The sequence below is a fragment of the Zalophus californianus genome, chromosome 17 (assembly GCF_009762305.2).
Source record: "Zalophus californianus isolate mZalCal1 chromosome 17, mZalCal1.pri.v2, whole genome shotgun sequence".
Classification (NCBI taxonomy): Eukaryota; Metazoa; Chordata; class Mammalia; order Carnivora; family Otariidae; genus Zalophus; species Zalophus californianus.
In genome coordinates this window covers 26424946-26496595 of record NC_045611.1, presented here as the reverse complement: position 1 = coordinate 26496595, position 71650 = coordinate 26424946, and the positions used below count along the sequence as shown (strand labels likewise).

At 42.4% G+C, this 71650-nt stretch overlaps 2 protein-coding genes across 6 annotated transcripts; one reads left to right on the top strand and one right to left on the bottom strand.

Annotated features, from left to right (window-relative positions):
* Positions 1-15128: 15128 nt before the first annotated feature.
* On the top strand, positions 15129-57556 carry CCDC113 (coiled-coil domain containing 113). Of its 5 annotated transcripts, XR_003524002.1 has the most exons (11): positions 15129-15306; positions 16365-16491; positions 17491-17652; positions 20531-20686; positions 21663-21743; positions 24148-24303; positions 28737-28844; positions 39031-39186; positions 40162-40290; positions 47311-47481; positions 57139-57556. XR_003524002.1 is itself a non-coding variant. In XM_027617052.1 (9 exons), exons 1-9 carry the CDS (start codon positions 15206-15208, stop codon positions 40246-40248), a joined length of 1134 nt encoding a protein of 377 aa, XP_027472853.1. In that variant the 5' UTR covers positions 15129-15205; the 3' UTR covers positions 40249-40298. The 5 variants fall into 5 exon arrangements, 4 of the variants coding, with proteins under 4 accessions (XP_027472853.1, XP_027472854.1, XP_027472857.1 ...); XM_027617052.1 differs by lacking the exons at positions 47311-47481; positions 57139-57556 and having other exon boundaries at positions 40162-40298; XM_027617053.1 differs by lacking the exons at positions 47311-47481; positions 57139-57556 and having other exon boundaries at positions 39015-39186; positions 40162-40298.
* Positions 40658-52362, bottom strand: PRSS54 (serine protease 54). The gene is given in 6 exon segments (XM_027617057.2): positions 40658-41222; positions 44585-44716; positions 45313-45571; positions 48817-48988; positions 52274-52322; positions 52324-52362. Coding segments are annotated over 6 exon segments (1185 nt in total). The 5' UTR covers positions 52360-52362; the 3' UTR covers positions 40658-40685.
* Positions 57557-71650: the final 14094 nt, after the last annotated feature.

Sequence of the window (71650 nt, the reverse complement as noted above, 5' to 3'; positions counted from 1 at the left end):
TGAGGAGCACCATTATATTTGCATCATACTTTTTGTTTTAAAACCATTGATTTGTTGGGGCACCTGGGTGGCTCAGTCAGTTGGGCATCTGACTCTTGATTTCAGTTCAGGTCATGATCTCAGGGTTGTGAGATCGAGCCCCAAGTCAGGCTCCCTGCTGAATGGGGAGTCTGCTTGAGATTATCTCTTTCCCTCTCCCTTGGCCCCTCCCCCTGCTTGCATGTATGCACATGCTCTCTCTCTCTCTCTAATAAATAAATAAAAATCTTTTAAAAAAAACATTGATTTATTAAAACACATACTATAATATTTGTAAACCTCCCTGACCCCTTTTTGGGTATTTCTCCTCCTCTTCCTCTTCCTTCTTCTTCTCCTTCATTTTTTTTAAAGTTGAGGTATAAATTTTCCACTGAAAGAAACTAGGGCTGTTTGGAGAAATGGCTGATTCCAGATTTGGGTAAGGGAAATACAGAATAACATCTAGTTTGCCAGAAAGTAAGCAAACACACAAAAAATGGTGGAAACGTGTCAAAAGGACAAAGTAACCAGCTTTAAGGAGTTCCCATTGGCCAAATTTGGTATAAACTGAACATCAAATTAAATAATGATAGTAAGGGATTACAACTCATGGAATAAAATAAGAATGCATGAGTCCATATTGATATAAGTAAATAAAGTAGAATCCCTTAAGAAATTTAAGAAACATAAAAGGAATGGTGGAATTAGAAAAATCGCCATTTGGCAGCCGTCATAGTAACAATTTACTCAGGCAAGAGTCAACAATGAATGAAACTGGTGGGTGAAGGTATGATGGGAAACAGGATATTTACATAGCCTTAAAGTATCTCCCTACAAGATACTTACAAACAACAAAGAGAAAAACAGTAACTTGACAGCAGAGAAATCTGGCAGGCACCTTAACCTTAAACAAGTGATCAAAGTTAAAACCACATGGTATCACATTCCTCCTGACACATTGCCCTGAGAATGACACATCACTTCTGCAATATTCCTGCGCAAGATGCAGAACCTGAACGTAATCACGAGGTAACATAGGATGTCATGAGGTAACATAGTGCGGAGTGCTGTTCAAAATAACCAGCCTTTACTCTTCACAAATATCAAGGTCACAAAAGACAAAGACTAAGAAACTGTTCCAGATCGAAGGAAACTAAAGACGCATGACCACTTGAAGCAATTCTGGACCAGAAGAGTTCATGTTGTTATTTTACTATAAAAGGCAGTAGTGGCACAATTGAGAAAACTTGGGCATGATCTCTATGTTAGAAAACAATATTAAATCGATGTTTATATATTGATTTTTATAATCTTGTAAGAAAATGTTCTTGCTTTTAGGAAATACACACTGAGATATTTAGGGATAAAGGGGACACATCAGATCTGCAACTGGTCTCAAATGTTTCAGAAAAAAGGAAACATTTGGGTAAGGGATATAGACCAACATCCACTTTTATATATATATATAGACACATATAAATTTATATATATAAGTTTTATATATACGCATATATGTAACTTACATATATAAATTTATATTTATATTTATACTTATTATGTTTATATATATTGTATGTATAATTTATTTAATAATAAATATAATATATTATTATATATACTATTACATTATAAATATTTTCTGTTACATATATCTTATATATTTATATAAAAATAAAATATAAATGAAATAATATATAAAATATATATAAATATAAGTATATATAAATAAAAGAGAATGATAAAACGAATGTAGTAAAATGTTAACCTATGAGTAAAGTGGAAAATCTGTGTAAAGGGTGTATGGCAATTCTTTATTATATTTTCCAACTGAAATTATTTCAAAATAAACAATTTAAGGTAGCACAGTATTAAAAATACACCTCTTGGATTGGGATTTCTAAAGTGATCCCAAAAAGGGTAATTTATGATCTGAGGTTGGTGTCTGGGGTAACATAGGCAAATTCCAGATGAATGGAATAAATGCCAGATAAAATAAATTAATTATTGGCTTGTTAAATCTGAAGGCCATAACTTATTTACAGGCCATTACTAATCATAAATAAGAATATGATTGCAAAACCCTGAATTGTAACATATACGCAGTAAAGTGTAATTTTGCATTATATGTCAAATGTATATATAAACATACATATTTAAATCTTGCAAGCTCTACTACTGTTGATGCTCACCCATTACTTAATCTGCTCAGGAATCAGGGGAGGTGGGCATCATTAACCTTATTTTACAGAAAAGAAACTTAGGAAAATCACACACAAGCAAGGGGCAGGATCCAGATTCAAACTATCATCTTTTGAATTCATTTTATTTTATTTTTTTTAAAGATTTTATTTATTTATTTGAGAGAGAACGAGAGAGAGAGAGAGAGCGCGCGCACACACATGCATGAGCGGGGAAAGGGGCAGAGGGAGAGGGAGAGGCAGAGAATCTCAAGCAAACAGACTCCCCATTGAGCGCAGAGCCTGACACGGATGGGGGGGAGGGTTTGATCATGACCCTGAGATCATGCCCTGAGCCGTAACCAAGAGTCGGACGCGTAACTGCCTGAAGCACCTGGGCGCCCCCAAATCATCGTCTTTGGAATTCCAAGGCCAGCATTTTTAAGCACTCTGCTACATTAATTAATGATGCTATTGTTATCAACAAACAGTGATTGAATATCAGTTACTTTAGCTCCTATGCTTCAATTCCTATCTGTAAGATGTGATCATAATACCACATGCTGAGTTAAGACCTGTCCAGTGTGCAGACCCAAACCTGCACATAGTCAATGCTCATGTGGGAATTATTAATATTTACTGTGCATAAGGCACTGGGAACACCATGAAATCTAAGATGTCATTCTCCACTCCAGAAACTGCTCCCCACAAAGGGAAAGAGCCACCACGGACAACTCATGCTGAGGAGCAGCCTGCAGATCTCTGGTCCATAGAACCAGACAGAGAGATGCTTTGGAAGGAGCAGCCTCGGCCAGTAGGGCACTGAGGTGGGCATGCCAACACTGGTCCTTGGTCTGGGAGGAGCAACTGCCCCTATTTGATGGAGGTCCTCCTGGTGACCACCCAGGCAACCTAGAGCAGGTGCAACTGGCCACCCCTCCCCCCATCTACGTGTCTCATCTGCTACCATCGGTGCAATGGGCTTGGTGAATGAGACTTGTCCTTTTCTCTAAAGATCTCCCCACTGGCCCTGGAGGTCTCTGCCAGGATCAGTCAGGGTCCAACCTAGAAAAGAGAAATCATTCTAAAGCAACTAAAGAGGGTATGATGACAGGGAATTGATTGGATGCACAGGTGGTGGAAGAGGGGAGAAGCCTAAGAGCCACCAAGTGTAAAAAGCCACTGCTCCCCATCAGCCAGAGGGGTAAGGGTCCCCTGAGGAAGTTGGAACCACAACAGGCCTGTCTCTGGGAGCTGGAGCCATGGAAGAAGTGCAGCCACAACCAGAAATATTGCCCCAGGCCGAGAGAAGGAGGAAACCCCTTACCTGTAGCTTTTTCCTCTCTCCTGTCTGCTGAGCTTCAGCCAGTGCCCACCAGCTGACCCAGGAGCCTAGGAAATGCAGCTTGAAGGGCTCCCCAAGCTACCCCTGCCCTGCCGTCAGATACACATTCAAAGGGAAGAAGAAAAGAGAGGGGGATGGGGAGGAGACAGACCTCAGGGCACACAGGGCCCCACTAGCCCATGGCACTTCCACTGTGGCCTTCTGAGAGCTCATTCATTGCCCAGAACAGATCCAGGCTTCATAAATGTGTGTGAGGAAATAATTGTGGGGAAGGAGGGCATAAGGTCCCATGTCACAGACTGTTTTAAAAACTGAACACCTGGTATAATCGCTCTGGAAAACTACTGGCAGTATCTCCTAAAGTTGAACATACTATGACCTAGCAATTGCACTCCTAAGTGCATGCATAACAGAAATGTGTACATATGTTTGCCAGAAGACATTTACTAGAATGTTTATAGTAACCCTTATTACCATAACCTCATACTGGAAACCCCCCAAAAGCTCATCAACAGTGGAATGGATAAACACAGTGGAATACTGTGCAGCCATCAGAATGAATGATCTATGATTACCCACGTCAATGTAAAGGACTCTCATCAAAATGATGGGGAGTGTAGGAAGCCAGACCCAAAAGAGTATGAGCTGCATGATTCCATTTGTATAAATAGAAAAAGAGGGCGCCTGGATGGCTCAGATGGTTAAGCGTCTGCCTTCAGCTCAGGTCATGATCTCAGGGCCCTGGGATCAAGTCCCGCATCGGGCTCCCTGCTCCTTGGGAGCCTGCTTCTCCCTCTGCTTCTCTCTCTCTCTCTCTCTCTCTCTCCCCCTCTCTCTCTCCCTCTGTCTCTCATGAATAAATAAATAAAATCTTTTAAAAAATAGAAAAAGAGGCAACACCAAGGTCTGCTTCAGAAGTCAGGGTTATGGTTACCCTGGGAGGTGGGGGTGACAGTTAAGGAGTATTTGGAGGGCCTCTGGGGTTACTGGTAATACTCTGTTTCTTCAACCATGTGCTGGTTACACAAGTGTGTTCAGTTTTTGAAATTTTGTCAAGCAGTGCATTTATGATTTGTGTCCAGTTTCCTGTACAATATTATTTTTTTCCAGTTTATATATATTTTTATTATGAACAACATTCTTTAATAAAAAGCTTATTTTAAAAAAGTAATCCAGGAGCGCCTGGGTGGCTCAGTCGTTAAGTGTCTGCCTTTGGCTCAGGTCATGATCCCAGGGTCCTGGGATCGAGCCCGGCATTGGGCTGCCTGCTCAACGGGAAGCCTCCTTCTCCCTCTCCCACTCCCCCTGCTTGTGTTCCCTCTCTCCCTGTGTCTCTCTCTGTCAAATAAATAAAATCTTAAAAATAAAATAAATAAATAAAAAATAAAAATATAACAAAGTGATCCAGTCAAACACTAATTTGAAAAGATATATGCACCCTGATGTTTATTGCAGCATTGCTTACAATAGCCAAACTATAGAAGAAAATCAAATGTCCATTGATAGATGAATGGATAAAGAAGATGTGTGTATATATATTGGAATATTACTCAGCCATAAAACAGAATGAAATCTTCCCATTTGCAACAACATGGCTGGATCTAGAGGATATAATGCTAAATGAAGTAAGTCAATCAGAGAAAGAAAAATACCATATGATTTCACTCATATATGGAATTTAAGAAACAAAACAAATGAACAAAGAAAAAAAGACAAATAAAAGAATAGACTCTTGGGGCACCTGGGTGGCTCAGTCGCTAAGTGTCTCCCTTCGACTCGGGTCATGGTCCCAGGGTCCTGAGATTGAGCCCCATATCACGCTCCCTGCTCGGCAGGAAGCCTGCTTCTCCCTCCCCCACTCCCCCTGCTTGGGTTCCCTCTCTTGCTGTCTCTTTGTCAAATAAATAAATAAAATCTTAAAAAAAAATAAAGAATAGACTCTTAACTATAGAGAACAAATTGATGGTTATCAGAGGGGAAGTGAGTGGAGGGATGGGTGCAATAGATGGAGAATAAGAGTACACTTATGATGAGCACTGAGTAATGTATAGAATTGTTGAATCACGGGCGCCTGGGTGGCTCAGTTGGTTAAGCGACTGCCTTCGGCTCAGGTCATGATCCTGGAGTCCTGGGATCGAGTCCCGCATCGGGCTCCCTGCTCGGTAGGGAGTCTGCTTCTCCCTCTGACCTTCCTCCCTCTCATGCTCTCTCTCTACCATTCTCTCTCTCTCTCTCAATAAATAAATAAAAATCTTTAAAAAAAAAGGAATTGTTGAATCGCCATATTGTACACCTGAAACTAAGATAACACTGTGCGTTAATTATACTGGAATTTTTTAAAAAGTGACTACCCTAGTGGAAGGACTGTTTTCTTTTTCCATTTTCTGCTTCCTCCATCTCAGCCCAGGGAGCTTCCCTGGAAAATGGATGAAGGAGGAGGGTGGGCCTGGGTTCATGGTCAAAGAACGAGAAAGAAACGAAGCTAAAGGCCTGGGTGCCAAGTCCTGTGCCGATCTCTTACTGGAGTGGTTTTGTGATTCCCTCAATTGCATACACACATGCTCCTCTAGGGGCAGCACTATGATAATGAGAAATGAGGTGACTTGTTTCAAGTCACACAACTAGGAATGGTCTAGGGCTGGATTTGAACTCGTTGGTTTTGGAGCCCAGGCTCTTAACATCTTTGCTCCTCCATGATCCAGAGAGAGTGTGAGACCCAGTGATGTTGAATCTGGGTCCTGGTCCTTAGCTTCATGCCTGTGCTTCTGTTTTTCAAAGTGGGGGCTACCTTGTCAGTGAACTAGCCCCAGCTCTGGTGCTTACCCAGGACTTTCTGTCTCTGCCTCACCCTGGCTGGGACAAAGCAATTTCTACACATTTTATAAGACACCAAAGATATCTGGTTATGCCTGATGTTCCCTTCTGCTTCTGGGTGAGGTCAAAGGCCCTTGTCCTGATCTGGGGATCAGATCTAGATGGGGGTCCCTGAAGCTGAGAAGGGAGTTGAGTTCAACATGAACACCAAGAGAAAGCATCCAATAGCAGCTCACATTAAAAAGGGAGGTCAAAGGGAGTCCCTGGAGGACAAAGAGGAAAACCAGAAGGTGGACCTTAGCAATGATCTTCTTTGCTTTGTTCTTCTGTGGGGGTGAAGCCTAGACTGACCTTCCTTCAATTCCCCAAATGTGCTCTCCCCTCTGGGCCTTTGCACAAGCTCTCTCTCCTCTCCCAATCCTACTCTTCTTTTGGTCTTTCCTTGAGGGCTAAAGTTGTGGTTGACTTCGGACTAATGAGCCTGACCCACCTGCATTTAAATCTTACTCAATCTTCAAATCTCAGCTTAGACCTCACTTGCTCTAGAAAACCCTTTATGACCCCTTGAAATCTGAGCACCGTGGATTTCCCTCCTATAGCACTTGACACACTGAATTGTAAGTGTTTATATCAGACTGAGAGGTTCATGTGAGCAAGCACACTACTGCATCCCCAGGGCTAAGCACATAGTAGGTGCTTAACAAATATTTGTTGAAAGAATGGAGGAAAGTGCCTTGGCAGCCATCAGATGATGGTCAACCTCGCAGGGCTGGTCCCTTTCCCATAACTTGCAGAGTCACTTGTCCACAAGCTCCAGCTCCTTTCTCTGGTTTTTGAGTATCTTCCTTTTTGGGAAAGAAGAAGCCAGACATTTCTTATTTATGATTGAAGCTTAATACTTTGGGTGGATCTGACCATATCATTCTTTTTTTTTTTTTTAGATTTTATTTACTTATTTGAGAGAGAGAGAATGAGAGAGAGTGTGTGTGTCAGAGGGAGAAGCGACTCCCTGCTGAGCAGGGAGCCCAATGTGGGACTCAATCCCAGGAGCCCAGGATCATGACCTGAGCTGAAGGCAGATGCTTAACCAACAGAGCCACCCAGTTGCCCCTGACCATATCATTCTTAAGTCAAAATGCAAAGTGCTGTAAAAATGCCAGGCAGGGGGCAGCATCCACATGGAGAGACTGGTGGCTATCAGAAGAAAGAGTGATCCCAGAAAAGTGGAAGGAGAGGGTGACCTCTGGACTTTCAGGCACTCTGAGACCCTTTCTGTTTGTAGCAGTGTGGATTAACGGAGGCACATTCTCCTTGCTTCCCAGAGAAGAAATGCCTCCCTCTAAAGCAGGGTTTCTCAACCTCAGCACTATTGACATTTTGAACCAGATAACTCTTTGTTGTGGGGGGGCTGTCCTGTGTTTTGAAGGGTTAGTGGGTTGAATAGTGTCCCCCCAAATTCATGTCCATGTAGAATTCCAGAATGTGACCTTGTCTGAAGTAAGGATCTTTGCAGATGTAATTAGTTAAGGACGGTGAGATGAAATCATCTTGGATTTAGGGTTGGCCACGAATCTAACAACTGTTGTTCTCATAAGAAAAGCAGAGGATACACAAAGACACAAGGAAGAAGATTGTGTGAAGTCCATTGGAGGCAGAGATTGAGGGAAAAAGCTACAAGCCAAGGAAGGCCAAGGATTGCTGGGAGCCACCAGAACCTGGGAAGGATTCTTCCCTAGAGCCTTCAGAAGGAGTGTGACCTTGCTAACACATTGATTTTGGACTTCTAGCCTCCAGAACCATGAGACAATACATTCTTGTTGTGTTCAGCCACCGTGCGTGGTAATTTGTTACAGCGGCCCCGGGGAACAGATGTAAACACCACCACTGTCTACTGTCCTCTAAATGCCAATAGCAAGTTAAAACAAAGTTATCTCCAGACATTGCCAAATGTCCCCTGGGGGTGCTATTTCCCCTCACCCCCTGCCCCCGCCACTGAGAACCACTATTCTAACAGGCAGATATGATGAGAGAACAGAGTCGGATGAACCTGCGTTTGAATTTCAGCCCCAGGACAGCCACATAATTTGGGGAAAGTTGCTTAACTTCTCTGAATATCAGTTTCCTCACAGGTAAAATGGGAGTTAAGAAGGTATCTGTATCTCACAGAACCATCAAACTGATGCAATGAGAGAATGTGTAGAATGTGCTTAGCCCAACGTCTGACACATAGCTAGCAGCCAATAAATAGTAACTGAAACAATAATTGTTATAAGTGTTTTCATTAAGCAATAATAATATTACCTAATTGGTAATAAATATATTAAGAAATAATGGCAATTATCATCACTATTATTTAAGGCCTGCAAACTGAGTCAGTTTTTCACTTAATAATCTACTACAGATGGTTGTCAAACCGGGGTTGTGGCTCCTTCCAGATGGAGGAGGTGCTGGGTCCCCACCTTAGTGTCATACTTTCCAAACTACTACTTTTTCTTCCTCCATCTCATTTCAGCCTGAAAATACACTTGCAAAATGCATAGGGTAGTCACTTAAAATATGTCATCCTCACTTTACAGAGGTGGAAATTGAGGGACAAAAACAGAGTGACTTATCCAAGTTCAGGCCAGTAGCCAAGCCAGCCTGGAACCCTAGACCACTAAACCACTCCGCTCCTGACTCCCCCACCTCTAAGTTACTCCCTTTCCCACTTCTTTTAGATATCTGATACTACCTGCCTAACAAGACTTGACTTGTAGAAAGGGAGCTGATGGCCTACTATTTTGAATGTCTTCATATTTAACAATTGTCTCTCCCAAGGGTATCCTCACAGCAAACATCTGTGGCTACTGGGCAGATAGTTTTTGGAGCTGAGATGAACTCTTCAGGAAGGTGGAGTCCAGTTGTATTTATTAGTCAGAATTCCACTGACTAATGAAACAGAATTCCACTCAGTTCAACCTTAGTGAAGGGACTATTTACATTCACGTGGGCAGAGCTAAGGAACCAACAAGGATGGTGAGGTATCCAGGGACCAGCAGCACTTTAGATATGAAGGGAGAGGGAGGGATGGTGAAACCAGTGTCTATCAATGGCTGGTACTGTGAGTGAGGGGATACCAGACAGAAGATGTGGTCACAGAGGGGTTATGCCCCACCTCAACTGTGGTGCTGGAGCAGGCAAGCGGCAGGGAAGAAATCCCCCGGATGCTCTCTCTTCCCACCCTCCTGTCTCCTGTGGGTGCCTCTCATTGGCTGAAGCCAGCAGGAAGTCAGCCAGCAAGGGAGCCTGGGAAATGGAGTCCACGGGAACTAGTCGCCCAGGGTATAGAGGATGGAGGGGTAGGGTTGCAGGAGTGGAAGATACACGAGCACAAAGATGGAGGGGTGCTGATGTGAAGGGGGCAGAGGTAGAATCAGCAAGCAGCACAGGTGAGGAGTTGATGTGATGGTGGGCTATATTTGTGTGAACTCTTCGGTCATGCGCAGGAAGCCTGAACATATTGACTCCATCTTTTGTATCCTAAATGTTTATTTCAAAACCAACGAATTTTGCTTGCTAAGTTGCCAGGACTCTATAGGGGGCAAGAAGAAGGAGATATCCTTGAAAGATAATTGAATCTAGTAATTTATGTCCTCTGAAAACAAGCTGTCCAGTTAACTGGTGCTCACAAGGGGTGTGAGGAGAATAGAGATTATGTGCTTTAATTGGCTTTTTGAAGGGCATAGATGGTGGGGGTGGGGATGTGAGTGTGCAGGGAGAGCCAGGGAAGCTGGCAGTCAGATGGCTAAGTTTGGCTGTGCTCTTGTGAAGAAGCCAATACTTTCTGAGACCAGCTACACCCACCCATCCTGGGGAGAGGAACCTACTGTCATTTACCTGGCAAGGCTGGATTCTGGATTACAAATGGAAGGAGGTAAAAGGGGTAGTGTGTGGAAGATTGTCTTTGGGAGCAGTCTCCACCTCTCCTTCCTTACCAGCCCACCTCAGGGGAGGATTCGACATCTGATTTAAGCCCAGAAGAGGGAGGCATGCCCAGCTGACTTAGCTTTCCTCCCTAGTGTCTGGAAATTCTCAACTTGGTGCTAGCTCAATGGCCTCCCTGAGGTTTACTCCTCCCCAAGGTTTACTGTCCCCTCCCAGGTGGGAGTAAAGACAGTGGCAATGCAGTGTCAGAATTAGATCAAGAATGACATCTTCTGTCACCTCTCTTCTAAACCTCCCCTCTGCCTTAGTGAATCTTCCCGGCTGCCCATGAGCTAGGTATTTATCCCATTTATTCACCTTTCTCTGAAGGAAGAGACCTTGGGACGGAGGTGATGAGGGACTTGCCCAGAGTCACTCATACAACAAAAGAATGACTGTGCCCAGATTCCAGCCTGAATCTGTTTGATCCCAGAACCTGAGCTCTTAAACCCCTCATAGTCTTGCCTTCACATTCTTGCATTTATTTAACAAATATCAGGCATCTACTATATGCCAGATGCTGTTTTAGGTACTGGGGATAAAGCTGTGTGCAAAACAAACAAAATTCCCTGCCCTCATGGAGCTTATATTTTAGTTGCTAGGGGTAGGGTGGGACTGGGGAGGAAAGACGGATAAATGAATAAGTGGGGCGCTTGCATGGCTCAGTTGGTGAAGCGGTCTGACTCTTGGTTTTGGCTCAAGTCATGATCTCATCATGAGATGGAGCCTGCACTGGGCTCCACACTCAGCAAGGAGTCTGCTTGGGGTTCTTTCCCTGTTCCTCTCCCTCCTCCCTGCTCATGCTCATGTGTGCTCTCTCTCAAATAAATAAATAAAATCTTTTAAAAAGTTAATCGGTAAGGGGCACCTGGGTGGGTCAGTTGGTTAAGCATCCAACTCTTGATTTCAGCTCAGGTCATGATCTCAGGGTTGTGGGATTGAGCCCTGAGTCGGGCTCCATGCTCAGTAGGGATTCTGCTTCAGATTCTATCTCTCCCTCTACCCCTCCCCCCATTTGCACGTTCTCTCTCTCTCAAACTAAATAAATAAAATCTTTTTTAAAAAATGAATAAATAACATATACGGTAATTTATTTGTGATAAGCATTACAGGAAAAATAAAGGATAGAGAATACCAAGGGTGGGGTGGAGAAGGGGGTAGGAAGGGGGCTTAATTTTACCAAGGGTGATGAAGAAAGACTCATTGCAAAGATACTGATTTAAGCAAAGGCCCAAAGGAGGCAAAGTACAAAAGGGGTGAAAATTTGGCAAATAGGTAGTGTTTTCTCCTCCTCACCTTAGGTTTTATAGGGGGTATAACTGACATGTAACAAACTGCACAATGAGGGGTCAACTACAATAATTCAGGCAAGAGATGATGGTAGGTTGGACTAGGGTGGTCATAGTAATGAGCAGAGTTCTAGATTTATTCTGAATGCACAGCCAGTGGGATCTGCTCACAGTTCCAATATAAGGGTGAGAAAAAGAGGGGAGTCAAGGGTTATCGAGGTTACTCCCCGTTTTCTGGCCTGAGTCCCTGGAAGGATGGAGTTGCCAGTTACTGAGATGGAGAAGAATGGGTGAAAAGCAGATTTGGAGGAAGGAGAAAAATGATGAGTTTAGTGGCCGTATGTCAAGTTTGACATGCCCACTACACATCTGAGTGCAGCTACTGAGTAGGTGCTTTGATTTATAAGGCTGGGGTAGAGAAGAGAGCGTGTTTGTTTGCTTGCTTGCTTTACAGCTTTACTAAGGTATAATTGACATACAATACACTGCACACATTTAAATAATGAACAGCGTACTACTTAATAAGTTTTGAAATTTTGTGTTTATTTGTGTTTAAAACTTAAAGCACTATGAATGCAACCCAAGTGTCCATTCATCTGAATAGAGAAGCAAAATGTGGTATGTACATACAATGGAATATTATTCAGCCTTTAATCGGAAGGAAATTGACACGTGCTATATATGAATGAACCTCGAGAACATCATGCTAAGTGAAAAAGCCAGGCACAAAAAGACAAATACTTTCTGATTGAGCTTATATGAAGAATTTAAAGCAGTCACAAAGGGCTTAGAGACAGAACATAGAATGATGGTTGGCAGAGGCTGGGAGGAGGGGGGTGAATCGAGAGTTATTGTTTAATGCGTACAGAGTTTCAGCTTTGCAACATAAAAAAGCTCTGGCGATTGGTTGCACAACAATGTGAATATACTAAACACTACTGAACTGCACACTTAGAAATGGTTAAGTTGTTAGATTTTATGTTATGTGTTTTTTACCACAATTTAAATAGTGTAATGCAGTGAAACAGAGTGCAAACAGCAAGGTATTTTTGTTTGGTAACTGCAGATTTCAGTTCATACATGTACTTTGTTGTTAGGTCAATTCGAATAATATCTTTATGATGGAAATTTATTATTTGTATTAGTTCAGGTCCTCTAAGCCAAGGTGGAATTCTATATGAAGAAATTTATTTAATGGGGGAAATGCCTGTGATGGACAAAGGAGATGAAGCTGGAGTAGCCAGCGAGAGTGTTCAGACCACAATACAGGTCATGGAAAGAAAAAAGGGAGGATTGGAGAGGAAATTTCTCAGATGAGGGCGCCTGGGTGGCTCAGTTGGTTAAGTGACTGCCTTCGGCTCAGGTCATGATCCCGGAGTCCTGGGATCGAGTCCCACGTCGGGCTCCCTGCTCAGCAGGGAGTCTGCTTCTCCCTCTTACCCTCTCCCCTCTTGTGCTATCTCTCATTCTCTCTCTCTCAAATAAATAAAATCTTAAAAAAAAAAAAAAGAAATTTCTCAGATGATAACATCTAACAGCATTTCAGCCAGGTCGATGGGGAGTCCCTAAGCCAAAGTTGCCCATTAGATGAGTCCCTGTAACCAGTTCTCACCTGAGATCACTTCTCCTTCCATACAAAATAGATGACCAGGTGAACCACTCACAGCTCTGTCCCTTGAAAAGATTTTCCTGCTTTACTGTCTTTCAGGGCCTCCCACATGCAGCCACCCTCCATGTTTGACATGTACCCACATTCTAAACCAGCCCATCTCTAAACCAAGCTCAGGCTTTTCCCTCCTTTCTAGCTGGTCGTGACCCTGTTCCCTCCCTTAATGTGGTCATGAGTGTAAGCTGGTGCGAGTGTGGTGGATGACAAGTTGGTCTGGACTTCCTGCTCATGCAGCTTACTCATGCTTTCTGGTCCTACTGGGACTCGATCCTGGACAGAAGTTTTCCATTTTATGGTGGATTGAAGCTGGGCCTGTCCAACTTTATGCCTTGGTGGATCCAACAGAACCCAGGTCACGATGAGCAGGGCTGGATGCGGGCTTAAGCATTCCATCTCTACCAGGGTCTAGTAACAGGCCAGGAGCTGTTTTTCCAAAGGCATGAAATTTCCTCCTGTGGACATCATGGTCTTTTTCCAAAACCCCAAGTCCTGCATTGTGGTCCCTCCACTGGATCTTGCTTTAAGCTCCACACTGCATCTTTTCCCACCACTGATACCTCCAACACCGTAGGGTCTACTCTACCATATAGCGCAATTGACAGGGCTGTTTGCACCTAGCCTGGACCTGCAGCAGAGTCCTTTCTTGCCCCAGGCCCTCTTGGGGCTGGCATCTATTTGTATCACCTGGTATATGAGCATATAAAGTATTTCTAAATGTGGTCTGCATTGCTCCTGGGGAGGCCTACCAATAGAGAGAAGGTGATGGCAGGGCTCAGCCTCTCTGCTATCATCTCCAATAATTCCACTCTGGCCCCCAATTTGTGCACCCCATGCAAAAAAACAAAAGCCTCTCTTTGGAGTTTAGTGACTATATGTTGTTGCTAAGGCATGTCCCTTGGTGGGAGAAGGTGGCTGACCTCCACTCCAAGCAGTTTATCAAAGCTTGCTTTCTAACCACATCCAGTGCCCACCTCCATCTCAGAGAAGTGGTGCCCTTTGCCCTCTTCCATCCCGGTGGGAGCAGACAGAAAACTACCCTGCTGCCTTGCCTATCGTTGCCATGACGCACATCAGTGTAGAAGTTAACAGCATGGATTTGGGGTTCTGTCAGAGCTGGATTCCATTCCTGTGTGACCACGGACAACTCCCCTAAGCTACTCCATTGCTCAGTTCCTGATCTGTAAAATGAAGACAGTAATACTCATTTCATAAGACCGTTTTGAGGATTAAATGAGATGATGATTATGAAAAAGTGTTAGGTGAGACAGTGTTGCTATCCTCACTCCACTAGCAACAGCGGGTTTAAGGGCTCTTTTCCTCATTTAACTGGAAGCGAGAGCCGGAATTGTCTGTTTCATACATTCCCCCAGGATGTAATCCCTATTTAGGGATGTCTCTTGAATTTATGCCATTTAATAATCAACCAGTTTTTTTCCTTCTAGAAATGAAGGGCATCGGTATCTGAGAGAAACTGCAGTGAGAATGTATGAGGCACCAGAGGGTGAATGGAGTAGAGGCCTCACAGTGAGGTAGGGGAAGGAGACACTCCGACAAATCCAATTAACTTTCTGGGTCTGTTTCCTCTATTTGGAGAATAAGCGGAATAATAATATTACAAGGTTGTTGCAAGGATTTGCATAAACTATGCTTAGCACGGTGCCAAGGGCATAGTAAGTGCTGCGCAAACAGCAGCTGCTAGTATTAGCGTGTTAAGAATGATTGCTGAAGAAGTGTAGGTGTCTGCGCTCTGGTGAGCACGGAAGCAGGTGGAGCAGCGCTGGGCGGAGCCTCTGGAAGCCCCGCCCCTCACGCACGCGTCCGGTCGCTACGGCAACGGTCTGCTAGGTCGCAGCCCGCGTGACGCTCGGCCGCTAGCACACGGCGCTCTTGGCTTCACTGAGCATTGGCCAAGGGCCACTTGGGCAGAGTGATGACTGACGAGGACTCTGAGACCCCTGTCAGCGGATTGCAGGGCGGGGAGGAGAACGAGCTGCCTGTTATCCAGCTGTGTGGGCTGGTGGAAGAGCTCAGGTACGGCCGGCCAGCTTCTGGAGGTTCAGAGGTCAATTGTACTTCTTGGTCTCACGGCGTATCCCGTTCTAGCAGCTGAAGAGATGTACCTTCTATATGTCTATACATAGATTAGATCAGAACTGAGGTAATATTACTAATAGCTGCAATTTTTGAATACTTGTTATGTGCCAATTATTTTGCATGTAGGACTTCTATAATGGCACAGTAGCCCTAGAAAGTGGGTGAGGAACCAAGACACAGAGGTTAACTCACTTTCCTAGTCAGCGGTGGTGCCGGGATTCAGACGCAGGTGCGACTCCACCGCTAACACTCGGAGCATGATATGCTAAAAAAAAGGCGTTTTGATTTCTCGGGCTTTCCATTGAACCTTTTCCATTAATCTTAAAATTCAGCCTACAGGAATTCATTCAGTAATATATGAAAATATCCAAGCTGTTCATATATATATGTATACATGCACGCATACCCTGTATGTTATATATATGGAAAAGCTAAAAAGGTCAAAATTTGGCAGGCACATACAGGATAAACTCTAGTTGTCATCTCTAGTTGTTTAAAAACCCATCTGTTCAAAGCTTTTCCACCATTTATAATACACTTCTTGTGGATACTTCATCTCTCTGGTGCTGGAAAGAACAGCTGAGAAACATAAACCAAAGAAGCATCCGAAGATTGTGCCTATGTAGTAATCTCAAGCATGTAGTAGTTCAGAAGGAATTTCACAAATGGGTTAGAGGATACTGGAAGGTGGAACTTGTAGCTTCATCTCAGCAACAGTTTTCAATATAATCCCAGTTCTCTCAACTTTGTGGCTCATTAAACATTTTTAAAAAATCACATACTTAAATAGCACTTACTGTGTGCCAGGCACTGTTGTAAAGGCTTTGCATTCCTTATTGCAACCCTAAATAATAGGTGCTGTTATTATTCCCATTTTACAGATGTTAAGTGTCTTGCAGAAGGTCATATGTAGGTCATACTAAGTGTTAAATACTAGTTATTTCGGATTTAAACTCTTGTTAGTAGAATTTACTCAGGTACCCTCTGTCTTGCAGCTATGGAAACTCTGCTCTCAAAACTGAGACAGAGATGTTTGAGAAATATTATAATAAACTGGAGCCCAGAGATCAGCGACATCCACGATTATCAGAAATTAAAATATCAGGAGCAGAATTTGCACAGGTACACTGTGGAGACCTAAGAATTCTTTTATTTTGTTTGTCCCTTTAGATGCAAGTGGTATTTTGTATCTGCCTTTGGTCTTTGTGTATTTCTTTGGCCAAGTGCCATGTGATTTTCTTCCTGTTCTACTTTTGATTCTTCCTTCCCTCCCAAGGTTCTCTTTCAAGTGAGTGTGAAGGGAATCAATTTCAATTAATAGTGGATTGACTCACCCAGAATATCTTTGTTTGAAATAATTCCCTTAAATTGGGGGACTCAAGTGTTTACAAGGCCTGGCTAGCCAAATATAGGAGTGAAGTGGGTCTGCTGTGGACACAGGAGAGTTCCTCGCTCATCTAAAAGTCCAACCAGGTGGCCTGTTATTGCCAGAGCAGCTAATTTTACAAGAGAAGCTGGAAGTCTAGATTATTTCGGTGGACTCTCCTGATTTTCAACTGTGGGTAATTAATTTTTGAAAATTTAAAACTGGATGTAGATCTGTCTTTTGAGGGCCAATCTCCTCTTTAGGCCCACATGTTCCCTGCAGCCATCTGCTGGTGACCTTTGGCTTAAATGTGTAGGGAATCAAAATATTTTTGTCTGTTTGGTTGTGTTGTTTTTTTTGTTTTGTTTTGTTTTTTGCTTAATACTATGTCCCCAGATAGCAATTTCTCTTCTGTGTTCAGTTTAAGAAGCATTGAGCTCTGAGCTTCCCCTGACACTGACTTGAATGCTAGTCTATAGCAGGTTCACAGTCCTTCCTCACCCTCAAGACACTTTCCCTTATTTATTTTCAGTTCACTATCCAACATAAGCCTTTGAATTCTTTAGCACAGGACCTTAGGCTGACTTGTGAAATGAACATCACCTTGGGCCTAATATCCCGAATCCTTTCACACTGAGTTTGTTCTCCCTGGCTGTCACTCAGAGTCATTTCTAGCAGGTCTCAGTAGTCATTTTGATGCCCAACTTGAGCATCAATTCCTACCTGACAGTGGCTTGGTTTTCCTTGTGTTGCAGTTACAAGGTAGGCGTAGATCCAAATCCCGCATAGGTCTGGACCATGTGATAGGCCTCAGTTGCGACCAAAAATGTGAGCTTGTACAAAAGGAGCTGGAAGACATGAAGGATGAAATAAGGCACATGAGAGCAAATGCTGAACGAGACCTGCAGCATCATGAGGTATACCATTTTCTCTGTAGCCCACCCTACCTGGGCTCCCCACTTCCACCTCATTGAGAATCTTCATATAATTTTTATTATTTTGAAAGAAACATAAGTAGAAGAAGACAAATTTAAGGCCTACTTTTAAGGAACTTCCCACCTGCTTGAGGAGACAACAAATTTTAAACATTTATTTAGTTTTTTGAAAGAGAGAGAGGGAGGGAGAGCAGGGGGGAAGGGCAGAGGGAGAGGGAGAGAGAGAATCTCAAGGGGACTCCACGCCAAGCGCGGAGCCTGACACGGGGCTCGATCTTGCGACCCTGAGATCATCACCTAAGCTGAAACCAAGAGTCAGGTGCTTAACTGACTATGCCACACAGGCACCCCTAAACTTTTTGAAATGGAAAATTTCAAAAATGCACACATATAGAGAGGCTAGCACAATGGACCCTTGTGTACTCAACACCCACATGCAATAGTCATGAACATATGGCTACCCTTGTTTCCTCCAAATCCCAACTTCTCCCTCGTGATAGGCCACTGGGCTATTATGAAGTGACACCTCAATATATCATTTATCTATAGATATTTCAGTATATGTCTCTAAGATACAGATTCTTTTTTTTTTTTAAAGATTTTATTTATTTATTTGACAGAGAGAGACACAGTGAGAGAGGGAACACAAGCAGGGGGAGTGGGAGAGGGAAAGCGAAGCAGGCTTCCCACGGAGCAGGGAGCCTGATGTGGGGCTCGATCCCAAGACCCTGGGATCACGACCTGAGCCGAAGGCAGACGCTTAACGACTGAGCCACCCAGGCGCCCCCAGATTCTTTTTTTTTAAGATTTTATTTATTTGAGAGAGAGCATGAGCTGGGTGAGGGGCAGAGAGAGAAGCAGGCTCTCTGCTGAGCAAGGAGCCTGATGCAGGGCTCAATTCTGGGACCCTGGGATCATGACCTGAGCCGAAGGCAGATGCCTAACTGACTGAGCCACCCAGATGCCCCTAAGATATGGATTCTTTAAAAAAAAAAACAAAAACATAATAAGCATAAATTCACTTAAAAGTGTATGGTAATTCCTTTATAATATAAGGAGTCTGGGGTTTAAGTCAGTGAGCTGGATGAAAAATCCTTTAAATCGCTTTCTGGGTGCAGCACACATGACCATGGTCCATGTCTTGTTGGAGACCAATAACGGTCAGTTTTCCTCCAGAGAAGAAACATCACTGTTAGTTCAGTTGCCCATGGATGGAGGTGTTGGCTTGCATTGAAGAGCATTATTGTATGAAGAACAGATATTTCTGTTCTATTTCGAAATTTTTCTATTTCTAAACGTGGTCACACAGACTCACATTGATTGCCTCCAGAGGGACAGATCAGTAGATTCATGTCTTTATTGGTGGAATCATCTGTACCACATAAACCTGACTTTCCTTCCCTCTCTCCCTTCTTTGTGCCCTCCCCCCTCCTCCTTTCTCTTGCCAAACATGCATTGTTGAATTATAACATGTTAATGTGGGATAGAGTGGCCAAAGAAGACTTTTTTGAAGAGGTGGGGCTATACACAGGGCTTGGCATGGTCTTGAAGAATGATGAGAAATAAAGTAGAGGACTAGGAAAAGAAGGGTACCCTAGGTCAGGTGAATGACATGAGCAAGGAAGTGGAGGTGGAAATGAACGTGGCAAGTCCAAGATATAGAGGGGGCTGGTGTGATTTGGGGGCTGTATGAGGAAACTGGGGCTATGAGACCTTGAGAGCCAGGCAGGGGAGTTTATCTTTGATGCCTTAGAAAGCAGGACCCCAATGAGGATGGCTGAGCAGGAGAGTGAGTGACCTATTGAAAGTGGCAGTTAGGGTGGATTGATGTTCCGGCACATGAAGACCATGGGGAGGGCAGAGACTGGCCAGTGAAGGAAGATGCTTTCGCTTCTTGGTGCCCAGGGACAAAGCCGGGACTAAGGTGATTTGCTCTGCAGCTACAGATGCCTTTTCATTTTATTCTTTCAAATAACGTGTGTGTGTGTTAATTAAAGGCAATCTATGTTGTAGCAAGATTTGAATGTAGAGGTAAGCTAAAAGAACATTTGTAAGCATCCACAATCCACCTAGAGGTGTTTATCTTCTAGAGTTTAGATTATTTTCTAGGCATATATGAATTTCTTTATAAAAAGTATTATATTATTTTGTAAATTGTATTTTGCACTTACTGTCTTTCCGTGTCAATACATATATTCATTGATAGCATCTTCTTTCAAATTACTGAAGTATATATATATTAAGAGTGTTGGTCTCCCTGGTCATCCGTCTCTCTGGATGTGACTGTGGCTAATGTTTTGGTGTATATCTTTCCAGATTATTTTTTATATCCTATCCTATCCTATCACATTACATTAATGTTATAATTTTTAGTGGATAAGTAATATTTCAGATATGGAAATATATGTAGAGATACCTGAGGCCCTGTTTTTATTTATTCACCCCCTTCTTATGGATGCCCCCTTTTTTTTGAGGCCTGCTTTTTTAAAAAAAATGTTTTATTTATTTGTTTGAGAGAGAAAGAGTGCACCAGCATGGGGGAAGGGCAGAGGAAGAGAGAGAAGCAGACTCCCTGCTAAGCATGGAGCCCAACGACATGGGGCTTGGTCCCAGGACCTGGAGATCATGACCTGAGCCTAAAGTAGATGCTCAACTGACTGAGCCACCCAGGCGCCCCAAGGCCTGCTTTTTAATAATAACACTCATTTAGTCAAATTTGTATCTTAGAGATATGTTTCTAAGGCTAAGAAGAAACATTATGTATTAGGACACAAAGAGGTCTGAGAACTTAGGTTTCCTTAGAGGGAGATGTCCCTGAGGATTTTTGGAAACTGTTCTTTCTTTGTGCTGACTCCTCCAGGCTATCATTGAGGAAGCTGAAATTCGATGGGCTGAAGTTCAGAGAGCAATGCATGAGTTTAAAAAAGATATTCTAAAAACCATATCCAAGAAGAAAGGGAGTATTTTGGCCACTCAGAAAGTGATGAAGTACATTGAGGACATGAACCGCCGGAGGGTGAGTTGGCAGGAGGCTGGAGCTTAGAAAGGGAGAATAGATTCATAGGATGAAGACATAAAAATGATCCATGTGACGCAGCCCCACTCCATTTGGTCTACCATAAATGTTGTCCACACGTTGAGATTTATTGCAGCCCCTGAAGTGTGTGTCTTAAAATGCACGTTTAACAAGGCTAAAATCAATCAGGCCAGGTGAATATTAATAGTATCTCAGACTGATTTTTTTTCTTTTTTATTGTTGCTGTTTGTTTCAAGATCTGATGTTTTCTAGAGAAAAGTGATGTGAGTCTATCTAGTCAGGTGACTGTATGGAGGGGGACAGGTAAATCTCAAGCTCTTTTAAGTTCCATTATTATAACAATGAGATATAAAATGTTCCTTCACTTTCAGAGATTTTGTAGCATGTCAAGCTTTGGATCCTTGATGTAGGTAGGGTTACTAACCTTAACATGTTATAAGTGATGAAAATTATATAAACTACCAAGAGAATAAAAGACCAAAGGATCATAAGGTCATTTTGTTAGGAATGGCCCCTATATCCAAAATATATACCCAAATTATCTCGAATTTAAAAGGAGTAGAAAATTTGCACAGAGCAGACCCAGTTACCTCTGCTTCTTGGTCATGAGTGAAGTGTTGTTGTGGTTGTTTTTAAGATTTTATTTATTTATTTGAGAGAGAGAGAGAGCACACACAAGTGGGGGGAGGGGCAGAAGGAGAGGGAGAAGCAGACTCCCCTGTTCAGCAGGGAGCCCAATGCGGAACTCAATCCCAGGACGCTGAGAGCCACCCAGGAGCCCCTGTCATGAGTGAAGTGTTACAGCAATGCCAGCTTGGGTAAATGTAAAAAGACCTAAAAATAAGTGACTGAATGTTAGGGCTCAAGGTTTAGTTTGTGGCCCCAGACCTACCAACTTTTCAAACCAACAGGGAAGACGAAGAGAAGTGGATTAAAATTTACTTGTCTTTTTTAGGATAATATGAAGGATAAATTACGTTTGAAAAATGTTTCTCTCAAAGTGCAGAGGAAAAAGATGCTTTTACAGTTGAGGCAGGTACGTGGCTGGCCCTTCCTTCCTTCCTTCCTTCCTTCCTTCTTTCCTTTTTCTTTCATTTGTTCATTCGTTCGTTCATTACCATGGAGGGTAGAACAGTGCATTCCCAAAGATGTCCATGTCCTAATCCCTGGAGGCTGTGAATCTGTTATCTCACATGGCAAAAGAATTTTGCAGAGGTGATTAAGTCAAGGATCTTGAGATTATCTTAAAATAATCTCCCCCTGATTCAAAGGAAGATTATCTTGGATTATCTAAGTGGGCCCAGTATAATCCCAAAGGTCCTTGTAAGAGGTAGACAGGAGAGAGATGGGGTACTGGAAGCAGAGATCAGAGTGATGAACTTTTAAGGCAGAGGAAGGGATCATGAACAAAAGAGAGTAGGCAGCCTCTAGAAGCTAAGAAAGGCAAGGCAACAGATTCTCCTCCAGGGCCTCCAGGAGAAATGCAGCTCTGCCAACCCCTTGAGTTTAACCCCAGGAACCATTTTGGACTTCTGACCTCATGAGCTGTAAGATAATCGATTTTTGTGTTAAGCCAAAGAGTTTGTGGTAATTTGTCACAGCCGTGATAGGAAGCTCCTACAGTTCTGGTGCCGGCACATCTGTAGATGAAGTTGGCTTGAACTTAAAAGACCTCGTGACGTACTTGTTGACCTTTTTTGGTGAGTGTGGCCTGGGTGGCACAGTTTGAGTGTGCTTTGGTGGCCTGTGCAGCCGACTAAAGGCTCCTAATTAAAGGCAGTAAGCAGACCGGGCACAGGGCCTCTCAAGTGTGATTACACGGCTCCCTCCCTTGAATTAACTCGAATATGGGCACCGACAGCTTGTGCATTAGAGGTGGCCACTGACAATGACACAGAGTCTGGACCTATTGCCTGATTGACTTGGGATCCTGAAAGACAAGCTGGGATAGCTTCAACAACACGAAGTGACTGAGCACAAATGTAAGCTCCTCCATTTTGATCCCCAGGATCAGGTCTGCACAGGTACCAGGTGGCTTAACCATAGAGTACCTAATAAAGTCAGCTCAGCTGGAGGCAATGCTGTGGCCTGGGCTGCACCCAGAGAATCACAGGGCCCCCCCGCCCAAGAAAGGGGTGGGCTTGCTCCTCTCGTTCTGAGTAGCCCTACCGGGAGCACCAGGTCTCCGTGAGAGCTGTACTCTCGAAAGAATTGGCAACCTAGGGCTCACACAGAGGGAGCCAGAGAGCAAGGGGAACAGAGAGACCATCAGAGAGGACCTGGGGCTGATGGGCCCAGGCAGACTCAGGGGGGCTGGCTGCTGGCTCCAAGAGCACGGGCTATGGGGAGGAGAAAATGCACTGCTCTGGAGGTCCCCAGTGGAGTGTAGGCCCGGGTGGCCGTGTCATCGAAGGAGATTTGAGATTATGAGATTAGCGTAAGAAAGTAGAGAGGCGCTGCCTCCAGATAGAGTTCCTGGTACTCCAGGCTTCATGCAAGCTCAGGCATCCTGAGGAGGGGATTTAAGTGTGAGGGAGGGAGGAGATGGATGACTTTTAGCCTAAGCCATTGCTGCACACAGCTGACAGTGAGGTGGTCCTGCCCTCAGGAGCTCACAGACGAGTGGGGAGTGGGGGTGGTAGGAAAAGGCAGGATGCATCACTGCTAGCCAGGGGCAATGGCAGCAGGGACCACAGAGCCACAGCGGGGGATTCTCCTGGTGTGGAAGATGGTTTAGGAGTGTTTAAGCTGGAGGATGGGTCATTACTGGGGCTTAAGGAAATTGTTGTGTTGGTTTAGGGGAAAGGGAAGAAGCCACCTTGGAGGTAGTATTTCTTGGGTAGAGCGTGGGGCTGTGGAACAGTTCCTGGGTTTGGCTGTTGCCTACCACCAGTGTAAGATGGCCTAGACCTGGTGGGGCAGGTAAGGCAGGCCAGGGAGGGAACCCAGTACCCTGATACAACCACAGTACAGATATGTCATGTAATCACAGGAAGGAAATTTATGGGCTGCTGGTCCTGGGTTTTCCAGGGTAAAAATAACTTTTATACAGTCTCCTTATTATTCTTCTTTCATAGCCCTGTTTAGATACTACCTTTTGTGGAAAGCTTTCCCTGACCCAGCCTTCCATTCTTCTCTGGCCTGGCTGAGGGGCTTCTGTGTGTCCTCTGCCCCTCCCACTGCACCACACCACAGCCTGTCTGTGAACCCTGGTTGAATATGTGCTCCTTGAGGCCAGGGGGTCTTGTATTTATTCAGATTCCCGCCCCCCCCCCCCGCAGTGCCCTGCACCATGCCTGGCACCAAGCAGATCCCCCACCCATGTTTGTTGAATGACTGAATGATGACTGACTTTCAGAATCTCATCCGTAACTGCAAGGTTTGAGTCAGATTCTGAAGTCACAACCTCACATCATTTCTTTCTTCTTTCTGAGCTATAGAAGGAAGAGGTGGGCGAGGCTCTCCACGATGTTGATTTTCAGCAGCTGAAGATCGAGAATGCTCAGTTTTTAGAGACCATTGAAGCAAAGAATCAAGAACTGATCCAGCTAAAGCTGGCGTCTGGAAACACCCTGCAGGTCCTCAACACATACAAAGTAAGGTGGGCCCTGATGCCCAGGTCCCCGAGGCCTCCCACACCCACCTTTCCAGCCACAGTGAGGTTTCCATGCACCGCTGAGGTGCTACACAAGGGCTGGGGGTCCTTCCATCTACTGTTGACCCTGATTTCTCTTGACAAAGCCATTCTCCTCAAATACTCTGAGTGTTCCTGCAACCCTAGCTGTGCATTGCATTTTTAAAAATATACAAACACCCTAGTCCAACCCTGACCAGTTGAATTATGACGTGAGGGCCATGCATCTATTTTTTTTAATGCCCCCAGTGTTTTTTATGCACAGTGAGTTTTGAGGACTAACCACATTTAGGGCCCTGTTTAATTTAGGCCTGTAAGAAGCACTTCCCTGCTTAAAACCCTCCAGAAGAAAACTCTCTTAGCTAAAAATCAGAAAACTAATATATGATTCCTCATCCACACAGAACCCTTTTGGGAGAGAGAGAGGTACTGTTAATAATTAAGCAGGGACGACAGCTATAAATGCCCAGCCACCCTGCTAGCAAACTGTATAATGCAGTAGTCAGCTAACTGTGGGCCAGTGTATCCTGCCCACTGGCCTGTGAGCTAAGAATGGTTTTTACAGAAGGATGTTTGTAACCAATTTGATAGAGAATGCTACCTTTGAAACCTAATTAAGCAAAATTGGTTTCTCCCCCAGAAATTCCATTCTTCTCATTAGTAGACCCGTATTCCAAAATGTACTTAATGATTATATTTTAAATTTCATCAATAAAATGTGTGGAAATTTGTATTTTTCTTTTGTTAATATAACTAATTACATAATATCCTCAATTTTGCCTCTTGACCCACAAAGCATAAATATTTGCTATCTGGCCTTTTATAGAGCAAGGTGGCTGACCCCTGGCCTAGTGCCTGCAGGACAGTGGTGGCTACAGGCTTAGGTAACTCACAGGTGGTCTTCATTCGGCCCACACAGTGTCATTTTAAAATGTAAATTTGGAAGTATTTAGATTAGACTATTACGTCTGTCCAGCATTTTCCTTTTACAAATGAAAAACCTGAAGTCCAAAGAGAGTAACTGCCAGCTTCAAGCAACAAGTTTTTGACAGGGTTGAGCCTCCTAGTCCAGTGCGTGTCCCACCTAACCCAGCTGCCTGTTCCTGGCATAAAGCACGTAGACAACATCGTCCTGGCATTTTGAAATTCACGTGTCCTCCATCTGCAACAGATCTTCCACTTTGACCTCATCTCATCAGTAGTTAGCTTATCTGATCACTGTAATTTCAAGATGAAGCCAGTCCCTGTGACTTGAGCCTTCATTGGCTGGAGAGCTGGGTCGTGCGTGGCTACATCGCATTGGATCTTGATCGTATCCTGTGGAATCAACTTAAGTAGCACAGGGCCTGTCTGGTCTTGTGTGGAAAAGCCAGGGGTTTGGAGTGGAGCTACTGGTTTGTAAAATGAAACTGCCAGGTCCAGGGCCTGAGCTCTTTAGGACAGGTCTAAATGCAGAGGACAGATGGTTTGCAATACCCGTGCAGCAGCAACACAGGCCACAGTGGGTAGAATGGGAGCTTCTTCAGGCAGGATCCCAGGGGTCATCATGCCTGTAGGCCTGTTTCAAATAATAGTAAGCAGATGATGGAGCTTGGGAGGAGATGCCTACAGGAGTCCTCTGGTGGACACAGCGATGGGTTGAGGGAGAAGCAGGCTCATTTCTTCTGTGTGTCAGTTCTTAGGTCTTCTTGGAGAAATGGAGGCAGAGTTTTGGAGTCAGGCCTCACCTGGGTTTGAATGGGGATTCCACTAGGCACCATGGGTCAGAGGCAGGTTTTTGTGACTCGCCACCAGGATAGAGCTCCAGCTGGTCTCTGCTGTGTTCCTAGCACTGAGCACAGTGCCTGGCCAAGCAAGTCCTCAGCCAGTATTGTCAAGTGAGCTGCTAGCAATTGAGGTGTGTGTTTAGGGGATGGGAAGGTGGCAGGAGGGACAACTTTCGTATAAATATCAAATACCTATCTCTAAGACCTCGTGAAAGCATGCAGAATAACTGTTACCAATGTGTTCACTGCAGCAGCGCATATACAGAATAAATGTTACCAAACATGCAAGGACCCGTGGAGTGCCAGGCACCGGGCTAAGTGCTGAGGATATAGTTATGAAGGAGACAGCCATGGTCTCTTCTGTGAGTTTGATGCGGGAGCTTCAGCCAAAGGGGTACCTTTATCTCCAACTTTATGCTGTCAAGCCCTGCCTCGTGGAACCTGGTAAAATATAAGCGTGTGATGGCAGCCATTATGTGTCATTCCTAACTGAATGTAAACTAGTGACCCCCATGTAAACTAGTCCCTTGTTGTAGGTAGAATTCCAGGATGTCCCCCAAGACTCCCCACCCCCTGGTGTATATACCCAGTACAATCTCCAAGGCTGTGGGGATGATGGGTTCTATTATTAGGTTCTGTTCTATGATTATGTAGTATGATTCTGTTCTGCCATCGTTGATGTAAAGAATGGGAGATTATTGGATGGGCCTGACCTAATCACATGAGCCCTTTAAAGGCAGAGAGTTTTGTTTGGAAGAGGAAGTCAGGAATTTGAAGCATGGAGGGAATTCTCTAGGTGAGAAGTTCTCCACTGCTGGCTTGAAGGTAGAGGGACCGCGAAGAGCCGAGGGCCACCTCCTGCTCACAGCTAGAAAGAAACAGAAATGTCAGTCTTACAACTTCAAGGAAATGCATTCTGCCAACAGTCTGTGAGCTCGGAAGAGGACCCCAGCTCCAGAGGAGAGCCAGCCCTCTCCAACATCCTGATTTTAGCCCCAGGGGACCCTACCTGGGCAGAGAATCCAGCCACCCTGTGCCTGGACTTCCGACCTATAGAAACAGATAATAAATGGGTGTTGCTTTATGCCACAAAATTTGTGGTAACTTGGTACACAGCAAGAGAAAGCTAAAGTGCCTTTTCGGAAGTAGCTACCTCAAGTGGCCGACGTCCTGCTCAGAATCACAAATCGCTCTCCTCATACCTTCTGGAGGGCCCAGCCCCAGTGGAGCCAGGGACTGCCTTGCAGTAGCCTTTGCAATTCCATTCTTTCCTGCCCTGGCTCTCTGTATTGTGGGGTTAATGCCTTCCCTCTGCTCTCCTTTCCCCCCACCCAACTTTCTGGTTTGCAGTGGAGTCCTGCGCTGCCTCCCCTCCCCTGCAGCCCACCCCCTCAGTCTGGTCTCTTACTCACCGTGCTTTCCTAAGCAGAGCAATGTCGTGCAGGATGTGGAGCAGGACATGAGCCTTAAAGAAGGGAGGATTGGTGAGAAGAGAAATGAGGGGGGTGGCCCCCGATGCCCTGAGGTCCCAAGGCAGGTGGCTCCAGGCTTTTCTGCCCGGTCTAAGATTTGATACCCCTAGGTGTATTGCTCCAGCATCCCCTGTCTCAGGCTTTTCCTTAGCTTGGCATGTTCTGCCCTCCCCTCTTACTTAGACACACTCAACAGCCTTTCAGCTCCCTTTCTAGTATCCTTTCCCCCAGGGAAACCTCGACCATTGTCCTCACGTTCTCAGCGCCAGGCACAGTTGCAGCTTTATATGGCTTCTGGCGCCTCCATCTAGGCCGTGAGCCGGCCTCTGGCGGGCAGGGCCTAGGCTGCCATGCCGGTCAGTGCCTGGTGCAGGGTGAGTGTGTTCTCAGAGTCTGTGGAGCGATCCCCCCGGAGTCACTGGCTTCTGTCACTTGGCTCACTCTTCAGCCCAGTAAAGCATGTCCCAACTCCTCCAGGCTGAACCTTCCCTGCTGGGAGACAAAGGTGCAGCAAAGGGGGCAAATCTGAGAAGGAGGGGCCTGGCGGGGGAGCTGGCAAAGGGCAGCGGCGAGTGATGCAAGAGGAAGCTAGGGAGTAGTTCGTGCAGGAGCCTTCCAGGGTCAGCTGTGCTGGAGCCCTTGGGCCCTGGAGTCAGACTGCCTGGGTTCAAACCCTGCTTAACCTCTTATCTCTATGACCCTGGGCCAATTGTTTCACCCTCCGAAGAGCCAGTTCTTTCATCTGTAAAGTGGGATGCCAGTAGCTCACGGGGAGTGTTTCTCTCTTTTCATCTAGTAAGGGCAGCCATTTGTATGAGTGTTCTCCATGTATCAGGCTCTGCTCAACACTTTACCACCATTATCTCCCTTGAGCCTCTCCACAGCCCTATGAGGCAACCAGCCCAAGTTTAGAGAGGTTCTGGGACTGGCCCAAAGTTTCTTTTAGTAAATGATGGGGCAGGATTTGGGTCCTGGTGTGTCTGGCCACTCTGCAGGTCTTTACCTCCCCTACCATGTAGGCACCAGGATTCTGAGAAGGGCAGACCCAAGTTCCTGGATGGTCTTGCTGTCGTCCTGCTTAATAAAGAGCTGTCCATCCTTCCTGTAGTTCTGAGTGATCATCTTTGCTCAAGACTTGCTGTGTTGTTATATTTCAGAGCAAGCTACACCAAGCAATGGAAATGTCCGTCAATCTGGACAAGGAGATCTTGCTGAGAAATGAGTTACTTGAAAAAATTGAAAGAGAAACCCTACAAGTAGAGGAGGTAGGAGAGGGTAAAATATGCTGTTTCTCATGTTTATCTCCTTCTGTCTACAAGGGCTTGAGCCAATGTACATCAAGACCTAAGCCACCTTGGTTTTTGTCTAGAAAAGCCTAGACCATGAAAGTCAAAATAACTCTGGGTCATTGAAAGAGGAAATGGTACCTGGAGTATTAGTAGTATTTTAGTCCAGCAGTATTTTACTGCTGGGTTAGGGTCTAGAGTTAGAAGTTGTATAGAAATGACGAAATCATCTAGAAATCATGTAGAGTCCAAATAACCCTCGAGAATTCCGTAAGTGACCTGAAAAGTACCATACTCAAAGTGTCGTGTATACAACATCACAAAAAAACCTATAATGCATGTAATCATCTAATTGGTATGAGAAAAAGTACACATGCCAAAATATAGTGTTCTTTGTAAAGGATAGAGAGTTCTTTAAATATAGAATTTTCACTCAGTACAGTGGATGCTGGGATGACAGACCTGTGACTTCCATCCTGAGCCCAATCCAGGGTCTGCGGTCACTGTGTGAACAGACATGCGGCATGATCTGAGCTCCTTACATCTCCATTGTGATTTAGTACTCTCTCTATTTTGCTGAGTACGTACAGTTGAATTTCAGCAAGCTAAATGTACAAAGGATGTGACTTAGAGGATTTTTTTGGAAAGATGGGGGAAAGAGCATAAGCTTTGGTGTTGCCAGGTTCTAGCTTTCAACGAGCCTTTTAATGAGACAGGCCTCAGTTTCCACATCTTTGAAATAGGTGTCACAGGCTTTGTGGTGATCTGTTAAGACCAGGATAGTGATGCTTTGACAATTGTCAGCCTCCCAAGCCATTCGTACAGTTATTAGTGGCCTTGTCTTGAACGGGCCTAAGTATCCCCAGCAGTATGCGTGGCCCCAGACCTGTCCACGATAACCAAAAAGCCACAGGATGACTGCATCTGACTCAGTTTTGTCATGGCATCCACGTCCTATCTTCGATGGAGAACCGACACCTGCAAAAAGGCCGGTCTCGGTACAGAGTGACCAGTAACAAAGTTAAAGCAAAAGTCTGTGTGCTCTCCTCCTGCAGGATTTCTGTGGTATTTGTTTGGGTGGACATTTATTAGATTATAAGTAAAACATAACATCAGTTTTTAAAAGCCGGGCAGTCACTGCTTAGTATATTTTAGATTTCTTGTGAACTTTTTTAACAGCTCTGTTGGTTTATAATTCACATACCATATTATTCTCCCATTTAAAGTGCACATTTTAATGGTTTATAGTATAGTCCCAGAATGGTGTAACCATCAGCACAATATTTTAGAACATTTTTGTCACCCTAGAAAGGAGTACCGTACCTGCAAGAAATCCTTGTCCGTTCCCCACCTCATCTCACTCCCACCCTCCGGCTCTGTGACCACTAATCCACCCTCTGTCCCTGTGAATTTGCCTGTTCTGGACATTTCATTTAAAAGGGACCATACAGTATGTGGTCTTTCACGACTGGCTTCTTTAACAATATTTTCAAGATTTGTGCTGTAATATGTTTTGGGACTTTGCTTCTGTTCATGGCTGAATCATATTTCCTTGTATGGATAGACCTCATTTTATCCATTCATCAGTCAAGGGGGTTGTTTCCCATGGGTTGTTTTTGACTCTTATGAGTAATGCTGCTATGAAGCTTCACATACAAGTTTTTGTGTAAATGTATGGTTTCTTTTCTCTTGGACATACAGCTAAAAGTGGAACTGTGGGTCATATATGGGGATATTATGGTTAACATTTAGAGAAACTGCAGAACAGTTTTTGGAAAGTGGCTGCACATTTTACATTCGCACCAACATGTGAGGGTTCTGATTTCTGCGCATCTTCACCAGTGCTTGTTATTTTCAGGAGTTTTTGTTTGTTTTTTAATGGCTGTCCTAGTGGGCATGAAGTGATATACCTCACCGTGGTTTTGATTTGAATTTCCCAAATGACTAATGACATTGAGCAGCCCTTCATTTGCTCATTGGCCATGTGTGGTTTTTTTTTTTTTTTTTTTGAGAAATGTCTATTCAAACTCTTAACCCTGAGTAAGTTTTTAATTGAGTTGTCTTTTTATAATTGAGTTATAAGAATTCTTTATGTATTCTGGATTCAAATACCTTGTTGGATATATGATTTGCAAATATTTTCTCCCATTCTGTGGATTTCCTTCTCACTTTCTTGAAGATACTATTTATAGTTTTTAATTTTGGTGAGCTCCAGTTTATCTATTTTTTCTTTTGTACTGGAACTTTCAGTACTGTATCTAAGAAACCATTACTTAACTTAATATCATAAAGATTCAGTCCTGTGTCTTCTGTTACAAGTTTTATAGATCTTACATTTAGGTTTATGATGCATTTTGAGTTAATCTTGTGAATGTGAAGAAGGGGTCCAAAAGCTGAGAGAAGAAAGGAGATGAAGTATAGGGGTTTTGTTTTTTTTAAGTAGGCTCCATGCTCAGTGTGGAGCCCAGTGCAGGGCTTGAACTCATGACCCTGAGATCAAGACCTGAGCTGAGATCAAGAGATCACCAGTTGGACGCTCAGCTGCCTGAGCCTCCCAGGTGCCTCAGAGATGAAGTATGTTCATAGTGTTTTTTGTATTAGCCTTCCTCTTCACCATTGTGTAGTTCTCTTCATTTCTCCCTCTGGATTTCAGTTACCATCTGATGTTATTTCCTTACTCAAATATAGCTTTGTTTCACCCTGCCTTCTTTTTGCTGTTATTGTCAAATATATTATATTTTTATATGTCACAGGTCCACAGTAGAATTATATACATATTGCTTTTATGAATTGCTTTTTTTAATGATTCATATCTTTTAATTTTATTTTGTTATGTTAATCACCATGCATTACATCATTAGTTTTTGATGTAGTGTTCCATGATTCATTGTTTGCGTATAACACCCAGGGCTCCATTCAATACGTACCCTCTTTAATACCCATCACCAGGCTAGCCCATCCCCCCACACCCTCCCCTCTAGAACCCTCAATTTGTTTCTTAGAGTCCATAGTCTCTCATGGTTCTTCTCCCCCTCCGATTCCCCCCCTCATTTTTCCTTTCCTACTATGAATTGCTTTTTAAATCAGCTAAGAGACGGGGCGCCTGGGTGGCTCAGTTGGTTAAGCGGCTGCCTTCGGCTCAGGTCATGATCCCAGAGTCCTGGGATCGAGTCCCGCATCGGGCTCCTTGCTCAGCAGGGAGCCTGCTTCTCCCTCTCCTTCTGCCTGCCTGCCGCTCCCCCGCTTGTGCTCTCTCTCTCTCACTATCTCCCTCTCTCTGTGTCAAATAAATAAATAAAATGTTTAAAAATAAATAAATAAATCAGCTAAGAGAAGGAGAATATGCAATTTTACTGTTCTTTATAATTACTTACCTAATTACCTTTATGTGCTATTTGTTTTCTTCACGTGGTTGTAAGTTACTTTAGCTTAAGCTACTTTCACTAGTTAAACTGCTTTCACTAGTTTTCAGCCTGAAGAACTTCCTTTAGTATATCTTGTAAGGCAGGTCTGCTTGCAGAGAATTCTCTCAGTGTGTGTTTATCTGGGAATGTCTTTATTCTTCATTTAAAAAAAGTTTATTTTATAATTGTTTTAGAAAATTGTGGAGAGTGCAGTGTTCCCAAAAATCTCACACCCATTTCCCCCCATTGTTAACATCTTACAGTGGAATATTTATTAAAATTGACAAACCAATATTGATGCCTTATAATTAACATTTATAATTAACATTATTCATATAGCCTTGGTTTTTACCTGATGTCCTTTTCTGTACTAGGATCCCATCCAGGATAACACATTACATTCAGTGTCACATCTCCTTAGGTTTCTCTTGGCTGTGACAGTATCTCAGGCTTGACTTGTTGATGATCTTGACAGTTTTGTGAAGTGGTCAAGTATTTTGTAGAATGTTCCTCTATTAGGATTTGTCTGCTGTCTTTCCTGTGATTAGACTGAGGTTAAATGATTTTCGGGGGGAAGATCGCAGAGGTGAAGTGCCATTTTCATCACATTACATCAAGAGAGCATACTGTCAACATGACTTACCACTGCTGATGTTAACTTTGATCACCTGCCTGATGTAATATTATAAGGGTTTCTCTACTGTACAGTTACTCTTTCCTCCAATTTTCAGACTCAACTCTTTGGAAGGATGTTATGTGCAGCTCACACTTAAGAAGTGGGGAGTTATAAACTATTTGGAATTCTGTCTGGGACATTTGTCTATTCTCCATTTTTTAATCATTTATTTATATCAATATCAATTCATGGATATTAATTTTAGTACATGTGTTGTTGAAGTGAGCATGGATATTAATTTTATATGTTGGGTTATAATCTAATATTATTTGTTTTATTACTCACATTGTTTCACCTTGGGCATTGGGAGCTCTTTCAGTTGGCTTCTGTGTCCCTTCAACATATCCCATTTGTGTGTGTGTGTGTGCATGTGTGAACATTTTTTCTTTTCTGGCACAAGAAAATGCTTGAGACTCATCTCCTATATGTCCTGCTCCAGCCCTAGAATTAGCCATTTCTCCAAGGAGCCCTGGTTCCTTTTATTTGAGAATAGAATTAGAAACCAAAATTTGAGTGTGCTCATTGTTTGCTTTCATTTTTGAAAGATAGTTTTGCTGGATAGAAGATTCTTGTTTGTTTTTTTAGAAGATTCTTGTTTGACAGGTTTTTTTTTTCTTTGAACCCTTAGAATATGTCATCCCACTGCCTTCTGGCCTCCATTGTTTCTGATGAGAAGTCAGCTATTGCTCTTATTTGGTTTCCCTTGAATGTAATACATTGTTTTCTCACTGCTTTTGATATTTTCTCTTTGCCTGTCATTCAACATTTTGGGTATGATGTAGCTGGGTGTGGATTTCTTTCCAGTTTCCTCTTCAGAGGTTGTTGAGCTTCTTGGATGTGTGGCTTATTATTTTTCATTAAAATAATATTTTTCATCAAATTTTGGAAGTTTTCAACCATTATTTCCTTGAACATATTTTCCTTTCTCTTTCTTCTCTCCTTCTGTTACTTCCATTACGTGAATGTTGGTACACTTAGTAGTGTTCCACATATTTCTCTGAGACTGAATTTTTCTTCTTTTTTCTCTGTGTTTTCCATATTGCATGATCTCCATCAGTCTGCCTTCAAGTTTACTAATTGTCCTGCTGACTTAAATCTCTGATCTCCTCTTATGAATTTTCCATTTCAGGTATTGTATTGAAAATACTCCAAATTTTCCATTTGTTTTTTTTTTTAAATAATTTCTCTTTATAGATATTCTCTATTTGATAAAACATTATCATCATATGTTCCTTTAATTCTTTAAAAATGGTCACCTTGGTTCTTTGAACATATTTATAATAACTACTTTGAAGACTGCTAAGTCCACCATCTGGACTCCCTGAGAGGTAGTTTATGTTGCCTCCTTTTTTTCCTGTGTAGGTCACACTTTCCTTTTGCTTAGCCTATCTTGTAAATTTTGTTGAAGACTGGACATTTTAAATAATATTGTAGCAATGTTGGATACTAATTCCACCCACTGCTTGCTTATTAAGTAATTTGGCTGGATTGATTTAGTAAAGTCTATTTCTCCTGCTGTTGGTAGCCTCTGGTGTTGCTCCTTAGAGGGGGCAGCCTTGATCATGGATACAGTGTCCCTGACAACCAGGAATGATTGGTGTTTCTACTGAGTTCTCTTTGACCCTTTCCTTCATCTTCCCGCCAAGCTTCTGGCTGGTCTGGTTCTATTGGTATCATACCCAGCTGTTAGCCTTCATTAATTACTAGCTTATTGCTCTGTTGCTTTCAGCAACACCCTGGGACATTAACTGCTGCATATTCTGATCTAATCAAAGTCAGACCCCTTTTCAGGGACCTTTTTGGCAGTCTTTGAGGTTTGCTCCAACCCCAGTGGTCTCTTTCTCTGGTTCTGTTAAACATCTAGCTGGTCCTCTGTTTTGCTTGTTGCTACTAATATTGTGGAATTATGGTCTCTTAATGGTTCTTTCTCTGGTTCTGTTAAATGTCTAGCTTGTCTTCTGTTTTGTTCTCTTAGTGGTCTGTTTTTCTGGTTCTTTTAAACATCTAGCTGGTCTACTGTTTTGCTTGTTGCTACTAATATCATGGAACTTCCAGCTGCCTCTTAATTGCTCACCCCAAAGAACTCCATTGTTTTCCACAAAGTACTTAGGCATAAACTCCCCACACTTTGTTCCAAAGAAAGTCAGTCCTTCCAGGCAGCATTCTAGAGCTCTCTATTTTATAGCCTCTCCTCTTGAGCAAAACTTCTGTACTGCCGCACTGGATCTGGAGATGGGAACAGTGGCCCACCTGTCTTGTGGTAACAGTCCTATTCTACAAGTGGGGTGCTGGGTAGGGACCGCAGTTCCTGGGCTTCTCAGCACATCCCTGATAGCTATAGAACTTATTTTTTTTAAAGATTTTATTTGTTTATTTGAGAGAGAGCATGAGCAAGGGAGGGGCGAGAGAGAGGGAGAAGCAGACTCTCCACTGAGCAGGGAGCCCTATGCGGGGCTCAATCCCGGGACCCTGGGATCATGACCTGAGCTGAAGGCAGACGTTTAGCTGACTGAGTCACCCAGATGTCCCTGTAGAGCTTTTTTTTAATGCCTTGGTTCTTGCTCCTTCATTATATTTTATCTTAAGTATTCTTTAATCATTTTCCTCACATGAGTGTCCACTGATGGTTCCAGGTCCATGTTTAGATCTCCCTACAGGAATATGTCTATGCTAGACACAGCAGATACTCACTGAACACTTCTTGACAAGTTTTTATTGCATTCTGATAAGTTAATTGAAAATAATTTGATTGGTTTGCTCCAAAGTGAATTAAAGCAGTGCTTCTCAGACTAGAAGGTACAAACCAAACATCTGGGGATTTTGTTAATATGCAGATTCTGTATTGGACAGGCATGAGAGTCTTCATTTTTACCAGTTCCCAAGTGATGGCAGTGTCCTAGACTGTACTTTGTGAAGCAAGGAATGAAAAGATGGTGCTAAGCTAGGTAACAAAAATGTTACTTCTGTTTAAGTTGAGGTGCAAAATCATGGTATTCCAATTAAAATAACAAGGAGATTTTTTTTTTTAAGGACTTAAATTGACTCAAAAATTCTTTTGGAAAAATAAATAAGAATATCCCCCAAATTCTTCAGTAGATGAATGGACTAGCCCTACTAGATACTGAAACATGATAAGAAGTTACAGTATTTAAAACAAGCTCATGTATAGACTGGCAGATCAAAGAAAAAGAGAAGTCCTATGATAAGCCGCAATACAGATCACAGAGATGTCATGTATATGATCAAGTAGCTGATAAAGTTTTGATATTGATACATTTAGTTTATGGTAAAGGTATTGCAGTGGGGCACAACCAGATTATTCAATAAGTGATTTGGGATGACTAGGTAGTCATTTAGGAAAAAACAAAGTTGGAGCTATATATGTTATGGTGAAATTAATCCAGATGTATCAGAGATTTAAATATAAATGATAAATCCATTAAAGTCCTAAACTTAATAGTGGGAACATTTTTATTATAATCTTGGATCGGGGAGGACTTTTGAAGTATAAAACCCAGAAACCACGAAATCAATTTATAAAGTCAGTAATATAAAAGTGAAGTTTTTCTGCATAGCAAAAACCATCATATGCAAAGCCAAAAAATAAATAACTGGAAAAATGTGTTGACTAGTATCACAGAGAGTAAATTTTCTTAAAACACAAATATCTTTTACATATTAGTGGAGAAATCTAACAAAAAAATAGACAAAATGGGCAAAAGATTTATACAGTTTACAGAAAAGCCAGAAAGTCTCAAACTTATGAAAAATATTCTACCTCACTCATAAAGAATGCAGAATAAAACTGTAATGAGAGACTACTTCCCCCTCTCCTAGATTAGCAATGATAAAAAATTTGTTAAGACTGTTGAGAGAATGGGCAAAAACACAGGCAGCCTCAGACATTGGTGCAGAGGCTTCATCGTTAGAGAAGGCAATTTAGCGTTCTGTATCAAACATGCTCATGGCAGGGCTTCTCAACCTAGACACCACTGACATTTTGGGTCAGCTAATTCCTTGTTGTGGGGGACTGTCCTGTGCCCAGTAGGGTCTTTAGTGGCATCCCTGGCCTCTACCTATTAGGTGTCAGTGGCCCTCTCCTAGTTGTGACAACCAAGAATGTCCCCAGACATTGCCATGTCTCCTGGGAGCAAAATTGTCTCCCCTGCACCCCCCAGTTGAGAACCACTGTCTTAGACCAGGCAATTTCACTCTCACTAGTTCATCCTACTGATGTACTTGCACATTTATAGTATGACTCCACCCAGGAGATTAGTAGTCACGGCATTATCGTACTAGCAGGAGATTGAGGAGCTGAGTTGACTGTGAGGACTTGTTAAAATTAGGATACATCTACACAATGGAAAATGATGCAGCTGTTAAAAAGAGGGTCTTTTATGTGCTGATACAGCTGTGCTGTTATTTATTGAGGGAAAAAAGTTGGAGGAGTAAAAGTGAATAGCATTGGCTACTCTTTGGACAAAAAAGGTAAATATATATGTTTATATGAGTGTAGATCTCTAGAAGAATATTCAAAACCTAAAAATAGTGCATGCTTCTGGGAAGAACTGTGTGGCTGGGGACAGGGTAGGATGGGAGATTGTCACTGTATACTTTTATACTGTTTAAATTGCACGTATTTCCTATTCAGAATAATTGTTAAAATGAAAAACAGGGCGCCTGGGTGGCTCAGTCAGTAAAGCATCCCACTTGCCTTGAGATAGTGCCCAGTGACAGGCTTTGTCCTCAGTGGGGAATCTGCTTGAGATTCTCTCTCTCTCTCTCTCTCTCTGCCCCTCCTGCTCATGTACTCTCTCTCTCTCTAAAATAAATAAATCTGTAAAATAAAATAAAAAGCAGAAGGACATTGCTAATTCAAAAAATCCACTCAATTAGGGGCACGTGGGTGGCTCAGTTGGTTAAGCGACTGCCTTCGGCTCAGGTCATGATCCCAGGATCCTGGGATCGAGCCCCGCATCGGGCTCCCTGCTCAGCCAGAAGCCTGCTTCTCCCTCTCCCACTCCCCCTGCTTGTGTTCCCTCTCACGCTGTCTCTGTCTCTCTCTCTCTGTCAAATAAATAAATAAATAAAATCTTAAAAAAATCCACTCAATTAAAAGAAAAAGACTAAATTTTACTGAATGATTATTTTAAAAACAAAACTTGAAAAGACAGATTTCTCAAACAATTGAATAACTATTGATCTGGAAATTCTACTACTAGGTACATACCCAATATCACTGGAAGCATGAACTTGAAGAGATGTTTGTACACCCATGTTCATAGCAGCACTATTCATGATAGCCAAGGGGTAGAAGCAACCCAAGTGTCCATTGGCAGATGGAGAAGCAAAATGTAGTATATACATACAATGGGATATAATTCAACCTTAAATAGGAAGGAAATGCTATGTATGCTACAACACGGATAAACACTAAAGACATTATACTGGTGAAATAAGCCAGTCACAAAAGGACAAGTATTGTATGATTCCACTTACACGAGGTACTTGAATGAAATTGATAGAGATGGAAAGTAGATGGGTGGTTGCCAGGACTTAGGGGAAGGGGTTCTGGGGAGTCAGTGTTTCATGGGTACAGGGTTTTAGTTTTGCAAGATGAAGAAAGTTGTGGAGGTGGATGGTGGTGAATCTCGTACAACACCGAGTATACTGAATGCCACAGAACTGCACACTTAAAAGTGGTCAAAATGGGAAATTTTATGTTACATATATTTTACAAAAAGACGGGAAAGTGAGTTGAGACTGGTCAAAGTGTTCTTAAGTACACAGTTTTCCCCCAGAAAACCCACCAAACCTAAGAAATCACAATAAGGAAAAACAAATTCCTTAATAAAGGAAGGACAGAAGAGAAAAAAGTATGTTTTAGACCACGCTTAGTGTTTCTGAGCTGGATGAAAACATCACCATTTGTTAAAAAAACAAAACAAAACAATCATCATGTTGAAAATTTCAACATTATTTTGAGAACTACATTGAAACTGGGGAGAGAGAGATGCCAGGGCCAGTAAGTCCCATAAGCCAGAACTGCCAGGATCTTTGGTTTAATAGGTCCTTCCCAACCCAGGACCGGGCCAAGGCCGAGGCTTTGAACCAGAAGCTCCGCAAACAGCTGGCCGAGTTCCGCACACCGCAGGTGATGCTGTACGTGCGGGAGAAGGTCTTAAATGGGGACCTGGAGAAGACCATCAAGATGTGGGAAAGGAAAGTGGAGATTGCAGAGGTAAGTCTCAGATAACCTCAGGACAGGCAATCTTTTATGTCCTTCACATTCTTGTCTAGGGTTTTGCTTTTCAAGCTAAGAATACCAAAGTTCGGACACGTGATGTCTGTGCGAAATCCCAGCAGTCCCTTCAAGTCTGGCGGGAAAATGAAGGATACCCTTTTTTTTTTTTTTTAAGTTCCCTTTTCAGTGTTAGGGACAGGGTCTTTTCAGGTGATCAGGAAGAGACTCGGTAGTAATTGTGCGTTTTTAGTTGCTTGTTTTCTTAATGAATTCTGGAAATTTCTGAATCCCTTCCCCCACCATTTGGTGATTTAGGGATTGATACTTTATACATGGAGAAGCCAGTTTTTTTTTTTAAATGAGATAATAATGGATTTTTAATACCACTCAGAACCCGATTCCATGCATTTACATAGTTGCCATGGGTCTTTCATTTTTGATAACCCCATAGGCTTTCCGTATGATACAGTGTGCTCAGAGCACCCTAGCCCCTCGTGAGTGCAGAAGAGAAATGGGAAACATGCAAAGGGTCAGAAAAAAGGAAAGGAAAGCACCAGGTCTGCCACAGGCCGGGTTGCATACTGAGGACACTGGAGACATCAGCAGAGTAGCTCAGAAACCCAGGCAGGTCACTTTGGAAGCCTGGCGTTTTCACATCTAGACCCAGGTTCCTTTTCCCACAGTACTTTCTCCTGCCCTTCTCGTGGCCACTTGGTGGCAGGGAGTGAATTAGGATCCAAACTTCGGCCCATCACATTTGGAGCTGAGAAGTAAGACCGCAGGAACCTGCAACCTCTCACTTCACTGAACAGAAACAAGCTCTTTGGAAGAGTCTTGCAGCCTGGCACTGCCCCACACAGACGCCTCTGCATCCTCGCAGGGCTAGATGCGGTTGCACTCTGAAAAATCACAATTGCTTTTTCCCAAATAACCTTCTCCCCACCCCCCCACCCCCTTTTTCCTTTTTTGCAGATGTCCTTAAAAGGCTACCGCAAGGCGTGGAATAAAATGAAAACCACCAATGAGCAGTTGCAGGCAATTTGCCCCCCTGAGAAATAGCCAGAGGGAGGCCACGGCTGCAGACCAGAGTGATCCATTAAAGTAATCAGCTCCTTTCCAGTCAAGGGGTCCTCTTACTGTTTCCTGTGCTGCTTGGTGTCCCCAACTCTCCGGCCGGGCACTTCCCTGGCCACATTTGCCCGTGGGGAGTGTTTGCACAGTCTGGGCCCTGGAACCGTTAACACTGAAAGAACCACAGGGCACTCTAATGGTTTGACACTTGTTAGCCCACATTTAGTTCACAAGCACAAAGGAAAGTGACCTTCCCGCGTGTGGGAGTGGGACAGAAGAGAGAGCCAGCGCCTATGCACTGTGGGCCTGTCCGCGGCAGCCCAGGTGTGCCAACTATAAAAAAAACAGACACCAAAACAGCATGGTGGCTGCCTGACACTCAGCATTCTGAGCTTACTCTTCAGTTGGGAGGGTTAGCTCCTAGACTAGATATCATTGCAAAAGAAAACGAGCACAAAGGAAAACAAGATAATTTCTTGGGGCTGATGTAACCTGTTCTGACCTGAAAGAGGCCCACTACCCTTACCAGCCTCCCCATAATAGTCATAGTAAGTGGGATCTACGGCCACAGCAGAAGACTTGCCTAATTCCCCTAACTCTTTCTCCTCAAGGTCTGGACTCTCTGTAGAGCTGTTTGTTGGGAATGTATATAAGGTGACCTTATTTTCTTCTTGCACGTCTGCTTGGGACCATTCACTCTGGCCCAGCCCAGAATGTTTCTTCGGTGTCACGATGATATGTGATGAGTAGCTGGAGAAAGGAAATGGTTCCTCCCAGTGGTGGAAGGAAGACAGAGGACGGCTGGTTTTCTTAGTCTTGGACATAATCCAGTCGCTATAGTCTTCCACCTTGATGTATAGAAATAGGCCAGGGCAATTCTCACCACCATGGGACAAGATTCCTCTCAGCACCCACATATTCAGTTGCTGTAGCTGGCACATCATCGGGTTTCCTGGGTCCCCCTGTGACAAAAGACAGAAGGCTTCAGGTCTTAGAAAAACTTGTTTGTTTTTTAAAATATATCCTTGTGCAATTTACTACTTGTTCTAGAAATGTTTTACACTAATTCTCACTGGAGATGGGGTAAATTATAGGATACCAATTCCAAACTAGGCGGCCACTACCACAAATTCCAACAAGATTACTTTTTCTTTTATTATGCAAATTATTTGTAGGCTTCTGCAGTTTGGCTCTAGCTTCCTGGTTGCCATTTCATTTTCATGCCTCTTTGACTAAATCCTCACTCTCTTTTGGTTTCTCTTTCCTCAAATGTTGACTCCCCCCCTCCCCTTTCTGGCCTGGAATGCTCCCATTTTTCCTTCTCCTCTCTGCTTTGTTTCCATCCTTCATTTAATCTGCTCCCTCCTCCCCACACTCCTGCTGAGGTCGAGGTCAGAGTCACACTTCCCCTGGGAGCACTGGCCGGGCAGCTTCACAGCCTGGCCACCCTGACAACTGCCTGTCTGGGCCCCTGCTCATCAGCCCTGCCCACGCTCCCACAGGAAGTCCTCTGCCACTTGGCGATTCTGCCAGACCTTATCTCACTTTGAGGGAGTGCCTGGAAGCTTGGCACCCTTCCCCACATACGTGACCCTGGTGAGTCACCTACTGGTCTCTGAGTTAAAGTGCCTGTACCACATGCAGAGCTCCTAACACAGTGCCTGGCATACAGTCTGTATTCAGTATGGAATTAGTTACCATTATCCTGGTGTCTAGAAAAGGCCATCGTTTTTAGGTGGAAAGCTGAGAAATACAGGAATAGTAACAAGACAATTGCTAGGTATAATTTACCTTACCTGCCCCACTCCAAGCCTCCCCTTAAGGGAATACCTGACCCCCCACTCCAGCCCCGTGGTCCATTTTGCCCCAAGAGGGGTTGTAAATCAAAGGCTAGACAGCCCCTTTGATTTGCGTGGTTTGCCTCTGTAGAAGGAGGGGGCAAGCCCACATTGCTCTTGCTGCCCCGGGCTGCCATGGAGCAGAGGGAAGAGCTTTCATCCCAAGTTGTGGCTGGCAATGAGAAGGACTGTTGAACCGGCTCCCGTCTGCACCCGATCATGTCTGCCTGGGGCAGAGAGGTTCTCGGGCCAAGCATGGCCTGGTCGCCTCTCCTGTCACCAGTCCCACCCCCAGTTTACTTTAGCTGTGGTTTCATAGCTTGAAGAAGAAAAACGATGCAATTTAGGACAAATGGTTTGATGAATGACTGTGTAACAGACCTGCCCGGCTGTGGCATGGTTTTGCAAGTCGCCATTCCACCCCGGGGGTAGAATACACTGCTTTTCTCTTCCTCATAACCTGTGGGACAGGACTTCTGAAGCCCAAGCAGCTGAGAGAAGTAGTACAGGGGCTCCTCTGGAGCAGCCCCACCTTATCTCCCAGGGGAGCAGCCCCAGCTTAGAGGGGCTCTTTCATTGTGTGATCCTCAACCTTGACATTGAACGAAAGCCCTAACAGTTGTGGGGAAAAGGGAAGAGGTGAATTCACAGTGATTCTGCTTTGGGTTGGGTTTCTGGGGACCCATTAGGCAGATACTGGACTTGGGTGGTTTATTCTACCACCATCTACATATTTGAATGACTTTGAGGATCTCTGGACACTAGAACACTTTTCTGAGAGAGGAAAGGATCCTAGGTAGACAAGTCACTGTTGGTCTGATCCAGTTTGCAAGCACAGTTCAAAAACAAAGGACTGCCTGCAGGCGTGCTCCAGGTAAAAACCAATAGATAAAAACCAATCTGAACTTTGTAGTTAGATTTAAAGAGGTAATCATTTAGAGTATGAGCAGCTTACCATATTCCTTTGAATCTAAGATGCTCTTGAAAAATGAACATCTTTGGAATGAGATGTGTCTTTTAATTGGTTGGAGGCAGCATTTTCTCTCTTGATATTCCATTAAATAATGGTGCATTCTACAACTGACAGCATCTTAGGTTTGATGAAATAAGGTGCTGGATCGATGGAATGGCTAATAGGATTTTGATAAATAGCTATGTTTTCTACTGTATTTTAACACATTATCTACTTTAAAAAGTTGTTAGTCTTCCACCTGGTAGAGAGTCCAGTACAAAGTAGGCACTCAGGGGCGTGTGGGTGGCTCAGTCAGTTAAGTGTTAAGATCCCAGGGTCTTGGGATCGAGCCCTGAGTCAGGCTTCTTGCTCAGCGGGGAGTCTGCTGCTCCCTCTGCCTCTCCCCCCTCCCCCGCCCCCACTTATGCTCGCTGGCTCGCTCGCTCTCTTGCTCACTCTCTCTCTCTCAAATAAGTAAATAAATTTTAAAAAACAACAAAGTAGGCACTCAATAAATGTTGAACCAACTTTGGAAAGGCAAACTTACTGCCTAATGAAAGGCAGTCCTTCACGCATTTGCAATAAAATTACTTTTAGAAAGAATTGTCCCCTCTCTCTAAAATGCTTTCCTTAGGGTGCCTGGGTGGCTCAGTTGGTTAAGCAACTGCCTTCGGCTCAGGTCATGATCCTGGAGTCCCAGGATCGAGTCCCACATTGGGCTCCCTGCTCAGTGGGGGGTCTGCTTCTCCCTCTGACCCTCTTCCCTCTCATGCTCTCTCTCTCATTCTCTCTCTCTCAAATAATAAAATAAAATAAAATAAAATAAAATGCTTTCCTTAGATCATCTGGGAAAAAAAATTTCCCCACCAGGGAATCCTGAAATTTACTTGAAGGAGAATAGATGATCAGCACCTTAGAAATTTTGGAGTGGAAGAAAGAAACTGCCTGGAAATCTGGTGGACCTATGTTATCATCCTTACTGTAACATTAACTGTGTGACCTCTGTAAACCACACCTCCTCTGGGTATGGACATGAGGGAGCCTGGGCCAAGGGTTTGTGAATTCCATCCATTTTGCTGAGGCAGTAGAACAACCACATCTATACAGCCCTCATCCGGATGAAAGGCAGGGCTTCTTACAGAAAAAATCTTCAATAACTGATGAGCAATAGCATCAGAGTCCAGGTTCCATAGAAGCTGAATACAATGACCCCACCCTGTGGACATACCCGAAGTATATCTGCATGCATGGTTTGGACTCACACTTTCAAACTTTTAGCCAGTGAGAAACATGACTTAGACATGCTTAATCATGTCACATTGAAAATAGTGACTGTTTAGTCCATTCAGTAGATTTTTATTGAGCATCTGCTGTCTGCCAAGTGCTGGAGACAGCCTTGAATCCCAAGTGCCAGTCCCTGCCGGTCCCTCATGGAGTTCAGCATGCAATGAGGGAGAGTCTCCCTTCTCCCACCTCCCTTGAAGTGACCACTGCTTACTCTCAGCCTTTAGCTTTTATTCCATCATGTTCTTACCAAGCAGACAGCATCGGTTTCCTGCTCTATGTGATTGCCACATCCTGTTTTCTCGATTTTGTGTAAGGGACACAGGTCGATGTCTTTCACGGAGATTTTCCTCAGGATACTCATCGTCATGTGATTTCCTGTCTGGACCATGCAACAGAGAGCCAAGAATTATTAACAAGAATACATTGCCTATATGTCAACTCAACTACAGCTCACATATCCAGATGGGAACGAGTAGAAAATGCTCTGATAAACCCCTTTTCCTTATAGAAATTAGAACCTGTGTCTGAGTTTTTCTGAAAACTACCTTTGCTTTGAACTTGAATGTGAAAATCAAGAACATAGTCCACCCTTCTTCCACATCTACGGAGAATACATTTCCTTGTTCATTTCCCAAGAATAAAAGAAAACAAGGATGGCTTAGCCAACAGGATAATCAGCTCCAGTTCAGGGAATAATATCCCCTGCCCTCCCCCCCTTAACTGTACTCATTTCAGGCTCTTTGCTGCCTACGTACTTCTAATTTTGGTGTAGGACTAGAAGAAAAAGGACCAAATGTAAGAATGGCCACAAAAAAGGCAAGCATTACAAATCTTGACTGATTACATGAAGTTTCCAGCCCAACTCCAGAACCTTGAGCACCCTGAATTATTAAGATAAGCCCTAGAATGGTTCATCCAAGTCACCCCCTCCGCCAGCACACACACAGCCTCCTCTAGGAGAAGGCAGGCATTAACTGCAGATGTGGGATTCCATCCTGCCACCCAGCAGTTCCGCAAGGCTGGGGGCATGTTCAGCTTTCTGTCGAGGAAGCAGATGGGCTGGATCAGGTTGTTGAACCCTATCGCCGTGTCTGTCCTCAGGAGGGCTATGTTATTTGTCATGGTTTTATTATCAAAATCCTCATGGATGATGATGGTGTTGACTGGATACTCTTCATGAGCAATCACTTTGGCATCCATCTTAGCTATGCCAACTATAACAATGACGTCCTTCCTAGAGAGAGAGAGTGAGCAAGGGAATCTTGAGAAACCTAGGCACGATGGAAGAGTCACCCTTCCCTGTTTCCATATTTATTTATTTATTTTTGCTTGGAATACTCATCCAACTCATTTTTTCTGGGCTAATTTTTACTGACCCCTTTGGACCCAGTGCCTAGGAAATCTTTTCTGAACCCCTAGGCTTGTGTCCTCCTTTGTGGGCCCACAGCATCTTGGGAATCCTCTATCTGAACCTCATTTGTCCCACCACCCAAAGATAATCTGTTAAGTTATGGCTGATTATCTTTTTTCATGCTTTTTCCATGTTTGTTTTTTTTTACGTAGTCATTGTTAAGCCCAAGATGTAATCTTGACTCTTGATTTTAGCACTTAACATTTTTACATAAACATCTTTTCGTATTAGCTACTCTGTAAATACTCTTCAGAGAAATTCCGATTTTAATAATGATGGAGTTCATTTTGGGTGTTTTCCTTTTCTCGTCTTGGGAATCACCCAAGGAACCACAGCAGAGTCTAAGAGGACAGTCCAGAGAGAAACTGAGGATGTAGTCGTCTTCCATGAAATTATAACTCTTAAGATGAAGGCCAGAACAAAAACTCAAACTTCCCAAATTTGTCAGAAGAGACATACAAAACAAAACAAAGGTGACAGAGTGAAAAGAAAACCAGAAGCAACAAAAGCAGAAAACATAACCTGAAATAAAAACAAGAAGCAGTTTCATTCTGACCATCAGTTCAGAAGAGAAGAGCACGAAGTAAGACAGGCTGTTAGTGATGAGAAAGAATTCAGTCTACAGTGAAAACATCATAGTCATAAACATCTATAACACATGACATAATGTTCACAAAGGGAACACTCCAGGAAATAGAAAAAGCCAGATGCTTGTTCATGATAGATTTTCACTTACCTTTAGCAGCCTAGGACAGATCAAGGAGATTACCTCCCCCAATATTATATATTAAATTGTACACCAAAGACAGAGAATGAAATTTGAATTTTAACTGCAGAAAATATTCACATGGATCACATATAGTAGACCACAAGGACAACCCCAACAAATTCCTAAATAGATCAGATCACCATGTAGTATAACTCAAAATTCAGTAATGCCAGAAGACAAAACAGACAAAACACCCCTCTACCTGGGTATTTAAAAACTCTGCCTTTAATAAAACCCTGAGGCATAGGGAAAATCAAAACCAAAACAGACCAGATAGAAAATAGCAATAATGAAAACACTCCATGGAAAGCAGAACCTTTCTGGAAGGCTCGTTGGCAACAGCTACCAATATTTGGCCCAGTCTTTCCACTCCTGTGTTATTCATGCTACAGTATATTGCATGTGTGTGAAATAACATATGTACAAGTATATCGACGGCAGCATTTTTTTGGTACTAATAAAAGATCGGAAGCAACCCAAATTTCCATTAATAGAGGACTCTGCAATTATAGTAGATCCATCTTGGGATACTGTGCAGCTGATAAATGTGGGAGCTCTCCGTGTAATGGCCAGAAAAGTTGGCTCAACATTCCTGATAGAGTGAAAAAGGCTACAAGTGTAACATTGTGTTGGTGTGCTACCAGCTGTATTGGGGTTGTTATAGACTGAACTGTGTCCTGCCAAATTTGTAGGTGAAGCCCTAGCCCCAAAGGTGGCCGTATTTGGACAGAGAGCCTTTAAGAAGGTAATTAAGTTTAAATGGGCTCCTAAGTGTGGGGCTCTAATCCAATAGGTCTGGTGTCCTTATAAGAGGAAGCAGAGACCCCAGGAGTACACGCACTGAGGAAGGGCCATGTGAAGACACAGCGAGAAGGCAGTGGTCTGCAAGCCAAAGAGAGAATCTTCAGGAGAAACCAGTCCTGCTGATCTTGGACTTGATCTTGGACTTCTGGCCTCCCAAATGGTAAGAAATAAATATCTCTTGTCTAAGCCACCCTGTCTGTGGCATTTTGTTATGGCAGTTCTAGCAGATTAATACAGCGGGAAGGAAAATTCTTTCTCTGTCAATAGATGTAAGAATCAATATAGATAGACCTATAGGTATATAGATATCCATAAATGCATTAATTAAGGAAGAATATTCAAGAAACTGATGACGTGACTATGGCTTAAGGGAGGGAGTTAGTCTCTGAAGGCCAGGGGAAAGAAGGAGTTGCTTTTCCTTGTATACCCTTTGCTTCCTCCTGAACATTATACTATGTATATGTATTTTCACTTAAATGCATGTATTTTCAAAAAATAAATGCATGTATTTTCAAATAATATAAATCATAGGTGTGAAAAATTCAGCAGCTGTACAATATTCCATTAAGGGTTTATACTATTATTTAGCCAAGAATAGTAATTATAATCTCTCCCCCATACTTTGTGTATATACATTTATACACGTATAAGGCATGTAAACAGTATATATAGAGATATATATGTAACTATACATATTATATACTATGTATTATATGCTATACATATGAAAGAGTAACTATAATTTATTTATCCATGATAATTGGACATTACATTTCCAGTGTTTTGTGTGTAACAAACCGTCCTATGAACTTTGTGCATAAAACTTTTCCAGTGGTTGAAGTTATTTCCTTAATGTTGATTCTCAAAAGTGAAATCATTGGGTCAAAAAGTAAGATGTTTTACAAAAAAATTATTCCTTTAATAATTTTTGGGTTTTTTTCCCTGGTTTACAAGAATGCATATTTACTGTATAGAATTTGAGGAATAGAGAAGTTCAAAGATGAAAATAGAAATCATGTGCATTCTGAGCATCCAGAGATAAGTGCTCTTAAAGTATTTGCGTATTTCCTTCAAGTCTTTTCTCTGTGTACATATATTTGTGGCAGACACATTGTTAAGGCTTGAGATTAAGTATTTTAAGGTACAGGCTCCTATCAATTCACTTAACAAGACTAGAGTAAGGACCTCTAGTATCAGGAGTCAGTACCTGTGATTGCACTAAAATGGGAATGGATATCCTTCTTGTGGAGGATGGAGGAACAATCATTTCACCTTGTAGTCCCCAACGCGGAGAACACATTGGACAGCATGACTTTGGCAACTGGTGATTTTAAGACCCCAAGAGTCCTGGCAGAGCAAGCGCCGAGCCAGTAAAAAGCCCTGTTGCCCTGTTACGAGGAATCCACCTTCCAGGCCTCCCCAAGATGAGCAGGAAAAGGTCCCTCCACCCCTACCCCCAGGGGACTGGGTAAGTCCCAAAGGCAGGGGTACTGGCCTGTTCTGCAAGACGGATGCGATGCTGATGATCCAGAACTCACTAAGGATGCTGCCAAAAGCCAGGTGGGTGTACTGGGAATCCTGCAGCGACACCACCCATGGGAATTCCTTGTCGTTGACCAAACCTTCCTCAGAAATTTCCATAACGTTGGTTTTCTGAATGCCACAACCTGCAGGGAAGGTGTGTGGGGCCTCACCATTGGGGCAAAGATCAGACCTCAGGACCCCCTTTCCTGCTGGTTCCCCACTCCTTCTGGCTCTCTATCTTGATCGCCACTAACTCTGCCGCCTCCCCCTCGTTTCTCTTCCTAGTGGGTCTTCTTCGCCATATAAGATGGTTGATGACATCTTTGAGTCTAAAAATAACCTTAGACTATTGATAATCACTCTCCTCTGTTGGGCACTTAGCAGCACACTTGAGTCAGTATCTGAAAACTTTTATGTACATCAGTGGTTCTCAACATGGTCTGGCACCTCTGGAAGTCAAGACCCTTTCCAGGGTCTGCAAAATTTAAACTGTTCTCATAAGAACACTAAGACAGTATTTGTTTTTCTCACCCTCATTCTCTCACTGGTGTGCAGTGGACTTTCGCAGAGGCTGCATGATGTCATCACTCTCACGGCTAATAACACGTGTGAGCCTGTGTATTCTTGTGTTTTACAATTTTCCAGTTTTTAATTGCTAATATGGTAAAGATGGGAAGATACAGCCTCATAACAAAAATTCTTTGGGGGGTCCTCAATAATTTTTAAGAGTATAAAGGGGTCTGGAGACCAAAAAGTTTGAACACTGCTGATATATACTACTTCATATAATTCCTCCAACACAACTGGAGGTGGACACTGTCATTCTCCATTTGCGGTTGAGAAAATCGAGTTCTAGAGCTGGTAAGCACTGTCCAAGTTACACAGCTGGTAGGATACAAGGCTGGAATTCAAACTCCATACACCTTCAACCCCTCATAGTCTCTGTTCTAGCCACATTTCACATCCTCAGATTTGCCCTTGCTGTTCCCTTCCTGAGCAGTTGGCATGCGAGTCTCCTGCATGTCTGTTTTGCTTGCCAGTGTACCCCTAGAGGCTACTACAGTGCCTGGCCCACAGTAAGTGCTCAATAAATCACCTGGTGAAAACAAAAAGTGTTTTGCCATATCAAGCAAACAAAAGTGTTTTGCCATATCAAGCACTTCCTGAGGTCTTGTCATCAAGGGGTTAAAAGGCCCCAACAGATGGAGGCTGTATCTGACCCATTCAGGCCAGCTTGGCCTTTGACTCCAAGCCCTCAAGTGAGTTGCCTCCAACCGGGCAGTCTCTTGGGGAGTCTGGACTTTGTTTCCAATGAGAGTTAAATGTTGACTAAAGTTTTAAATAATATTCTCCCCCTGCCAGGTCTGGTTTCACCCGAGATGCTGTATTGCCCTGTATTTAAAAAAGCGGTCCATATTCCTAGAATCATGGAGAGTGTAACCATGATATAGCAGGCAGGACCCTTGAAGCACAAAGCCCTAGGCTGGGTGAGCCAAGCCTCCTACTTTCCAGGCACCATTACGGGATGGCATACACATGGGGTGTTTTGCTCTCCTTGGCTGCTGACTTCCTTCCTGCCCTGTGTCCTCCCTCCCATGCCATATGCTCTGTCCGAAGAGTCCCCGAGCCCAGCCTCCTTATTGGACCTAGAGGTGCCTGCCTCATCCTCAGTATGCAGAGTGGAGTGCAGGGGTTCTCAACCTGCCTGCATGTTTCATTCATGTGCTGCCCAGCACTTCCCAGGCCCCTGCAGATGGGGCCTGGGCACTGGCATTTGAAACAGCCTCCCCAGGTAGTTTCTAATGTGTGTTCAGGGTTGAGAGCCACTAGTGTTTTGGGAGAGCCCTGGATGCAGTGTCCCACATACTGTTGGCCCCTGTGCTCTGAGACCTGGGACAAGCCACTTCACTTACCTGGGCCTCAGTTTCCGCCCCCCCCCCTTTTTAAAGAGTTTATTTATTTATTTGACAGAGAGATAGAGAGAGAGTACAAGTAAGCAGAGAGGCGGGCAGAGAGAGAGTACAAGTAAGCAGAGAGGCGGGCAGAGAGAGAGAGCCCGATGCGGGGCTCGATCCCAGGACCCTGGGATCATGACCTGAGCTGAAGGCAGCCACTCAGTTTCCTCTTTTGAAATGTGTGGTAACACACCTCTTGGAGTTGTAAAGATCACATGAGGTGAGGTTATGGGAAGGTGCTTTGCAAATTGTATCCTCATGACTGATAATACTAAACCCAAGGCAGGATTTTTTTTTTTTTAATGTAAACCACTACTCTGGTTGCTGTTTATAAATTCCAAACCACAAGTACTCAGTACTTGTTTCTAAATTGGTGGCCCTGGGTGATGGTGTGACGTGGTGGGCACCACTAGCCTACTATGGATCAGATCATTGGTGGCTACGTTTTCAGCCATTTATTCAATTCATGGGACATTGCAATGTCTAGTGAACAAGGTATGAATCTTACCAACCCAACAAGAACCTACAGGTGGGTGATGACTTTTGCTTTCTCAAAGCTCTAGTTGGCTAGTTTATTTGACATTATAAAACCCTTGTATATAATGAGGAAATCTGACCCAGAGATGAAATGTTTGCCCTGGGTCACTTGCCTGAGGCTTTTAAAGAGGGAGGAGAGGTGCTTTGTGTTTTGTGGGCATCCCTTGGTCTCTTTGGGGCTGCAAGGAGGTGGAGTAGGCTAGGAAGGTAGGAGTTCTCCCCTTGATGTGTGTGTGGGGGGGGGTAGAGGGAATTGGATGCTCTGTCATGTCTCCCATCTAACTCTGGGAAGATAGGACAGAGCCAGCTGGGGTGGCAGCCAGATATGACAGAGCTTGCTTGAGTCAGGTGCCCCCTCTCCACCTGTCCCTTTCCAGGCTGGAATCTTAGTCCTGGACAACCTGGAGGTTAGGGAAGGACTGAGGCCCCAGCAGTACCTCCTTGCTCCTGGGTCCAGCCCTGCAACTGAGGGTCAGTTTAGCAATACACTCTTTTGGTTTAAAGAGAAAAGGTTTCATTGGAACAACAATGCTGAAGTAGAAACAGGGAGGGCATGGTTCCCAAGTGTGCCAGATGCACCGCAGGCCGCCCGCCCCCCAGGCATGGGGAGGACATCCCCCACCTGATGGTGCTTGGGGGATGAGCCCCAGGAAGAGCAGGGAGGCATTCTGAACAGGCCTTTCAGTAGCCTAAGACTTACCTTCCTAAAGACACTCTTGCTGGAGGATCAGCTGACATCAGACTGCTAAAGACAGTCGCCTACATCCATGCCCCATGGTCCCCTTCTTTGCCTGATTCCCACCACCCATGCAGAGCACTGTGAGTCATCTTCCCCCTGGGTCCCTCTCTGGACATCAAGGGCCTTTTCCTGGACAATTCCCCCTGCCGTGTGATACGAGCCGCTGAAGTCCTTATGGAAGAAAGAAGCACACTCACTGGCAGAAGAGTGAGAGACACAGAGCAGGACTAAGAGCATCCCTAGCATCTCTGCCATCCCCAAAGCGAACCGCAGCGGACACCATGGGCAGCTGTGAAAACACAACATCCAAAGGCACAGGCTTTTCCTCTCCTCCCCAAAGTGGCGACTCCCTCCCCGACCCCCAGCATCAGATGCCCTGCCTCTTTCCTTTCCCCTGAGGAAGCTTCCAAGATGTGGGAAACAGACCTGTCACGTCCCAATTGCTTGGTTCCGTGCAGTGAAGAGCTCCAGGATCAGCTGTCCAGCGCTGATATTCTTAGGATTGGTAAGGTGGCCCACGGAGAGGAGGTAGCCCGACCTTGTCAGTTTTCTCTTCGATCCAGCCAGGGTCCCCGGGCTTCCCAGAGCTTGGGGTTCAGAAAAGGGTTGTTTTTTGACTCATGGAATTCGACCCTTTTCTTAACTCTGTAGCCATAAAATGCTGCTGAAAGGAAAAGCAGGGTTTAGTGCAAGCTCACCCCCAGTTTTGCCCATCCTACTACCCTCAGAAGGGCTTAAATAATGCTGGGATTTCTTTTAACTACTGAGAGCTTGTACTTTTACATAGTAACTGCCCAACATTTAGCTCAGTTAATTTGCACAATAACCCTGTGAGGTAGACAGGATCACTCTCCCCATTTTACAGATCCAGAAACTGACATTTGGACACTGAGAAGCCTGCCCAAGGTCACACGACTGCCAAGTGGTAGAGCTGGAATTTGAATGGGAGTCTGAGTTCAAAGCCCACGTGTGTCTCATCATCTACCATACCACCAGGCCCACCCTTGCCTCAAACAATGCACAATAGCCATTCTCAGTCACCAAGTTCCACTCATGACACTGGATGTTTCTTGTCTGGATGGCTCTCAGAGTCTTCTGTGAACTGCTACTGCCAAAGGAGAAGTGAACTCACTCTGACCTTACACAGCAGAGCTCAACAGAGGGATTCCTTCTACCACCTTGGGAAGAATGTTCCATTGTGGCATCATAATTACCATGGTGTCACCAAGGAAACGTCTAGACATGGAGACCTAGGAGGAGCCAGGATGAAAAGCCTGCTTGTTTCCTAAACTTGGCAGGGCTCTTCTGGAAGCCTGGCTTTCCCCAGGCCTGGCCAAGAAGACATCCCTTTTGCTAGACCACAAAGCCCTGTCCATGTGGCCATGGTCTATCTACCGCTTCAGCACCCGCCCTGTGTCTACACGACTTTGTCACACTGGATGGAGGAAGCCCACGACTAACCTGGTTTGGTTTTTCCAAACCCCGTGAGCATTCTGACACTCCTGGTGTGGTTTTCTAGGGCTCAGTTTCCCTTAGCCTTTGAGCTTGCAGGTCCAAGAGAAGCCACCAGACTGGCTCTGCCAAACCACGGGGCCAGATGAGATGTGCACTCTGGCCACGTTAGCAGCTTTGGTTTCAGCACAAATGCCAGTACCCGAGAGAAGTGTTGGCAACATCGTGGTAAGATGTAACTCCGTGGAATCAGAGGGCTCACAGGTTGCTTGCTGGCTCAGTTGCGTGAAAGATATTTATTGGATGAGTAGGTGAATGGCTGATGGAAGGAAAGATGGCTGGTTAGAAGTGAAGCCTGACTCAGGAAGGAGTCACCGTCTCTTTCCCCTCGAGATTCCCCTGACGTCCTGCATGCCTCACAATAATCCGCCACCTTTAACACCGAGCAATGGTTGGCTTCTGCTGGAGAAGAACAGAATGGGAAAGATTTGGGGCAGTGGGAGATTTGGGAGTTGACCCTTCAGTCTGGTACACATCGCAGGTGTCAAAACACTCTCACATGTGTTTTCTCGTTCACGATGCACAATCACCCCGCCAGGATGAAGGAATTACGTGAGCTTTCCCCATGCGAACATGGTGGCTCAGAGTGGGAAAGTCACTTCCCTACAGCCCCACATCTGGAAAGTGGCCGGGCAGGACTCCAACCGAGATCCCTCCAACTCCAGGATTGTGAGCTGTGCCCAAGTCTGCGTTTCTCAGCCTGGACCTTGTGCTGCCGGATAGGGGACTGAAGCAGAAGCGGTGATTAGGGCAAAGCCAGGGGCTGCTCTTTGAGAGTGGAGATGCTGAGGGTAATGTACCAGACTCCGGCTCTCTCCCAATTCCTCTTTAATTCCTGCCTGAAAAGAAGCCACGTGGAGGCCACCAGAAACATTCACTCTTAACAGGCACGATCTAGCATAACTTGATAATGATAAAGGCTCAGAATCTTGCAGGGGCCCAGCAGACTGTGTGAACAGAGGGCCTCAAATCTTCAGCCTCTCTGGGTCACTTAATGCAGACCCATCAACTTTAGGTAAACTTTTAAAGGACCCATCACCATTTTGTAAATAACTATTTAATTCTTTAAAGTTAATAATAATGATGGTAATAATAGTTTTGTATCTTGGAGAGGAAATTCATTTGCAGTCTTACACCATGGGCTGCATATCCAAGATTGTGACAACATGAAACACATGTAGTTTCTCAACGGGTCACTTTCTATTTTTACTCTTTATTTTTATGAAGTTAGAAAACCCTAACTCTCAGTTAAAGGACATCTGAAGTTGCAGCAAGTTCTGGAAACTCTGGCAGATAGTTCTGGTTATTCGGATTGACTGAGGACTCCAAAATCATGGAGAGATTTTTTTCACTCTGCTGATGATTGCCCTCAATTATTCATGGGCCTGCCCCTCAAGCTCAAAACCTGGGGTGTTGAAAATTTCTTCTGAGTAGTTTTAAAGTTTCATCCTAGGGGATAGTGACGGTTGGATTTCTAAATTACTTGGTTACTTTTCCCTCTGGGAAAAACGTCTTGATGTTCTGTTGCAGATTTGGAAAAGGATGTTTAAACATGCTTCACTACATTTCAAAACCTCTTCTCTTGTGAAACTAACAGAACAACAACAACAACAACAAAAATCAAGTACTATTTCATTTATGTATCACACATTTTCCAAGTGTAGCCTGCTACAAACCACTGGTTTGTTGAACTGTTAAGCAAGAGGTCTGCCAGTGCAAATATGTCATCGTTTCTGCGACCTGCATAATATGACTTGATACGGATGCAACATCCTACAAAGTCTTTTGAACAGGAATTTTGTCTAGTTCCTGCAGCGTTTTCTTTGAATTATTTTTCATTACTATTGATGCTCACTGAAAGCTTCCCAGCCGCGGTATGATGTGTATGCTGAAGAGTATAAGTTTGAATTAGGTTTTTGCCATTTAAATATCTTCTCAGCTGAGCAAAAAAGTTCAAGAATTTCTTGGAGAGCGTTATAATGCCCTCATTCTGGAAAAAATGTATCTACAATTTATATACCAAAGAGGTCACTGTGCTCGATGAAAAATGACAAAAAGGCTTTAATAGTTTCATGCCCTTATTTGGCAGTTTTATTTTCAGATTATCTGTGTTGGATTTGCAGGTTTTTCATTAAATAGATCATCCATAGAATGTTTTTATTTTCCTAAAAGTTTTTGAAACAGAATGTCATGTTTATCATATTCTTAACCCCTAAAGAAACGGCTTGTGTGCAAGAGTTTTTCAATTTTTATCTAAATGAAATGCATTTCATTAACCACTGCCTCCTGCAAGTCAAATTACCCAATCAATAATCTTTGAGATTGGCTGACAACATTTCTACCACATGTAGCTAATATATCTATTAATATAAATTTCCCCAGTGAAAAATTTCCATTTTAAGTTATTTAATTTGAAAGGAACATTTAAGAAATTTATTTATTTATGTCATCTAACTTACAGCCCTGGAGCTGCCACACGTTCCACCCTCTCATTCTCGCGCTCTTTAACAAGTTTATCCATAGGTATGTATGCCTAAGCTATCTGCTAGAGGTTCTCTAGGGTGCACGTGCTTAGGAATAGGACTGCTCAGTCAGAGAATGTGTTAGGATATGCGTCGCTCTAGAAGATAATGCTAAATTGTTTTCCAAGATGGTTGGCCCAATTTACACTCATACCAGCAATGTAAGGTGACCCTGCTGACTCACGTATGTCCTCTCCAACACTTAACTACCGTCAGCCATAATTTGTGGCCAATCCAATGGATATAAAATGATATCTCATTGCTAAGTGGAATTTCCCTAATTGCTAGTAAGGTTGAGGAAATATTTTCCCATGTGTTTATTGCCTGTATGAGTTGATGCTTATGGTTTTTGTCCTTTTTACCTATTGGGTTGCTTGCTTTTTTTTTTTTTTTAATTGAGACGTAGAAATTCTTAACACATTCTGAATATTGTTCGCTATATGTATTGTGAATATCTTCTACGCTGTTTTCTATTTTAATCTCTTTATGATGTTTTCAAAAAAGCAGAAGTCTTAATTTTAGTTTTAATGAAACAAAATGTATTAATATTATACGTTAGGGCTCTTTGTGTCTTGTTTAAGAAACCTTTCCCTAGACCCACATCAGCAATTTATTCTGCTGTATCATCTTCTCAAGTATTTAAAGTTTTGTGTTTTTTTTAAGATTTTATTTATTTATTTATTTGAGAGAGAGAATGAGAGAGAGAGAGAGAGAGCATGAGAGAGGGGAGGGTCAGAGGGAGAAGCAGACCCCCCCCCGCCGAGCAGGGAGCCTGATGCGGGACTCGATCCCGGGACTCCAGGATCCTGACCTGAGCCGAAGGCAGTCGCTTAACCAACGGAGCCACCCAGGCGCCCCTCATCTTCTCAAATATTTAAAGTTTTGTTCTTCACACATGAGTCCTCAATCTGTCTGGAATTTTTTTTTTAACTTTTTTTTTTTGGTCTGGAATTTTTTTTGTGTGCATGGTATGGACCCTCTTTTTCCCACATGGACACCCAGTGATGGCACTGTTTGTTTCTCCACAGGTCTCCAGTGTGACCTCAGATGTACATGCTGGGACTGTTTCTGAGATCTCTCTCCTGCTACACTGGTCGTTTTATCTATAGCCCTGCGCCAAGTCCACGCAATCTTAAGTATTACAGCTTTGCAATGTCTTACTATTTAGTAAGGCGAGTGCTCCCACGTTAATTCTTTTTCTTTAGGAATCTCTTAACTATTTTTGATTTGTACTTTCATGTATTTTAGAATCAACTTGGCAACTGCCACCAACCAACCAACAAAACCTTCTAAGATTTGGATTAGAATTGCACTGCATCAACAGTTCAATTTGTGTCTACATTAACATCTTTATAATATTGAATCTTCTTACATCCAAATGGCCAACAGACACATGAAAAAGTGCTCAACATTGCTCGGCATCAGGGAAATCCAAATCAAAACCTCAATGAGATACCACCTCACACCAGTCAGAATGGCTAGAATTAACAAGTCAGGAAACGACAGATGTTGGCGGGGATGTGGAGAAAGGGGAACCCTCCTACACTGTTGGTGGGAATGCAAGCTGGTGCAACTACTCTGGAAAACAGTATGGAGGTTCCTCAAACAGTTGAAAATAGAGCTACCATACGATCCAACAATTGCACTACTGGGTATTTACCCCAAAGATACAAATGTAGGGATCCGAAGGGGTACGTGCACCCCAATGTTTATAGCAGCAATGTCCACAATAGCCAAAGTGTGGAAAGAGCCAAGATGTCCATCAACAGATGAATGGATAAAGAAGAGGTGGTATATATACACAATGGAATATTATGCAGCCATCAAAAGGAATGAGACCTTGCCATTTGCAACGATGTGGATGGAACTGGAGGGTGTTATGCTGAGTGAAATAAGTCAATCAGAGAAAGACATGTATCATATGACCTCGCTGATATGAGGAATTTTTAACCTCGGGAAACAAACTGAGTGTTGCTGGAGTGGTGGGGGGTGGGAGGGATGGGGTGGCTGGGTGACAGACATTGGGGAGGGTATGTGCTATGGTGAGCGCTGTGAATTGTGCAAGACTGTTGAATCACAGATCTGTACTTCTGAAACAAATAATGCAATATATATATGTTAAGGAAAAAAAAAGAAGAAGATAGCAGGAGGGGAAGAATGAAGGAGAGTAAGTCGGAGGGGGAGACGAACCATGAGAGACGATGGACTCTGAAAAACAAACTGAGGTTTCTAGAGGGGAGGGGGTTGGGGCCTGATAATGGGTATTAAAGAGGGCACGTTGTTGGAGCCCTGGGTGTTATGCACAAACAATGAATCATGGAACACTACATCAAAAACTAATGATGTATGGTGATTAACATAACAATAAAAAATTAAAATTAAAAAAAAACTCTCAACTTCCCAGCACATACCGAAAAAAAAAATATTGAATCTTCTTATCCATAAGCACAATATATCTCTCAATTTAATTAGGTCATTAATTAACTCAATTTAGGTCATAATTAGCTCAGTTTAAGACTTTTTAGTAAAATTTTATGATTTGCCCCATAAAGGTCTTGCACATCTTTTGATAGGATTTATTCCTAGGTATCTTACACTTTTTGGTTGCAATTAAATGATATCATCTTTTATTATGCTTTTTAACCATTTCTTACTAAACTGTTATTACTTGTAATAATTTATCATTAGATTCTTTTGGGTTTTCTATGTAAAGAATCATATCACCTGCCAATGACAGTTTTCTTTCTTCCTTTACAATTGTTATGCCTTTCACTTCTTTTTCTTGTCTTACAAACCCTGGCTGAGACCTCCACTATAAGATTGAATAGGATCAGTAAAAGTGGGCATCCTTGTCTTGGTCAAAGGGAAGGCCTCTAACACTTCCTCATTTAGAATAACATATAGTATAGATTGCTAAATAGATTTCCTTATTAGGTTAGTGAACTCCCCTTTTATTTCTAGGGTCTTTTGTTTATTTTAATCAAAATCTGGGATTAAATTTTGTCAAATAAATTTTGGCATTAATTAAGACAATCATACGGTTTTTCTTCTTTACTTTGTTAACATGATTAACAAAACTTAAAGATTTTCTCAAATTAAGCTACTCTTGAATTTCAGGGATTAATGTTTTATCATCTTATCTACTACTATTCACCAATGTTTTGTATAGGGTTTTTGGCATCAGTGTTTATGAATTGGATTGGCTTGTAATTTCACTTTCTTGTGTGTTCCTTATCAGTTTTACTGGCCTTGTGGGATTAGTTGGGGAGATAGAAATGGTCTGTTATCTGAATGTTTGCAAAACTCATCTGAAAACTATCTGGGCCTGGTGTTTACTTTGTGGGGCAATTTCTAACAGCTGCTTAATTGATTTTTATTTTTAGTGTTTCTGAGACTATCCACTGTTTATCTTGAAGCAAATTTGGTAAGTTGTTTTTTTAGGAACTTTTCCATTTTGTTTTCAAATGTATCGGCACAAAGAGTATAGTACTATCTTTGAAAATCTCCATTTTTAAATTTAACATTCTTTTTTTTGTTCCTCATATTGTTCATTCATCCTCTATCTATTCTTTATCAGTTTCTCCAGAGTTCCAGTTTGTATTTTCAGGATAAACTTTTGTCTTTGTTGATCATCTTTTTGCTTTGTTTTTTGTTTGGTTGGTTGGTTGGTTTTTGTATCCTGTGACTTTATCTTGTAGCTTATTACTTGTATCTTTTTTATTGCCAGTACCAGTACTGCTTTATTACTTTGTGTCATTGTTTTCTTGTTTGTTATTCTCTGCCTTTATATTTATTATTTCTTTCTTCTAACTTTCTTTGAGTCTATTTTGTGTTCTTTTTCTAAAATTTAAGCTGGACATTTAGCTCATTAATTTTTTCCTCTTTTCTAAAATAAACCTTTAAAGCTGCCTAATTCCTGTTAAATCCCACTTTCTTGGCATCTCTTAAGTTTTGATGCATTATTCCTTCCTTATCATTCAGTTCTAAGTATTTTTACATCTCCATTATAATGTGTTTTACTCTTGAACTATTTAGAAGTGTGTTTTTAAATTTCTAAATGTATGACTAGCTTTATTTAACTTTTAATATCCACTTCTATCTCAGTTGGTTGGAGAATATCTGTGTAATATTGATTCTTCAAACTCTCTGAGAATTGCTTTGTGGCCTAGGATGTGACAAGAAATTCTCTAACTGTTACATGTTTGCTTCTGGAAAATGTATAATGTCCATAGCCATCAATTAGCCTTAAGTTTGTTAATCGTTCTATTCAAATCTTCTGTATCTTTCTTGATTTTTTTTTGTCTGCTCGACCTATCAATAATTAAGAAAGGTGCCTCCTGTTATGATGGTGAATTTAGCAATCTCTTTCTGTAGTTATAACAATTTTTGCCTTATAAGTTTTGAGGCTATTTTACTAGATATACAAATTTAGAATTCCCATATCTTTATGAATTAAACTACAGCTGATTCTCCTTATTCTCTGTAACTTTCTGTAGAATGTGGCAAACCCCAAATTAACAAATACTGAACCATTGCTCCTAGAGAAAATACAGAGTTAGGTTCCTATGAACCTCTGGTCATAACATTTTCATCCTCAATCAATATATAACCTTGTTTTATGTGTGCTTCTGTCTAAAGGCCTCTCATTTAATATATGTTGTTGATTCATGAACATTGAGCTCATGGCCAACAGCACTGTAACTCATGCCTGAATGAAGCTTATATAATGCATGTATTTTCTCCATAAAGCACATCACAGCCTTCTTGTGCACAGGATCACTAGACAGCTCTTCAGCAATATGCTTGGGGGACATTTTAAACAGCAAAATCACCAATGAAAAGCACAAAAATGCTAAAAATGTGGCACTAAAGGGACTCAGAAAGGACACTTGTTTACAGGATGTGCTGCCACAAGAACGCAGAGTGTCACTTTGTTCAACCTCAGCTTGGAATTGTTTTACCATCTTCCTTTAAAAAATTATTTGTTCTGCTTTTTCTGTACCCCCCAATCTTTCTTGCCTTTTTTGTTTTTGTTTTGTTTTGCTTATTTTCTTACTTCAGGTTTGGAATTTGTACACTCTCTGCTTATTCTTGTAGAGGGTACCATTGAAATTTTAGCATGTACATGTAACTTAATCACCCCTAACATCAATTACTGTCTTAACTCCTCCATCGTAATACTACAACCTTGGAATGCTTTAGCCCCAGTCTCCCTGTCATGCTACTACATGCTATTCTCATTCCATATTTTTGCTCTTTTTTTAACCCCATACATTATGCTATTATTATTTTATTCAATGTTTGGTTTTAAATAGTATTTACTATGCTATTTGCTCTCTGTCCCTTCTTAATCTTAGAACTTGTATCTATGGCTTATATCTCTTCCCTAAAGAACACCCTTTAGAAGTGTCTTTAGTACAGATTTCTTGATGGCAAGTATTCTCCATTTTTGCTAGCCTGTAAACGTCTTTTTTTTTGGTACCATTTTTCTTGAAAAACTGTTTTGATGATACACAGTTCTAGGTTGAGAGTTATTTCCTCTCAATTCTCTGAAGATGTTCTTTCCCTGTGTTCTGGATTCCATTGTTTTGAAAAACTCTACCCTCAATCTAATTGTGTTTCTTTATAAAAGAGATTCTTTCTCTCTGGCCCTTAAGACCATCTTGTTTCTGGTGTACTATGGTTTCATTAAAGTGAATTGAAGTATATGAATTTATTTTTATTTATTCTGTTTAGGATAGGTTATGCTCCCTGGTTTTCTGTCTTTATATTTTCTTATAGATTCTGGAACTATCTCAGACATCATCTTCTCAAATATTGCTGCTTCTTCAGGCTCTCTATTCTTTACTTTTGGGATTCCAAATAGACATGTTAGACTTTCTCATTCCGTCCTTCATATCTCTCATTATCACTTTCATTTTTTTCTTCACCTGAACATAGACTTTATTTATTTATTTAAATAAATTAAATTACAGTTGACATACAGTATTATATTTGTTTCAGTGTACAACATAGCGATTCAATAATTCTATGCATTACCTAGTGCTCATCACTCTAAGTGTACTCTTAATCCCCTTCACTTGTTTCACCTGGGTCTGTTTTGGGGGTGGGGTTGTTCATATGTTTTGTTTTTTAGATTCTACATATAAGTAAAATCGTATGGTATTTGTCTTGTCTGACTTATTTCACTTAGCATAATACCCTTTAAATCCATTCATGTTGTCACAAATGGCAAAATTTCATTCTTTTTTTATGGCTGAGTAATGTTCCATAATAAATAAATAAATTCCGGTATATATATATATATATATATATACCATATCTTCTTTATTCACTCATCTACCAGTGGATGCTTGGGTTGCTTCCATATTTTGGCTATTGTAAATGATGCTTCAGTGAACATAGGGGTGCATATATCTTTTTAAATTAGTGTTTTCAATTTCTTCAGGTAAACAGCAGTGGAATTACTGGATTGTATGATATTTCTATTTTTAGTTTGTTGAGGAGATGCCATACTGTTTTCCACAGTGGCTGTACCAATTTCTATTCTCATCAACAATGCATGAGTGTTCCCTTTTCTCCACATCCTCACCAACACCTGTCATTTCTTGACTTTTTGATTCTAGCCGTTCTGACTGGTGTGGGGTGATATCTCATTGCAGTTTTGATTTGCATTTCCCTGATTATTAATGATGTTGAGCATGTTTTCATGTGTCTTTTGGCCATCTGTATACTTTCTTTGGAAAAATGTCCCTTCGGGTCCACTGCCCATTTTTAAATCGGATTGTTTGGGGTTTTTTGGTGTTGAATTCTATCAGTTCTTCATGTATTTTGGATATTAACCCCCTATCAGATATATAATTTGCAAACATCTCCTAATCATTTGCCTTTTCATTTTGTTGATGATCTCCTTTGCTATGCAAAAGCTTTTTAGTTTGATGTAGTCCCAGTCATTCATTTTTGCTTCTGTTGCACTTGCCAGATGAGATGGAGCCAAAAGAGAGATTGCTAAGGCCAATCCCAAGAGTTTTTTGCCTATCTTTTCTTCTAGGAGTTTTATGATTTCAGGTCTTAAATTTAGGTCTTTAATCCCTTTTGAGTTTATTTTTGTATATGGTATAAGAATGTAGCTTTTGCATGTGGCTTTCCAGTTTTCCCAACACCATATATTAAAGAGACTATATTTCATTGTATACTTTTGCCTCCTTTGTCATAGATTAACTGACTATATAAGCATGGCTTTATTTCTAGATTCTGTATTCTGTTCTATTGATCTATGTATCTATTTTTGTGCAAATACCACACTGTTTTGGTTACTATTGCTTTGTAGTATATTTTGAAATCTGGGCTTGTGATACCTCCAGCTTTGTTCTTATTTCTCAAGATTGCTTTGGCTTTTTGGGGTCTTTTGTGCTTCCATACAAATTTTAGGATTATTTGTTCTAGTTCCGTGAAAAATAATGTTGGTATTTTGATAGGGATTGCACTGAATCTGTAGATTGCTTTGGGGGGTATGGACATTTACAATATTAATTCTTCCAATCCATGATTATGTTATATCTTTCCATTTATTTGTATAATCTTCAATTTACTTCATCCATGTCTTATAGTTTTCAGAGTATTAATCTTTCACATCCTTGATTAAACTTATTCCTAGGTATTTTATTCTTTCAGATGTAATTTTAAATGGGATTATTTTGTTCATTTCTTTCTGGTAGTTTGTTATTCGTGTATAGAAATGCAACAGACTTCCGTATATTAATTTTGTATCCTTAATTCATTTATTAATTCTAATAGTTTTTGGTGGAGTCTTTAGGGTTTTCTTTTTTTAAGAAAAGAGAGAGAGAGAGAGAGCCTTAGCAAGAGGAGGGGCAGTGGGGAAGGGAAAAGGAGAAAGAGAATCTCAAGCAGACTGTGTCCTGACCATGGAGCCAGGCTCGATCTCATGAACCTGAGATCATGACCTGAGCTGAAACCAAGAGTTGGACACTTAACTGACTGAGCCACCCAGGCACCCCTGGAGTCTTAGGGTTTTCTATATATAGTGTCATGTCGTAAGCAAATAGTGATGGTTTTACTTCTTCCTTACTAATTTGGATGTCTTTATTTTCTTTTTCTTGTCTGATTGCTGTGGCTAGGACTTCTAGTACTATGTTGAATAAAAGTGACAAGAATGTTGACAAGACTGTACATTCTTGTCTTGCTCCTAATTTTAGAGTTCCTGATTTTAGAAAAGCTCTCAGCTTTTCACCATTGAGTATGATGGTAGTTGTGGGTTTGTCATATATGGTTTTTATTGTGTTGAGCTATGTTCCCTCTATACTCACTTTGTTGAGAGTTTTTCCTCATGAATGGAGTTTGAACTTTGTCAAATGCTTTTTCTGCATCTATTGAGATATCATATGATTTTTGTCCTTCATTTTGTTATTGTGGTATATCACATTGATTGATTTGTTGATATTGAACTCTTGCATCCCTGGAATAAATCCCACTTGATCATGGTTAATGATCTTTCAGTATATTGTTGGATTCAGTTTGATAATATCTTGTTGAAGATTTTTGCATCTATGTTCATCAGAGATATTTGCCTGTAATTTTTTTTTCAGTATTTTTATTTTTGGCATCAAGGGAATGCTGCCTCATAGAATGAATTTGGAAGTATTCCTTCCCTTCAATTTTTTTTAAAGATTTTATTTATTTGTCAAAGAGAGGGAGAGAGCACAAGCAGGGGGAGTGGCAGGCAGAGCAAGTAGAGGGAGAAGTAGGCTCCCAGCTGAGCAGGGAGACTGATGTGGGACTCGATCCCAGGACTTTGGGATCATGACCTGAGCTGAAGGCAGATACTTAACTGACTGAACCACCCAGGAGTCCCAATTTTTTGGAATAGTTTGAGAAGGATAGGTATTAACCCTTCTTTATTTTTATTTTATTTATTTTATTTTATTTTATTTATTTGAGAGAGAGAGAGCACAAGTGGGAGGAGGGACAGAGGGAGAGGGAGAAAGAATCTCAAGCAGGCTCCATGTTCAGTGCAGAGCCCTGTGTGGGGCCCGATCTCAGGACCCTGAGATCATGACCTGAGTTAAAACCAAGAGTCAGATGCCTAACCAACTGAGCCACTCAGGCGCCCCAGGTATTAGCACTTCTTTAAATGTTTGGCAGAATTCACCTGTGAAGCCATCTCGTCCTTGACTTTTGTTTGTTGGAAGTTTTTGATTACTGCATCAGTTTTATTACTAGTAATTGATATGTTCACATTTTCTTTCTGATTCAGTCTTAGAAGATTTTATGTTTCTAAGAATGTATCCATTCTAGTTTGTCCAATTTGTTGGTGTATAATTTTTCATATTAGTCTTTTATAATCTTTTGTATTTCTGTGATGTCAGTTGTAACTTCTGCTTCATTTCTGATTTTGTTTATTTGAGTCTTCTTTTTTCTTGTTGAGTTTGGCTAAAGGCTTATCAATTTTGTTTATCTTTTCAAAGAACCAGCTCTTAGTTTCATTGATCTTTTCTATTGCTTTTTTAGTTTTTATTTCATCTATTTCCACTCTAATCTTTATTATTTCCTTCTTTCTATTAACTCTGTGTTTTGTTTGTTCTTCTTTTTCTAGTTCTTTAGATTGCTTATTTGAGGTTTTCCTTATTTCTTGAGGTAGGCGTGTATTGCTGTAATCTTCCCTCTTAGAACTGATTTTGCTGCATCCCAAAGATTTTGAACCATTGTGTTTCCAATTTCATTTGTTCCAGGTATTTTTCTATTTCCTCTTTGATTTCTTCATTGACCCATTCATTGTTGAGGAGCATGTTGTTTAGCCTCCACGTGTTTGTGGTTTTTTTCCAGTTTTTTCTTGTAATTGATTTCTAGTTTCACACTGTTGTGGGGGTGAGAAAAGATGCTTGATATGATTTCAGTCTTCTTAAATTTACTGAGACTTGTTTTGTGGCCTAAAATGTAATTTATCCTGGATAATGTTCCATGTGCACTTGAAAAGAATGTGTATCCTGCCATTTTTGGATGAAATGTTCTGTGTATGTTAAGTCTATCTGGTCTAATGTATCATTCAAAGCTATCATTTTCTCATTGATTTTCTGTCTGGATGATCTATCTATCAATGTAAGTGGTGTGTTAAAGTCTCCTTCTATTATCATTACTGTCAATTTCCCCTTTGTGTCTGTTCATATCATAGTTGCTTTATATATTTAGATGCTTCTATATTGGGTTGCATATATACTTATAATTGCTATACACTCTTATTGGATTGATTCCTTTATCATTATATAATGTCCTTCTTTGTCTCTTGTTAATCTTTGCTTTAAAGACTGTTTTATCTGACATAAGTATTGTCATCCCAGCTTTCTTTCTGCTTCCATTTGCATGGAATATCTTTTTTCATCCCTTCACTTTCAGTCTATATGTGTCTTTAGGTCTGAAGTGAGTCTCTTGTAGGCAGCATACAGCTGAATCTTGTTTGTTTTTTAATCCATTCAGTCTGTGTCTTTCGATTGGAGTATTTACTCTTTTCACATTTAAAATAATTAGTGATAGGTGTGTACTTATTGCCATTTTGTTAATTGTTTTCTGGTTGTTTTTGTAGTTTTTCTATGTTCCTTCTTCTTCTCTTGCTCTCTTCCCTTGTGATTTAATGACCTTCTTTAGTTTTATGCTTGGATTCCTTTCTCTTCATTTTTTATGCACTTATTACAGGTTTTTGGCTTGTGGTTACCAAGAGATTCATATATAACATCTGGTGTATATAGTAGTCTATTTTAGGTTGATGGTCATATAAGTTTGAACACATTCTAAGAGCACTGAATTTCTACTCCCCCCTCTATGTTTTATGTATGTGGCACCATATTTTACATCTTTTTATTTTTTGTATACCTTAACTAATTATTGTAGATATAATTGATTTTACTATTTTTGTCTTTTAGACTTCATACTAGCTTTCTAAGTGATTGATCTACCACCTTTACTATATATTTGCTTTTACCAGTGAAATTTTTTCTTTTCATAATTTTCTTACTTCTAGTTATGGTCTTTTCTTTTTGCTTAAAGAAATCCCTTTAACATTTCTTGTAAGGTGAGTTTAGTGGTGATAAACTCCTTTAATTTATGTTTGTCTGGGAAACTCCATCTCTTCTTCAATTAAAAATGATATCCTTGTTGGGTGGAGTATTCTTGGTTGTAGGTTTTTTCATTTCAGCACCTTGAATATATCATGCCACTCCTTTCTCACCTGCAAAGTTTCTCCTGAAAAATCAGCTGATAGCATTATGGGGTTTCCATTGTATGTATAGCTGCTTTTTTTTTTTTTTTGCTTTTTTATTTTAAGATGTATTTATTTATTTGAAAGAGAGAGAAAGTGGGGTGAGGGAGGGCAGAGAGAGTCTTAAGCAGACTCCACACTGAGTGCAGAGCCCAATGCAGGGCTCAATCTCATGATCCTGGGATCATGACCTGAGCTGAAACCAAGAGCTGGACACCCAACCGACTGCACCACTCAGGTACCCCTTTCTTGCTGCTTTTAAGATTCTCTCTATCTTTAATTTTTGACATTTTAATTATGTGTCTTAGTGTGGACCACCTTGGGTGCATCTTGTTTGGACCTCTCTGTACTTTCTGGACTTGGAGGTCTGTTTCCTTCTCCAGATTATGGAAATGTTCAGTTATTTTTTCTTCAAGTAAGTTTTCTGCCCCTTTCTCTTTCTTTTCTCCTTCTGGAGAAAAGAATGCTGGTACACTTGATGTTGTTCCAGAGGTCTCTTAACCTATCTTCATTTTTTAAAAATTCTATTTTCTTTTTGCTGTTCAGCTTCGATGATTTCCACTATCCTGCCTCCCAGATCACTGATTTGTTCTCCATCCTCTGATCTGTTGTTGATTCCCTCTAGTGTATTTCTCATTTCAGTTACTGTATTCTTCAGCTCTGAATTGGTTCCTTCTATATTTTCTCTTTGTTGAAGTTTTTTTTTTTTTTAAGATTTTATTTACTTATTTGGGAAAGAGAGTGCGTGAGAGAGAGAGAGAGCACAAGCTAGGGAAGAGGCAGAGGGAGAAGCAGAGCAGGGAGCCCAATGCAAGACTCAATCCCAGGACCCTGGGATCATGACCTGAGCCAAAGGCAGATGCTTAACTGACTGAGCCACCCATGCACCCCTCTTTGTTGAAGTTCTTACTGAGTTCATCCACTCCTCTCTCAAATCTGGTGAGCATTTTTATGACCATTATTTTGAACTCTTTATCAGATGGATTGCTTATCTCCATTTCATTTAATTCTTTTTCTGAGGGTTTTTGTCTTTTTCTTCATTTGGAACATATTCCTCTGTCACCTCATTTTTGTGTTTGTTTCTGTGTTAGGTAGGTCAGCTACATCTCATGGTCTTAAAAGTAGTGACATTGTATAGATGGCATCCTGTGGGGCCCAGTAGCACAGTCACCTCTGGTCACCAGAACCAGATGCTCCAGGAATATCCCCTGTGTGGGCTGGGTGTGCCCTCCTATTGTGCATGGGCTGCAACTGCTGCAGGTGCCCTGGTGGGCAGGGCTGGCCCTTCATACAGCTGGGTGACAGGTCTGGACAGAACTGTTGCAGGCATACTGGTGGGCAGGGCTGCCATCCCCCTCCCCAGGGCAGGACTTGCTTTGGGGGGGTGCTGGTCCCAGCTGAGGCTTCCTGCCAAGTGTGGCTGAACAGGAGCCACTTTGGAGGGGTGCCCACCAAGATGAGTGGGTTGGGTGGGGCGAGTCAATAGGGGAATGCTGGGGTGGAACAAGTCATGTGACATGCATAGATTGAGAGTGTCAGAACTGGCTCCTGCCAGTGTCAGGCAAGCTAGGCTGAAGGAGAGCAAATAAAATGGTGCTTGCTAGCACTTCTGTTCCTGGAGAAAGTTCCCACATATCCCTGCCCTTCTGGCACATGCCCTAAAAGTAGTCAATAAATCTCCTTCATGTATAACTGAGGCACTTTTCAAAATGCTGTCTCTGTGCTGGGTCTCAGACCAAGTGATATAGTGCACTGGCATTTTAAGGGCAGAGTCCCAGTTTCCTCTAGCCCTCTAGGTCTCCCAGAGTTAAGCCCCACTGATTTTCAAAGCCAGATATTATCGGGGGTTCACCTTCCTGGTGCAGATCCCCAGGGTGGTAGGTGCCCAATGTGGGGACTGAACCCTCACTCCTCCAGGGACATTTGTGATATCCCTCCCACTTGTGGGTCACAGCACCAGTGGTTTGGTTCCTGATGGTGTCTCTGCCCTTCCTACTCTTCTCAATGTGGTTTTTTTCTTTATATCTTTGTGCCCTGCTAAATCCGTTCTGCTAGTCTTTAGTTTGTTTTCTGAGTGTGTTGGTCCAAATGTAGTTACAGCCTTGCTGTGTCCATGGGAGGACGTGAGCTCAGGATCCTCCCTCTCTGCTACCTTCCCAAGCTCCTCACTTTCATATTGCTTTCTCTTTGGCACCCTAGGCTGAATTCTTGGCGATTATTGTGGGTATACCTTCCAGTTTACTAATTCCATTTTCATGTATGTCTAATCTACTGTTCAATTATCCTCTGGACGTGTTTTCTTTAAGTCAACAAAGGAATATTTTTATTTCTAGAAGATCCATTTTTTAAAGTTTCCATTTTTTTCTTTCTTTGTGTTTTTTTTGTTTTTTTGTTTTTTTTTTTGGAAAGAGAGTGCAACCCCACCAGGGGGACATAGGCAGTGAGGGGCAGAGAGAAAGGGAGAGAGGAATTTAAGCAGGATCCACACTCAGCACGGAGTCCAACACGGGGCTCAATCTCACGACCCTGAGATCATGACCTGAGCCAAAATCAAGAGTTGGACACTTAATTTTCTGAGCCACCCAGGCACTCCCAAGTTTCCCTGTTTCTGATTGTCTCTCATTGGTCCTTATCTCCACTGCCTCCTTTATTTCTTCAGCCATTTCATATACATCTGTTTTATATTTGATACCTGCCAGTTTCAAGATCTGCTATTTCAGGGGTTAGGGAACTCTAAATATGCTCTTCACTTTGTCTGCTACCTGTTACACAAAGTGGCTTGCCTTCCCATGTGCCTTCAGAATGATTGTCAGTTTCTTGTTCTTAATCGATGGGTATCCTATGGGTCTAAATTGGACATACTTTCTTCCAGAGTTTACTTCTGTATCTAGTCACCAGAGGGCATCGCTATCAGGGACTAAGCTTGGCTTCACACTCTCTCCACTAGTCCAGAATTTAAACAGCTGTGCTGCTGAAGCCCCTGCCCTAAGGCAACCCTTCCTCTCCCAGCCCTGAGAACTCTGGCCTCAGCCCACTTTTCTTGGAGTCATCTCCTATAGTGTGTAAGAGCAGAGATAACTCAAAGGGTGTGTCCTCTGTACTGTTTTGCAGCTAGAAGGCTCTTCAGACCACCTAGTCTGCAGCGATGCTCAAAGCCAAAAGGGACTGAGCTTTACAACAAGCCACACTTTAGAAATTGGCGGAAGAGATTCCCAGCAGAGGAAAATATAATTTCCAGGTAGTCATTATTGTACTCCCTCATTCACTTTTGGATTGTCTTGTTGCTGTTGTTTGGGTTTATTCATTTGGATTTTTGGCGGCTTACTGGAACTCATCGCACGCTCAGAGCCACTTATCGCAGAATAAGTGAATCAGATTTAAGTCCTTTCCACTCTCTTTCTGAGTTACAGTATTTATGCTTCTATCTCTCACCACTGTTTTTATATGTCACGGAACATCTTCACTATCCCCTCATTTTGTGAATTGGAGCTGTTAACACCACACAGTCCTGAGATTCCCACAGGCCCGGGGGTGGACCTGTGACCTTAGCCAGGCCCCGTAGACCCTCCCGCCCCTGGAATTTGAGTCTTGAGCCAAAGGACCGAAAAACCGAAACAGCTGGGGCCGCCACGCCAGGCCAACAGCAGGCCCTGCTGGCTCTTCCTTCCTGTCCTGACCTCCCCAAGACCGGGCTCTTCTGTCAACGAGCTCACGTGCGCCCTGCAGAGCTCTCCACTGTGTAAGAGTCAGGCGCTGTTTCTGTTGCTGCTGACCAACGAAAATTTGACCACTCTCCATTGGCCGAGGGCTCGGAGTTATCTTTTATGCCTAAGAATTGTCATCGCCTGTCTGATGAGTGACTATTGCCGAATAAGGTCTCTTCAACAATAAGAACAACTGCACTCACTGAAAAGCAGTGATATTTCCCCACGGAAGTCCATGACTGGGTGACATGTGTTATATAGCAGTTCTGCAGCAATATCCCTGATGACATTCAAAGTCAAACCTTTCTGAAATTTTAATTTTTTTTTAGATTTTATTTGTTTATTTGAGAGAGAGAGAGAAAGCATGAGTAGTGCAGGGAGAGGGAGAAGCAAACTCCCTGCTGAACACGGTGTCTGATTCGGGGCTCGATCCCAGGACCCTGGGATCATTATCTGAGCCGAAGGCAGATGCTTAATGACTGAGCCACCCAGGCGCCCTGAAAGCAAGGTCTTGAAGAGATATTTGCACACCCATGTTCACAGCAGCACTGTTCATAATAGCCAAGA

What these genes read in the sequence shown, in the direction of transcription:
- CCDC113 (XM_027617052.1), top strand. Translation starts at nt 15,206, where the DNA reads ATGACTGACGAGGACTCTGAGACCCCTGTCAGCGGATTGCAGGGCGGG. An exon ending in AAACCCTACAAGTAGAGGAG is followed by an intron (nt 28,845 to 39,030) that starts GTAGGAGAGGGT and finishes TTCCCAACCCAG; the next exon opens with GACCGGGCCAAGGCCGAGGC. An exon ending in GGAAAGTGGAGATTGCAGAG is followed by an intron (nt 39,187 to 40,161) that starts GTAAGTCTCAGA and finishes CCTTTTTTGCAG; the next exon opens with ATGTCCTTAAAAGGCTACCG.